The sequence below is a fragment of the Terrapene carolina genome, unplaced genomic scaffold, assembly GCF_002925995.2.
Source record: "Terrapene carolina triunguis isolate 2854851 unplaced genomic scaffold, T_m_triunguis-2.0 Scaffold96, whole genome shotgun sequence".
Classification (NCBI taxonomy): Eukaryota; Metazoa; Chordata; order Testudines; family Emydidae; genus Terrapene; species Terrapene triunguis.
The window spans coordinates 41,303,741-41,375,829 of record NW_020664447.1 but is presented as its reverse complement, the minus strand read 5'-3'; the positions used below and the strand labels follow the sequence as shown (position 1 = coordinate 41,375,829).

The window sequence follows — 72,089 nt, the reverse complement described above, 5'->3', positions numbered from 1 at the left end:
ATTAAAGGCTCAGTCAGATGGGAAATGCCAGAGTCCACATCTACTGTCAATGTGTTGGAACTTTCTGGGATTACTCGTATATCCCTTCGATTACATCAGAATGTGCAGGGCATGCGCTTCCACTAGGCGACCCTAGGCGGTCGCCTAAGGCGGCAAGATTTGGGGGATGGCATTTTGCCGCCCTCGGCGGAAATTCGGCGGCGGGTCCTTCACTCGCTCTGGGACCTGCCGCCGAAGTGCCCCGAAGATGTGGAGTGGAAGGACCCCCGCCGCCGAATACTCAGAGGAGGAGCGCTGCCACCTAAGGCGGCAAAAACCCTGGCGCCACTCCTGAGAATGTGTCCCCCTGGCCTGTCTGGACTACATAAAACCTTGGATGCAGCTGTTCTTTAATGGTACCCCTTTGGCTCCAAGTATTAAAGGTGTGATTCCTCAGGCACACACTATCAACTGGGTTAAGAGATGGGAGCTCATGGGCCCTTTTGTCAAAATGATATTTCTGCTTCCACTTCTGAGTTTCTTTCATCTTCCGTATAGTTTCATTGTTATGAGATTTCAGCAAGTTATCAGTAATTGGTAAATTAGATCCGATCCTTCTTCCCATTAACAGCTAAGGTGGAGAAAAGCCATTCTCCAGGGGTGTACTTCAGTGAAATAGTAATGCTGTATACAAATCACCCCCACTGTCAAAAATAAAAGTATTTTTCATAATGTTCTTTACCCGTCTATATAGACTTTTCCACAAATCCATTTCATTGGGGATCATTTGGACTTGATGTTTTGTGATGAAAGTCCCAATCTATGGCAAATTGCCTAAAATCTGCATTGGAAAATGGCAGCCCATTATCACTGAAGACTTCACCTGGAATTCCATGTCTGGAGAAGATTCCCTTCAAGCCGGCAATCACTGACTTACTATTAGTACTGGTCAGCGTGCAAATTTCTGGATACAGAGAATAATAATCTGTGACTATTAAATAAACCTTTGATTGCCAGGTAAGTAAGTCAGTGCTGACCTTCTCATAAGGCCTTTGTGGAACTGGATGAAGTCTCAGTGGCTCTGCCTGTTGGCATGGCTTGTATTTCAAGCATGAAAAGCAGTTTCCTACCACATTAGTAATGTTGTGATTGATCTGTGGCTAATACAGCATCTCTCATGCTCATTGTTTGCACTTCTCAATTCCTAAATAACCCTCATGGATCTTCTGTAGCATTTCTTTTCATAGGCTCATTGGAATTACAACCTTACTACCCTTGAAAGTCACCCCATCTATCACAGTAAGTTCATGTCTGCAGTTCCAATAGTCTCTTATACTTGGACAGCAACTGCTTATTTCTTCAGGCCACCCTTTAATTATCACTTCTTTAAGGATTCCCAACGATTCATCTTTCCCCGTTTCCTCTCTTATTTGTTGCAGTTTCCTGTTTGTAAAGTCAATTTCCATAGCTATCAGATTTACATAGGCTTGCATCTCTGTCTCTAAAGTCTTCTCTGGTTTCACGGGCCACACTGCTTTGGAAAGTGCATCAGCAGTGAACATGAGTTTACTGGGTGTAGAAGTCACAACCAAATCATACTTTTGTAGCTTTCTCACCGTTCTTTGAATCGTTAAGGTACAATCATTTAGTGCTTTACTAAATAACACTAACAGGGGCTTGTGGTCTATTTCAACTTCCACTATCTGGTCATAAATATACTGATTGAATCTCTCATAGGCAAACAATATTCCTAAAAGCTCCCTCTCAATCTGTGCATATCTGGTTTCTGCCTCCGTGAGTGATTTGGATGTATATGCCACTGGTTGCCAACAATCTTTGTGCTTCTGTAAAATCACTGCATCTAACCCAGAAATTCATTTATTTTTAGCCCTGGATAAGAGAATGTATGTGGGGTGTAGCAGCTAATGACAATCACATATTACTACAAACTGGGAAATATGCCTAAGTATTTCAGACGAGCCTACCATGGAAAGGATAAAAAGGAACAGAGGGAAATTCCTTCAGATAAGGAGTACTGGGTGGGGGGAAACCTTGCTGGTCATTTATATTCCTGGCATCACAAATAAAGCAGTCTCTGAAATGGATGGCCAGATCAGGTGGTGACAGTGTTAGCAGTTATAAATTCATAGTCTTTCAGATGAGACATAAAACTGAGGTCCTGACCTCTGGTGATCATTAAGGATCTCATGGCACTTCTTGCAAAAATAGGGTTGTTAACCCCAGTGGCCTGGAAACATTCCAATTTAGGTAGCCACTTAAATCATCAACTGAATAGGATATTCTCCTCTACTTTCAGAGCTAAAGTATTGTATGGTATTTCTGTAGACTGCTACATTACCCCTCTCTATTTCAGTACTAGATGAAGTGATCTCTATACGTACATCCTCTGCCTTCCTCACTGGTGTGTTAGGAGGCTTAATATTTGTAAAGGGCTTTGAGGTGCTATAGATGAGGAGAGAATTACACACTTCAACATGGTTACATCTGTGTGAACCTTCTCCACACTGGGGTCAGTAATTGGGATTTCTGAAATTTAGAGTGCTGAGTAATCATAGAATTGTAGGACTGGAAGGGACCTTGAGAGGTCATCTAATCCAGTCCCCTGCACTCGTGGCAGGACTAAGTATTATCTAGACCATCCCTGACAGGTGTTTGTCCAACCTGCTCTTAAAAATCTCCAATGATGGAGATCCCACAACCTCCCTCGGCAATTTATTCCAGTGTTTAACCACCCTGACAATTAGGAAGTTTTTCCTAATGTCCAACCTAAACTGTCCTTGCTGCAATTTAAGCCCATTACTTCTTGTCCTATCCTCAGAGGTTAAGGAGAACAATTTTTCTCCCACCTCCTTGTAACAATCTTTTATGTACTTGAAAACTGTTATATCCCCTCTCAGTCTTCTCTTCTCCAGACTAAACAAACCCTTCCCCTCCCCCCCACAATCTTCCCTCATCGGTTAATGAGAAACTGCAACCTCAAAAGGTAAAATGTTTATGCCATTTCCACTGAATAATCCCACCTGAGAATATTCAAAGAGGGAGGGAGAAGAAAATTAAATAACTTAAGACAGACTGAATAATCATTTAGCTGGACTGCCTAGGAAGAAGTGAGACCCCAGCATGTGGAATAATTCACCCCCAGGAGAGTGCAGAACCTCATGATATTAAGCAGCAATAAAATCTCCTAGAGAGTCACAGCCTGATTTACAGAAGACATGAAATACCAATGAAATAAAGCAGAGTTTTTTACTCCAATCAAAGTGCAAAAGAGTATCCGCATCCATCACTGAAAGTATTAACCCTTTACAGACATTGGATATCCATCTACTCACATTTTCCTGTCCTAAGCATTCATTTGGCTAGCAGTTGAGCAAGAGACTGGTATTCTAAATTAAACTCTCCTGTCACAATCTGCAGAAACAAATACATTCTCTTAACTTACTATTTGAGAGTCAGATGAAGAGAGGAGTTCATTACTGGAGAAATGCTCAAATGTGCCTTTCTTATGTGGCCATTTAAACCCTCACTATACTGAGAGCCTAATTCCATTCCAGTTGTAGCCTATGGGAGTTTTGTCATTGACTTCCCTGGGAGCAAGATCAAGCCACAGTGAGAGAATAATATTAGGACAGATTCTTGTCCATTTACTGTCACAATCATAGAGCCATTTCTGACATGGGCTAGAGGAAAGCCAGGAGAGCCAAGAGTAGCTTAGCAAGAGGGATTCAAGAAAGATGCTGTTTAGCAATTTGAGACTTGTTTAGTAAAGTGTATGTAGGACTAGAACATTTGGACTTCACCAGGACACTTATTTTTTCCTATGGGACTCTTTGGTAGAAATTCCATCCTCCTTTTGCAGGCTAGGGGAACCCAACCCAGGTAGGATGATTTCATGCTGAGTCTTCCTGATCAATTTCATGCAAGGAGTGAAATGAAATTGACAGGGTGCTACAAAGACTGGCAAAGAAAACATGCCAAAAAGACACCCAGGAAAGTCTAACTTACAGCAACCAGTAAGGAAGTGTCTGCCTGAGCTTTGAGCTACTGATTTGGTGCAGTTGGTTGGAACAGCCGATTGACTATGCCTTCCATCTGCAGCCGGCCTTAGGAGCAGTCAAAGCAAGCAGCTGCAGAAGACCCTAGGATAAGGAGCAATGGCTTGAAGTTAAGGAAGGAAAAATTTAAGCTTCCACATTAAGAACTGTTCCTTCACAGTCAGAGCAACTTGGCAGTGGAAGGGACCTCCAAAGGAGGTGGTGGAGGCACCATCCATAAGACACTAGTGAGAATAATGTGCTAATTGCAGAGGAGTCCCCGCAAAATGCACATGGTGTGAGGGACTATGGCATAGGAATTCCGGCCTAGCGGTCACAGCTGGGCTGATGTCCACAGATCAACGATGGCCATGCGGCAGTAGACAGCAAGCAAGGATCAGAGTAGTTGCTAGAGCCAGGATCCATAAGCAAGAGCCAGGATCAGATTCAGGCAGGGGTTGGAGACTGGAGATCAGAGGGGGTACCGGGCTGGAATCGGGGAGGCAAGAGTTGGGATCAGAGTCATGCTGGGGTTGGAGGCTGGAGATCAGAGAGCGAGGTGAGGTGAAGTTTGGAGTCGCAGCAGACCCGAAGTCTGTGTCATTGCTCAAACAACTTCCTGAGCCACTCTACCTAGCTAAAGACTGAGCATGGGCCAATCAGAGGGCTACAGGGTGCTGTCACTCTGGACCCTTTGGGTAGTACTTCTAGTGGTGCCTTATCTCCACAGTGCTTCTTAGCTGGGGCTCTGCATAGCCTCCTGCATAACATCAGCTGTCCCAGGCGCTGCTGACCTGAGTTTTAGTCCCATGGATCCTTACATATGATCAGAGTGGATGACCCACCAAGTGGTCTCTTCAGGCCCTGTCACCTATGATGTAAGCATCTAAAAGATAATAGTCAGAATGGATTTAATCGAGAACAAATCATGCCAAACTAACCTAATTGTCTTTTTTGACAGAATTACGGGCCTGTGGATAGGGGGAAAGCAGATGATGTGATATATCTTGATTTTAGTAAGGTTTCTGACACTGTCCCACATGAAATTCCCATAAGCAAACTAGGGAAATGTGGTCTAGATTAAATTACTATAAGGTTGGTGCACAACTGGTTGAAAGATCATACTCAGAAAGTAGTTATCAGTGGTTCACTGTCAAACTGGGAGGGTGCATCTAATGGGCTCCCACAGGAGTCAGTCCTGGGTCAGGTACTATTCAATATTTTCATTAATGACTTGGATAATGGCATGGTGAGTACGCTTATAAAATCTGTAGATGACACCAAGCTGGGAGGGATCTCAAGCACTTTAGAGGACAGGATTAGAATTCAAAACAACCTTGACAAATTAGACAATTGGTCTGAAATCAACAAGAAAAAAATTCAGTAAGACAAGTGCAAAGTACTAAACTTTGGAAGGAAAAATCAAAAGCACAGTTACAAAATGGGGAATAACTGGCTGGGCAATAGTATTGCTGAAAAGCATCTGGGGTTACAGTGGATCACAAATTGAATATGAGCAACATTGTGATACAGGTGCAAAAAGGCAAATATCTTTCTGGCGTGTATTAACAGGAGTGTCGTATGTAAGACACGGGAGGTAATGGTCCCAGTCTACATGGCACTGGTGAGGCCTCAGCTAGAATAATGTGTCCGATTCTGGGCACCACACTTTGGGAAAGATGAGCATAAATTGGAGAGAGTCCAGGGGAGAACAACAAAAATGATGAAAGGTTTAGAAAACCTGACCTAGGAGGAAAGACTTAAAAAATTGGGCATGTTTAGTCTTGAGAAAAGACGACTGAGGAGCGACCTGGTAATAGTATTCAACTATGTTAAGAGCTGTAATAAAGAGGGCAGTGATCAATTGTTCTCCAGTCCACTGAAGGTAGGATAAGAAGCAATGGGCTTAATCTCCAGAAAGGGAGATTTGGGTTAGATATTAGGAAAATCTAACTCTAAGGATGGTTAAGCACTGGGAGGTTGTGGAATCCCTAGCACTGGACATTTTTAAGAACAGGTTGGACAAATACCTGTTGGGGATGGTCTAGGTTTATACTTGGTCTTGCCTCAGTGCCGGGGCCTGAACTAGATGATCTCTTGAGGTCCCTTCCAGCCCTACATTTCTATTATTCTTGGAGCTTGTGATATCAAGGGCGCTCCCTGCATGAAACTCTCCATCCCTGATCCCCCGTGGGGCCCTGTAGCGGGGTGGTCACCCGCTCCTGCCTTAAAAGGCTTAAATCAGCCCTGGGAGAGGGCTGAGGCTGCGACACTCTCTCTCTAGATGTGGAGAGGGATGGGCCTGGCTGCTAGGAGCTAAGCAGGGTACCAAGACTGGAGCAGGGCTGGGGGAAGGCCAGAGGAGCTGGGGAGCTCCAGCCTAGAACCCCCCCAGGCTGCGGGCCTTGTTAAAGGCCAAAGAAAGGTACTGGGGTTGCAGAGGGCAGCCCAAGGGTAGGCAGAGGCAGCAGGTCCCAACCCCCCTTGCCGGTGATGAGTGGCACTTATACTGCAGTCTGCCCCAGGGAACGGGGGCTAGTTGATGACCGGCAGTGACCATAGACTGAGGCGAGGTGGGGATTCCCCGGGGAGGGGAGACCCAGATTTGTGGGGGGTACTGCCAGGAGGCAGTACCCCAGCCTGAAAAGGGCACCGGGGTCCAGGAGGGACTCAGGCCCAGTGGCAAGCAGGACACCGGCCTGCAGAGGGCGCTCCGGAGGCTGGAAATGTTAATTCCCTGGACAGCCAGCAGGAGGCACTGCACCGGTGAGTCCCACCCCATGACAGGGCCCTTCCCATTATCTTGGGACCACAAACAGGGCCAAGTATCCACCCTCAGGTGCCCTACTTTTTACTCAGAACTTTTTTTCTTTTTTTGCTGAGCTTCGCATACCATTTGAAAGCGTGTGAGCTGCTGCTAAGATTTCATTGCAAGCCAGCATGGTCAGCAAGCCAAGCTTCCCTGTATAAATATTTTAAATATATATGAGATATTAAACAAACACACTCTTCAATCTTCACACTCCCTCACATCTTCCCCTTTTCCTGCACCGCTTTTAAGAGCGAACAGAAAGCAGGGAAACAATGCCAGCTCTTCTCCAAATGGCTCCAGTGACCTGAGCATGATGAAACTGTGGGGGCCTATTGACATCCATGTTAGTGGAAGAGGACCAGCAAAGATGACAAAAACTAGAGCTGCCCCCTGTGATGTATTCCTGCTGCAAGGATAGCCTCCATTTTTTAAAGACAGAGCTGACAGAGCAAGTTAGAGGGGAGATATATCGTGTTTTCTCAGGGTATGTCTACACTGCAGTCAGAAGTGTAACTATAGCTCAGGTACATCTACATGTGCTAGCTTTGACTTAGCTAGATCAAATAACAGCAGCAGCGAAGAGGCAGAGCAGGCTGGCTGCTCACATACATACTCACGGTCCCGTGCAGGGAAAGAAAAGCAACTTTTGAGAACCAGGGCAAAGGCTGAGAAATTTCCATAGCACTATTTGCATGAGGTGTATCGGAGGACCAGCTCTGTGAATGGAGAGTTTACGTGAGCTTCTGTGGGGCTGAAGAGAAACAGGTTTTGCCCTAAAAATTGATGAGACTGGAGCACTTCCTTTATGATAGATTTGTGGATAGGGCTCTCAAAAACTGGGGGAAAGCAAGGGCCCCTCTGCTCAATTTCTAGAAATGTGTTTCATATCTGACAGTGGAGAGGAATATGCAGGGTAATTATTTCCCCAACTCGCATGGCCTGTGTTATCTGCACATCACTTCACAAACAACATGTGATAGTCTTGGACTATTTTCACATTAAATATCATGCTGGAATGACATGTGACTAGAGAATCAGTATGCATCTCTCAACTAACTGCCCCAGTCCAGCATATGGGTCACTAGATACAATGTCATGTAAGCACTGATAATACCCAATATGTAAATTCTTGCAATGAAATTCTGATTTTTAGACTTTTCACATTTTGAACCCTCCGTGATTTTCTGCCATGCTAAGTCCAGGCATGTGGCATAGACCTGCCACCAGCTCAGATGCGCACTTCTAACCTCACTGGAACTGCAACCCATGCAAATGAAGGATTGTGATTCACCGAGGTAGATTCTACCCTTGGGAATTACAGGGGGACTGAAATGGGTGCTCCGTGGAGAAGGTCAGCATCTGCCACACATGCTGCAGAGGTAGGAGATGAGTAATGACGAAAAAAAGGAGGAGAGAGGCAGACTTTTCCCAACGCATGAGAGGTTATTTTTACTCTTACAGAAATGCTAACATCACCATTCACTATCCAAAAACTCCGCCTGAGTCCTTAAGGTTGCACAACCAGCCCTGTGGGTTTATTTTACAATATACAGCTGTATACCTGTTATAGAGGGTCTCTTAGCCCCAATCAGCTGAGCTGGTCAGTTACAAAGCAGAGTGTATGCTGCAAACTCTTAAAGGTCACCTACAAAGAATTTTGGAAAAACTGGATTTTTCCCCCTTTTTTATGCTGAAAAATTAAAGCCTGGAAAATTTGTTTCTCTCTTCACCCTTTGCGTGCTTCTTACCTTAGCAATATTAGCAAATCTCGTCTTCCCCAGTTTTTTTTGTTTTTTAGGACTTATTGAAAGTCTCAGGAAAGTTTTTTAGGAACTTTTGCTCCTTCAGTTAAGGTGTTAAAAAGTGCTGAATCTTTAAGAAGCTCTTCCTTTATTCAAAAGCTTAGTATTTAACTAAATAGGTGGTAACAATAAAAACCAAGCCCCCAGTTTTACATGTTTAATTAAAATCCCTGCTCCTCAACTTTGTTTTTTCTACCTCCTCTGCTGACATCACTTCACTAGCTCTCCAGTAATGAGTCTTCGGGCCTCACCAGAACCAGGATTTCCTAATAGAAAACAAAGTTTTTAAAATGTCAGGCCTTCTTTCACTGGGACGATCCCAAGTAACTTCCAGCCAGCCTCGGCCAGAAGGTGTTTTTATCCTCCCCTGGAAGTAGAAGGTAGCACAAGTTTTCCCTTTGTCCTCTGATCAGAATTACCAAGCAACATACAGTGCTTGGGTTAGAATGACTTCAACCCCAAAAACGTGATCTGAAATTAAGGCCTTATTTTAGATGGATAAGCAGAAGCATCAAGATGACCCTCTTTTTGGAGCACCTTTAAACCTCTGGCAACAACAGTGTGTGTAGAAGGAGTTAAAATATCAAGCCTTGCCCAGTGGTTGACTTGTTTGTTTTTACTTTGTATATTGACCCAACGAAAGATGCCAACACAATAACCAAACCCCTCTAACATGTTATTTTGATGAGGATTAAACTGGATTACCATAACTAGCACATTTTGTCCCTGCTTAAAATGGCAATTTACATTTCAATTTCCATTTACTGTACCAATGGGTATTTCAGAAGTGTTCTCTCTCTCTCTCTGTTGGCAAAGCATTGATTGATCCTTAGCAACCACTCAAAAACTAAAACCAAACACAAAAGCTTTCAAAGACCTTTAAAGAAAACTTAGTGAAAGTTTGCAGGCACTCAAGAAGCAGAAATAATTTTAAACCACCTTACCCAAACCCAGAATATGCAGCTGCCCAGAAAGATTGGATTTGAAGTAGGTTAAGCAGTGCCCTCTGGTGCTTTGCAGAGGGAATACAGCTACCCAAAGCCTTATAAAATTGAAGCTGTGAAGTTTTGTTACATTTGTGCCATAGCCAATGCCAAGGCATGGTCAAACTTTTTACAGTTACGGTAGAGATGCAGATTGTCAGCATATTCTGTAACACAATGTGGCCTCTAAAGCCATCTGCTGTTTCCCACTTCATGGTTGCTACTTGCAATTCAGGTCCCCATAAAAAGATGAAGATGGGCGGGGAGGGAGGGAGCAATCACTGGTGATTTAAGGAACCATTGGAGGCAGAGGAAGCCAAAAAATAGTCTGATCCACTTTTTGCAACAAGGACCACTGGAAGACTTCAGGCATGTTTGTGAGTGCACCAATACATGCCACCCAACCTCTTCCACTATCATTCATATGTCGCCTCAGTGGTATCATTTCACTGCACACTGTAAGTGGGGAACCTCTTCCAGTGGGGCAAACGTGATTTGAATTCAAAACACCTAAACACCTGTTGTTAAAGGCATGAAAGTCAAGCTAGTGTACTAAAAACGGAAGTGTAGCTGCTGCAGTGTGAGCAGCGGACTGGGCTAGCGGCTCTGATTCTATACCTAGGGTCTCAAACAGGATTTTACTTGGGGTGGCTAGCCCCTCCTATGGCTTCCATCATGGTGGCTACACTTCCATTTTTAGTATGCTAACTAGATCAGAGCTAGCGCAGGTATGTCTGCTTGAGCTGGAAATTACACCTTCAAACTCCAGTGTAGACATACCTACAGATGACACATTCCAGCAGCTATTCTCTCACACAAACATCACTATTACTGGCTCTTGGAATGGTGAGAGAAGGTCAGTAGAACAAGCAGTGCTTCCCAGAAATAAGTCATGGTCTTCCAGTGACTCATAGGTACACAACCCTCCACTATATGTGCACCCAAGGTTCAGTACCCAGGTTTCTGAGTACCAGGATTCAAACTACCCACCTGTAGGCAAGGCAAGCCCCATATACCAGCACAGGGGACTCCAAACCTCTGACTTGAAGAGGAATCCACAGAGCCACCATCATTTCTCATATTGTATGGTATTCCCAATGTATTAACCATCTGCCCGTGACAGGGCCACCCAACCTCACGTAAGAGGTTAAATAAAGAGAGGGAATGAGCATCTCCTTAGTTCTGAAAAAGCTAAGGAACTATAAATGTTTATTTATAATTTGTGTACATTCCAAAACTCCACTTTGCACAGAACAAAGGACTGGAAGGGTTTTGGCAAAGGAGGTTGTGCCATCAAGTTATGTGATAAGCTAACTCAATTATCTAATGGGCAACTAGCAGCCCTTAAATCTTTCACCATATTTTTCCTGGAAGAGTACAGCTGGGTCCCTTGTCATGGTGAGACACAGAAAGTGGAAAGTGCCAACTCTGTCCGCATATCTATTCAAGGGACACCATCATAGGACCTAACCACATCAGCCACACCATCAGGGGCTCATTCATCTGCACATCTACCAATGTGATATATGCCATCATGTGCCAGCAATGCCCCTCTACCATGTACATTGGCCAAACCGGACAGTCTCTACGCAAAAAGAATAAATGGACACAAATCAGACATCAAGAATTATAACATTCAAAAACCAGTAGGAGAGCACTTCCATCTCCCTGGACACTCAATAACAGACTGAAAAGTGGCAATTCTTCAACAACAACAAACGTCAAAAACAGACTTCAAAGAGAAACTGCAGAACTGGAATTAATTTGCAAACTTGACACCATCAAATTAGGCCTGAATAAAGACTGGGAGTGGCTGGGTCACTACAAAAAATTGTTTTCCCTGTTGATACTCACACCTTCTTGTCAACTGTTGGGAATGGGTCACATTCACCATGATTGAATTGGCCTCGTTAGCACTGACCCCTCACTTGGTAAGGCAACTCCCATCTTTTCATGTGCTGTATATTTATACCTGCTTACTGTATTTTCAACTCTATGCATCTGATGAAGTGGGTTGTAGCCCACGAAAGCTTATGCCCAAATAAATTTGTTAGTCTCTAAGGTGCCACAAGGACTCCTCGTTGTTGTTTTTTTAAATTGGAAAAGGTTTCAGTAAAAGTTTTATCATAGCTAGCACCTTTAAAAGAAAAAAAAATCAATACTGGCTACTTCTTGCATGTCTGGCTTTATGAGCTATTGATTTTCAGCTGTGAAAGACCTCAGATCAGAAACTGCAACCGAAAAAGGATAAGAATAGAAAAAGGATTAAAAAAGAAACACTAGCACTGCCCAGATCCTGCTTGAAATAAAAGAGGGGAAAACTGCTGCAGGAGAATCTGAGATTTTTACCCTTCTGGGGACTTTGGACTGGAAAGAGAGGCATACAACCTTCACGTATAGGTCACTAGTTCAAATTCAGTCCAGGCTGGCAGCAAGTTACAAAGTCATTACCATCTCACAGCAGCTCAGTGGCCTACACAAAACAAGTTAGTTGCCTGCAAGGGAGTGGATTGTTCAGAGCAGCAAGCATGGACTCCAGTGTGACTGCTCCTGGTAGTAAGTGCTGTGCCTGGCAATGGGCTCTGTTATTTTTGTCACGACACTGCTAGCCCTGGTAGCTAAGGTTAAAATATAGGATTAGGACAGGGAGGCTAGTCAAGGGTTGGGAGTTTTATTATTAAACATACTGATCCTTTAGCCTAGTAACTTCCACTTTAAGCCTTAAATTCCTTTCACCAAAAGACAATCAATGCGCATTCTAGTCAAACAATCAGATACTTATTTTTTCTTATGGGGAGTGGTAGAAGCTGCTAAACATCCTGTCCTGCAGAGAGATAATGTTGTTAAATCTAGTAAGATTAAAAAATAAGGGGAGAAAAAGCATCTCTCAGCCCATACAAGAGAGTGCCATGGGAGGATCTGCGCAGAGCCCAGGTTTCTAGCATAGCATCCTTAGAGGTTTGACACAGTACAACTGGGTGGCTAACTGAGTGCACGCAGCACTTTTTGAGAGAGACTGCTGGAGAAAAGGACACTTCACCAAAACCAGCTTCTTCCTTCCCTCACAATGCCAGTGTATAGAAAAAACCCTGCAAAGCTCAGGATCCAGAAAAGCGAGGGAGAGGCTAGCACTCAGAAAGTGGGGATGGCCATGGAAATCACATTAAGAAAATGAGACTTCCATCAGAAAGGACTGAACTTTATTTCACTTCATTTAGTTTATTAAATCAGTCTGCACTCACATTCCACTTCACAGGCATGTTTGTTCACGCTCTCCAGCCCCAAGAAGCAGTATGTCAGACAGAATCCAAAAGGATGTTCCAGCACTAGACATACCTAGGCTACATACAGGTCATCCACATCCTTAGAAGCCATGTGATGTGCCACAGTGCTGAAGGGGTTTATTTGCCTTTCCCTTTGCCAATATGGCCAGGAGCCCAGGCAACATTGCACCCCATGGAGTTCACTTAAACTTTTTCATCAGCTTTTCTAAAATGACCTTTCCTGGCCCTCAGTCCTTCTGTAGCTGAGGTGCTTCACTCTGGGTCTGACATCTGCATGTTCTCCTTGGGCTCTTTCTTGGTCACCATTTGCAGGTACTTCAGTCGAATGGGAGGGAGCTGCTCATAAAGGTCAACGCCCATCGGGCTCTCTGGGTTGGGCACTTTGTAGTAGAGAAGATGCTTTTTCAATACCTGAAGAAAAAAGCAGCCATTAAGTGTGGTGGGAGCAAGTGAGAATCTAAAATTCTACCCACTCACCACAGCTAGAAGCCCAGATGTAACTACTACCCCACACCCAACACAAGAGAAAAATCTGTGGGGTGTTAGCTCTCTCTGAGGAAGATTCACTTCCTTCCTCTATGCTCTATTTGCCTGAGGTTACCCCATTTGCATACAACCACCATGCCCACCCCACGTCCTTGCTCTTGTCAGCACTCAGAGACGGGGTCTGACTGAGACGCAGGGAGCCCACCTTAGACAATGGGTACTAACAATGTATATATTTATCATTTGTGTAATAAAAAATATAGCACCACAAACTGGCAAGGTGCTTCATGACAAGTTGGGTTGAGAAGGAAGAGGTTTTGTTTCTTTGAAAAGATGACTTCTGGTAAGGGGGAAGAACATGTGAACTTATTTTATACTTTTTTTTTTTTTTTTTTTTTAAGTCTACTTTAGAAGGTTAGCAGAGGAGAGTGGGCCATGAAACCCATGCTGGCCTCCTGCTCATGGCTGAGCTAGAATGGAACCTCCCCCCAGATCTCGAGGTATCCAGATAGAATAGTGCTCAAGCCAGTTTCATGGAACGAGAGAACAGGAAACCCATCTCACTCCCAAAAGGCATCTATGCCATTCATTCATTTGTAGGGGGGTCAGTATAGTGCTGTCAGAGCTCAGGTTTAGGCATTAGAAGCCAAAATCCTGTCACTAAATTTTCACTTCCTCAAGACAGCAGTGACTCATATTTAATCTACCAAGGGTGGCTAAATGGGGAGTCCAATAGCTAAAGCTGTTCAACACCAGTATAATTCTGCTCCGAGTACAACAGTTGGGTGCCGAGGAGCCTACCTCATCCACCAACAGCCAGGTCTTCCGCAGCATGCTTTTCCGAGCAGTATCAGCCTCCTGGGAGCAAAACAGAGATCTCAGCTCAACGCAGCAAAGCCTGATGTGTTCAGATTTTTCCTTCAGACGGTGCAGCACTCCTGAGGGAGTTCTGCCTATTGCTATGCTGCATCAGACAACAATTTGTTCTAGAACAGAACAGCTGAATATGCAGTAGCTGTGACCCCACCCCCACCCCACCCCTCCTCTTTTTCCCCAAGCGAGGAAGATTTTGGAGGCAGTGGGGTCAATAGGGTCGCTCTCAAATTGCCACAGCTGAAACTCTACTCTTGCCTCTTGGTATTTCAACTCTCAGGCCTCATGCATTATATAATGGAGAGGAGCAATCTAGTGCATAGAGCAAGGGACCAGGAGCATGGACTGCACAACTCCTAGCCCTGTAGCTGAACCCCAAAATTATCCATGACATACCTGTGTTGTGCTATCCTGAGAGAAAATGAAGCTATTCACATGAGCCACAGCCACAGCATAAAGAACAGGGCACCAGGTATGACGCAGCGCACCAGTGACCAGTGTTCGGAAATACTGTCTCAAGAGGTTCAGGTTGTCCTCGGGAGGCAAGGTGTACCGCTCCAGCGGCACAGGAAACTGCAATAAAGCCAAAACAACACCATCACCCTTCCCGAAGTGTTTGTGTCACGGACCGACAGGAAAAGCTCCTCTGCAGAGCGTCCTCAAATACCTCCTCTGCTTACAGACAAAACAGTCAGATTCCAAGAAGAGAAAGGGCCATTGTGATCATTTAGTCTGACCTTGTGTCTAAAATGGGCCATAGAACTTCCCCAAAATAATTCCTAGAGCAGATCTTTTAGAAAAACATCCAGTCTTGATTTAAAAATTGCCAGGGATGGAGAATCCAGCACAATTCCAGTTGTTGCAATGGTTAATTACCTTCACTGTTAAAAATTTATCCTTTATAGCCAGGCTGAATTGATTAGCTTCAAGTTCTAGCTATTGGATCATGTTATACCTTTGTCTGCTAGACTGAAGAACATTCTATTGGATACAAAATTTTGGTTGCCTTTATGCTTGTGGGTAGTGAATGAAACAGTGAGGAGCTGGCAGGTGAAGCACATTCAAGTTATGAAGGAGAGTCACTCTAGCATCACTGCACCCCGCTAATGTGACAGTGAGATTAATACATTGATATATGCATCTAACCAGAAAGGGGCAAGCAGACAATGGGGCAGAGTCTACACTACTGTTGGAAGCTTCACCTTTGCATTTCCTGACTTAACTGTCCACCTTAAAAAAGCATTAACAAAGCTTTTTGACCTAACTTCCTAGGGTCTTCGAAAATATAATTTTCAGCTGATTTTCCTCAAGTATGCAATGTTAGGAGGATCATCTCTGCTAAATCAATTCCAATTACTTTTTAAATCAAGTAAAGGCAACAGTCCTCACTGACAAAAGGATGTGCGTGCCAAGTTTCAAGCTTCAGTCTTTGTTGTAGCAACAGTGTCACTGGAATTTTTCCCCTCGTTTAAAGTATTTTTTCCACCTCTCCTATAACTTAAAAAAAGGAGGGATTTTGTTCAAACTTTCCAAAACAAAATTAATTTTCGAGCAGTGACAAAGCATGGAAAATATCAACCTAAATATTTAATGCTCCATAAAAGCATGAGCATGTGAAAACAAGGGATCAGAATTGAAAATTTTCTGTAACCTTTGCTAGTCAGAAGCCCCTGTATTCCATAGTTTTGTGGCTGTGGAATCCACGCCAGACCATAGCAGTGTGCTCCAAAATTAAAGCGCTCATTTAAAAGGGACAACAACTTAAATGCCAACATGTTGCTATTGCACTCCTAATCATTTTATTAAAAAGAACCAGCGTGTGAGCTCAGGCCACAATCCTAACACCTTTCCAGCTCCTGCCCATTGCTGTAAGCCCCAAATGATCCCTACATAGTGGCTAAAACGTCCAGCAGCCCTCAATAAACTTAATCATAGAAGCGGAGTTGTCAATAAAAAAAATCTTTGGCATATAATATACCAAAGATATGCGGAGAGTGTAAAATACACTGAAATTAATACAGGTTCTATTGTATTAATTAATACAACCTTCTATGCAGGTTGTATTATTCAATTTCCCACTGAATTCAGTAAAAACCTCTGATTTGGTTATTTAACTGAAGCTGCTGCAGAATTTCCAGCACTCCAGCAACAGAGTGCCACAGAATCCAGGAACCACCCCTCCATCCACCTTGAGGTTCGGTTCAGTTTGGCAGAGAGTACCGAGGACCTTGACTACAGCAGGCACTACCGGCAACTGCTACAATAGCCCTGAACTGAAGGAATATCACCTTCAGTCCACGTGACATTTAATGTTCTACATATTGGATTTCTTCAGCAGGAACAAAGAACTTGCCAACTAAGAAAGTACAACTGCCACACAGGAAAGAGACAGCTAGAATGCCCAATGCAGAAAGGGAAGAATAATGACAGTGACAATATCCCAGTTTTGGGAATAAAGTGACTGCCAAGTAGTGTGCCTAGAGGTTACCTGTTTGAGTGGCACTCCCAGGGCTCTCAAGGTGCTCACATGCTCCCCAAAAACTGCCAGCCGCAGCTGAATGCTGAACCGCCTCTGTAAAGGAAGGAGAACAAAGGCTCCAAAAAGGGGGTCACCGAAAGAGACTCCTTCAAACTGCTCCAGAACACTTATATAGAGGTCATGGAATGATGCCAAGCCAGGGAGAGGAGCATCCAATTCCAGGGAGTCCAGGACTTTGGGTTGGCAATAGAGAGCAAGAAGGGCAGCTGTGTAGCAATGAACAGGTCCTTCCAGGAACAGGTCACCACCTGTGAGGAACACACACATAAGCCGTGCCAGTTTGGCAGCAGCTGGGATGTTCTGAAGTACTCTGGCACGCCACGTTTCCAGGAGCAGGACCCACTGCAGATTCCGGGTCACAGTGTTCACTAGATCAGGTGGAAGAGTGTTCAGTACAGCCCCCCGTGTCTCTGCACTGGTCACTTTGTTGTAGAGGCTGATAAGAGGAAGGAATGGCCAGTCAGAAGGTAGGATGGGCCCTTTGACTTCAGGAAGCAGCAACGATTGGACGAGGTAAGTTCGTCCTTGGTAGGCTACCTGGGAACGGGCAAGAGCAGGCTCCAAGTGAACAAACTGAGAGAGGTAACAGGCACGAATGAAAGGGAGATGCTGGTATGATTCTCCCAGCAACACACCGCGGCGGGGTTTGGGGAAACCTGCGGCCACTGAGCCAGGCTGTGCCAGCTTTGTGCTTGTGCCCAGATGTAGGATATCGGAGAAATCAGCTGCTTCTGGCCCTCCAGTTTTCCCTTCTCTGTAAAATAAAGACAAACATAACAAATATTGGTACTTAACCCCTGCTCGTGCGCAAACAAAATCAGAATGCGCGCCTCTATATTTCCTTTCCAAAGTCAGGAACAATGGAGTACCCAGCATCACTGAACCCGTCTATGGCTCCCAGCTAGCATGACATGACACTTCTGGCATCCCAGATGCCATTGGCAGGTCGCTGCTGTGAGGAAGATCACGCGCTCTCAGCTGGCAAGAGCACAGCCCATTGCCATAAAGAAACACACACACCGGTAGAGTTCTTGCTACTCTTAAGGGAAGCAATGATCTTCGGAAACTTGCAGTGCCGGATGAAGTGCCAGCAGGTGTTATCTGTCTAGGTAGATAACAAGCTTGGCTCCGCAGTGCTGTCAGGGCACTGATGTGAGAAAACACACACTGCAGGAGCCCCATTTGCATTGACAGGGCAATACTCACTCTGCTGGTTTTGCAGCTGGCTTTGATAAGGGATTGAGATAGAGATGTGGTCTAGTGCTTAGACTACAGGACAGAGAAATCAACTCCCCCAGGATCTAATCTCAGCTCAGTCACTGATTCCAACTACAGCTTCCTTAACTGTTAGATGGAGACTACTGGGAAGGCTGTTGTGGAGGATTAGATCATGTTTGTAAAGCACTTTGAACACAAAAAGAATTGGAGAAGTCCGAAGTATTTTTAAGGTGGGTTCATCCAGCCTCTTCCAGGGATGTACCATTGCTCCACGGCAAGCTACAAGGAGACACTCAGAAGCAATACACGGCCCAACTGTCCCCATTGCCAAACACTGAAAGCCTCACATCTGTGACGCTCAGTCTCCACTAGTTTGAGGTAGAAAATATCTGTGGTTACCTCTTAAACCTTCAGCTTTACCATACTGGAGCAAACTGTGCAGGTAGCTAAACATTAAGGGTGAAGGGAGATTTAGAAAGGTCTTCCAATGGGGGGCAGAGAACAGTAGTGGGCAAGATTTCCATCTGCTTCACAGATCTTACCAAATCTTGACTCAGCATTGGTGCTTCGCTGCTATCAGGAAGGTGAGACCACTAGATGGGGATGGAAGGACACCTGCCACTAAGAGGAGGGGGAAAGCAAACCATCATGTCTCTCTCATTACCAGTGTGCTGGAGAGAAACCTGAAAGTCATGCCTCCAGCCTTCACCAACAGGTCCCATTGCAGAGGAACGCACAACGGTGTCTGTCTTCACTCAGGCCATACATGTCTACACTGCAATTAGACATCCGGGGCTACTCCCTTCCAGCTGACTCGGGCTCGTGGGGCTCAGGCTAAGGCTGTTTAACTACGGAGTAGACGTTTGGGCTTGGGCTGTAGCCCAAGCTCTGGGACCTTCCCACCTAGAGGCTGGGTGCCAGCCCAAGCCTGAATGTGTACACTGCAATTCAACAGCCCCATAGCCGGAGTCAGCTGGCACGAGGTGTGGGTTTTTAATTGCAGTGTAGTCACACCCATAAAGGAGAAAATTATAACTACGATCGAATGTAAGAATCCATTTTTTCCCTTCTTTTCCAAGAGATTTCCCACATCCCAACTACAGGCAAGGAATGAGGTTCTTAAGGGAAAAAAATGCAAAGCTTACGGAATGAATTCTGGATTAAAGGCGAGACCCAAAAGGAGCTCATGAGCCAGATGCTCACTCCCTGGCAACAGACGGCTTAACAATGCCATGGCAACACAGTGATGGAGCGAGGCATGCTGAGCGTAATCCGGACAAATGCCTGCCTGCACAGGAAACAAAAACCCAACAGATGAGAACATTGCAGCGTGTCTCAAGGAGGCAGTTACAATGAGTCAGAGGGGCAGTTAGCTGGCCTGGGGGCATCAGTGGAACATCAGTTAGATGTTGAGTCAGAGCACGGGAACAGCCAGTTTTCATATGGAGATAGTTTACCTTCCCTTTTTGTCCTAGACCTTTAGGTAGTGTTTCTGTACATTAATAAAACACCCTCTGTGTTCAAGTCCAGAGGCAGCTGTCTTTCAATAGTGGGTGAAAGGATTCCTGTAGTTACAGTCTGCAAAGTGATTTGGGATCTAAGGCTCTGTATAAGTAACTGTAAAATTATGATAGTTTTGGCTAGTAGGTGAGTTGGGCCGTCAGAGGCAAGACAAAGACCAGCTGATTCAAGAATTAGTTGCCTGCCTGGTATGTTAGCTGGTAAGGGAGCCAAGGGTGAGGCTAGTTGTTGGGGTAAGAATGATTAAGGTGCTGGGGGGTTACCATTTTCTGAGCCAATGCTAGCACAAAGTATTGCAGATGGTATTCATGCCGCAGGATCCAGGCAGATGAAGGGGTTATGGAGGGAGGTCCGGTGGGCCAGCTCTGGAGCAGGTAGTCCTTCAGACCTTTGAAGTCTAGCACAGAGGTGTACTGTAGAACCAGAAATGGAGGCAAATAGCATCAACAACACTCCACTCAGGGAGAAAATCCTCTCCTGTATCTGTCCCCTCATCCCCCACAGAGAATAACTGTAGGGGTATTCATATGCACTCAGATGACCTGATGAAACCTCCCTCCTCTCCACTGCAGTAAGAGGCTCTACTTCAGAGATTCCCAGTCTTTTGACTTCTTTACCTTGCATACATCCAGTCACAACCAGGCCTCCTTGTATGAACATCAGAATCATCTGTACCAGATCCCACAGTGCTTCAAAAGAAGGCACATGGGGAAAATCAGCACAATGGTTTACATAGCTTCTGTTGCTATATGAGGAGGATGCAGCTGCAAAGTCACTTTAGCAGAAGACCAGAAAGCAGATTTGAGGTGGGCCTGTACCATCATTTTCTCTCCAGCAAAGTACAGAGTATGGTTTGGGGGATTTCTGTCATCGCCGGCTCACATGCATTTGAATTTACTCACTGCCACTATCTTTTCATTCACAGAAATCAGAGTTAGAAGAAACCTATTAGGTCACACAGTTCATCCCCAGGGAGCTAATATAGAGTAAATCTCAACACAATATATTCTCCAGTGCTTTAGGCTACTTTTAGATGTCTCTGGCCATGAACTTCTGCTTCTTTAAGGAGATTATTCCACAATGTAGTGGCTTAGCTGGAAGAAAGGATGGGTATCAAGAAAACCTAAGTGTCTCTTTCTTTAATTTCTTCCCTTACTCCAGTTATATCTCCTTTGACAACCCTAAACAATTATTCTCTACCCCTACTCCACGGTGTTTAGATTATTCAAATATTCAGGTATATCCTGCACCTTAGCCATCACTTAGCTGAACTATAAATGTTTATCTGTTCTGATCTTTTCCTATAAATCAATCCTTTGAGCACTGTGATCATTTTTTCGCTAAGTTATTTCCAGCATCTCTAAGTCCTTCGGGTACTGAGGATCCCACGAATGAACACGCTATTTGAGGTGTCATCTCACAGGATCTGAATAGAGAGGGGACTCCTTGCCACTAACTACTTTGTTTTCTCTTCAGCAAAAAGAAACTATTGTTCTGCATAAGTTACCCTACACTATTACCTTTGAATCACGTATGCAGTTCCTACCCCCTTGCTGGGCTATCACTCATGCAGCATTCATAGCCAGAAGCCAACACTCACCTTGCTGACCAGCCCTTTATGGATACGGGTGATGTTGTTGATGAGGAAGAGGAGGGCAGTGAGGAAGGGGAAGGGCGACTTGGAGCCAACTAAACTCATCTGCGGTTTCCCTCCAGTGCAACTCAAAGACACAATGCTGGGGACAGACTCTGGTGCTGGGGAACAGGACAGGGGATTGCATAGAGCAGAGCACGGCCTGTGTGAAGAGAGACATGGAAATCAGGTCATGGGCACTCATTTCACTGACAGCTTTGGTAGTAAGTTGCAGATAGAATCTCACATCTCAGAAACACCCATACAATAAACTGTAGCCAAATGGAGTATCCGAGGGATTGCGTGCATGTACAATACCCAGCAATATGGGGCATTAATTGGTGCTGTTAGGCAGTACTGCAATACCAAATAATGTAACATGTTGGTTCTAATGGATTCCAATCTTTTGCTGAACTGTTCACAGAGTCCAGGAACACGGAGCACAAAACCCCATCTCTTATGTTGTGCATTCAGAACTACTAGCCATAGATACCCAAACAGACTAACATTTTTCCATAGGTAAGCGTGACCCAAATTGCCAAAGAAAATCCTACCCACAAAGACTGAGGAAGCCAGCCCCTACCTAGAACACAGGAATTGGAAAATATGCTGGATTTTTCAGAGTGCCTCCTCACACATCTCTGGTGTGCGAGAAGTGAGCGCTTCAGCATTCTCTCATCCCTTTAAAACAAATCTTCATCTGTAGAATTTTGTTTAAGAAGGCTGTTTGCACATCAACCACCTTCCAAACTAATGATCACAAGGGCACACTCATGACACAGAATTGCTAAGCTCAGCACTTTCAGCAGAGTAGGAATTTGTAACGCTCTTAAAACTACACTTTTCACATATTTAAGGCACATACTAGGGGGTTTCTTTATTTTTATAAGAAATGTTCTCAGTCACACAACTGCGCTTCTCCCTGCACTGCTGCTCAAACAGGTCAGAAATGGGACTGCACCTAACTTCTCAAGCTGTAGCAGCAGTCTGGCTTGGAGTGGTTTTACCTGAGCAGATCCCACATTCTGTGCATGGCAGGCTGGCTGAGGAGAGGCAGCAGCACCTCAGATGTCAAACGCTCCACTTCCTCCAGGCAGTCAACTGAATTTAGTGATGGCTGCAGAAATCATTGAAAAAAGGGCATGTCTGAAGACATTCAAATGACGTGACCAAACTATTCTTGGGGAAGAGACAGCTAGATTTATCTCCCCCCCGCCCCCTCCCCCCACTTTTGTTTAAAATAGCTCTTTGCCCTTTACACACAGATTTTTGCTTAGCGATGATACCCTGGGTTACAGTAAGTTGCTACAGGTGGATAAGCCTCCCACTACACCAATGAGACCCCAATGTGCTGACCTTTCCATTAAACACATAGATACAAAACTATGTTGTCTGTTTCAGGACTGAAGGACTGCAATACAACACAAGAGCTAATGTAACTGCCTTGTTATTTAAAGGTGGGTAGCTCTAGTGCAGTGTTATCAAAGACTTCAAGAGAATCAGCAGCACACAAGGAGATCAGTTTAGCCACGGAGGCTGAATAGTTCCCAGTATAGCCAAACATCATCCTAGATGAGCAATGCACATGATAACATTTTACACTCCCAACGCAGGGCCTTTAGGGGACCTTTCCATTTCTCCTGCCCTCAATAAGGAACACTTGAGATTAAAGAAGCATTGCAGAGAATTTTGCATCTCCTTCACCTCACCAGAATGCAGTCACCCCACAAAGAACAAACTAAATCCCTCTCAAGAAAGAGACTTCAGCTGATTATTCAGTGAAGTGGAGATGCACACCTCAGTTCTGCGCCTTCTAATGGGCATGGCATAAGGAAGCCATGATAGTCACCACTGTATGATTGCTACTGAGACAGATATGACAATATCCTTCAATATCCCAGACAAACCTTATGGAATTAAGTATTTGAAGAGTCCATTGTATTAAAAATGCAAATATTTTTGTACTATTGTGGACTATATAGAACTTCTTAAGGAGGAACACAGGATTCATGCAATTTCTGGGAAGTACTGGGGACTTCAAAGGACTTTTGGGGACAATACGTGTGAAGTGGATTGCCTAGAAAACACTTGGGGTCAGGGGAATGCAAACGATCCACCTTGAAATCCATCCTTTTGAAGCTGCACCTTGAGCAGAAAACCATTGTTTAGCTGATTACCTATTCACGGTCTCTTCAAAGGCCCAAACCAGATAACTGAGTAACTCTCAAAATCATGAGGGTTCTTATTCTGAGCAAAGGGTCTTATGAACTTGCAGCTACAGGAAAACTCCTGCACGGGGGTTTGAAGCATTGCTGACCTGTCAGAGGCCTTGTTGTTGGAGTGATCTCTAGTAAGCTTGTTAGCATGCGTATAGGTTCTTTTATTGTTTTCTGTATGTTTTCTCTGTAATGCTTTTACCTTAAGAGTAAAATGTGCTTGCTTATACAGAGCCTGTGTGGTAACTGATAACTAGCAATTACACTGTCTACTGTCTCTAAAGAGAAGGCAAAAGAAGTCTGCATAGGCAGCCTGTCTTTTGTGGGGGATATCATAGTATAGTCAGGGGACTGTGCAGGCTGGAAATACCCTGGTCAGAAGGGAGAAAGAGACATGTCTCCCTCCAAGAGAGGCAATGTCTGGGGAGCTAGATGAGGTGCCCTTGCTACACCACAGAAGGGGAAAATAAAGGTGCAATTGCCGTGAACTGTGACAATAACAGAGACAGATTTTCGGACCAGCCAATTAATGTTTTGCATATTTTTTCATCTCATGTAACCACAAGAACATTATTGGGGATAAGTAATCTTTGTACTGGCAGGGTCTTACACACAATTTTCTTTCTTTCTAAAGGAAAACACATTCTAGAATTAAGAGTTCAAGGTTCTAAAAAAATGATTTCCAAATATTCCAGGACTGGACGGCATAAATGTCTGACAATGAGTGCTAGAGATGTCAAACACTAATGCCACCAGTTCAAATCCAGCCCCAAGTTTGTAGCGGCTGAAAGTCATTAGCATCTTTTGGCTATTTGGTGGCCTATTTGAAGTGAGCTTCAAAGCTCTCCATCCACTTCCTAGTGGATAAGTCTCCACACCACTTGAACTGGCACTACAGTGCACATGTTTTGGGCACTCTCGGAGGGGGCAGCAAAGACTGAATGGCCGGAGATACCAAATTATCCCACACCCTTAAGAAATATTTCTTCCAGGTCAGGGTTGAGGCCTTTTGGCAGGACAGTGCAGAGGATGCTTACACTGTGGTTGCCTGTCTGATACTTTTTCTGTGAATAAATGTAAGATATCAGGCTGATGTATTTTGAGGCTTGACACGTTTCAGAAAATGCACTTTAAAGATGGTCATATACCATGCCAGTTATTGGGTTCCTCTCCCTATCTTTACAGAACTTTACCTCAAATGCCCTATGGGCAGCAAATACACTCATCTTCATTGTTCCTATACTCCAAATACTGATGGGATGACACTCAGTCACAGGGAAAACAGGATTGTGGGCACTGCTGAACGTGAAGGACATTGGCAGTTCAGCCAATGGTTGCCTGCAGTTTAAAGGCTGGCCAACCTGGATTTAAGGACTGGCGATCAGTGTATAGTCCTCAACATGCTGTCAGCTACATTTCCTTCTAACTTGCTCTCGTTTCAAGCCTTGCTTGGAATTCAGGAGTTAGGAAGAAAACACACAGGCAGGTAACATGGAAGGATGTCCTGGCTCTGTAACAGGCCTTACCTGTTGGCTGCAAATGCTGTAGTAAACCCCCAAGTAGATGATGTATGTTGTTGTAAGAGGCTGGAGAGCTTGCCAGGTTTCCAGTCGGGATATTTCCTGGACAGACCTCCTCAGATTGGTCTCCAGGAAGGGTCTCAGGCCTGACACCTGATTCCAGGTGACTGGTGGAGGAGGAATCTGCTCTCCATCTCCTGGACCACTGCTGCAACGTAACAGAAGGATGACGTGGCAAAGGGGAATTTCTCAGCAAGAATCTTATCCTTGAACCATCACAGCTAAAAACAGACTTTCCAGTTATGTGCAATCTTAAAGACTGGCAGACACTAGGGAAAGGTACCAGCTCAGAGCCACCACAAACCTGCCCAGTCTGCCTCATGGATGTACACTATGCCAGCATTATGTGTGTCTGCCTCTTTACTAGCAGCTTTTTAACTGCTGGTATGCTTTGAGCAGATGCCTTTGTGGAATGATCTGTAACAACTTCAGATCTCCCTTAAGGGGCTCCAGCTAATTCAGAATGTACCAGTATGTGTTAATATTCTCACCCAATCCTACTGCCCCTACCTGCATTCCCTTCTACTTATCTACTTTAAATTTATCTGCCATGCTGACCCAATCACCCAATTTGGATAGATCACTCTGGAGTTCCTTGCTCTCTTCCAACCAAGCATCTTCAGGAAATTCTACTGCTTCGCTGTCTACTCTTCCTCTACAGCAGCAATAAATATTAAGACACTGGACTCAATATTGATTCCCTGGGGGAACCCATTATTAATTTTTTTCCACTATGAGATTTAGCTATTTACTCCCACTCATCCTCATAGAAATAAGGGGAAGGAGACAGACAGTAATAGTCTGATATTCAGTAAAATAAGGGAGAGCTGTGGCGAATACACACAGAAGAATGGCAGAATGCATTGCCAGCTCCTGGAACAATCCTCATTGCAAAAAATTGGGATGTGCAGGAGGCAGATGAGTAGCAGTGGTGAGGAATGTAGTAAAAGGTTTAGCTCATTCCCCCTGAGGAACTTTGATATGGTCTCGAAGTGAGGTGTTTTATCCCTATGGAATTTGCAAACGAGAATACTCATGTCATTGTCAAGTTAAAATTCATATACCTTTTTCTCACATATCTCTGTCACTCAGAGATTCTGAAAGGTGAAGGAATTTCTAAAATCTAATTTACTTTCCACCATTCACTTTCTGCTCCTCACTCAGTTTGGACCAGTGATTCTCAACTTGTGGCCCAATCAGCAAAGAGCTGCGGCCCATGTGACATCCTCAGGGCCATAGAGATTGTATTGGATGCAGCCCACAATGGTAAATATGTTGAGAGCCACGGATTTGGACAATAAAATGAGGCAGGTCAGTTTCACTTTGCTACTGCTCATTGAGTGCCTGGTTCTCACATACACTAATGCAAGCTGTTGCAGCTGAATCTCCAACCCTTACAGGGAGCAATCAAAGGGAATCCAAAAGAGGCATAAAAACTTGCTTTTCATTAAAAATAAAACCACCATGGAATAGGTTTATTTGAGTGGCATTTTATAGAGGACCAAACGCTGCTTTATTAATGCTGCCCATTTCCCCTCACCAGTCCTCAGGTATTACTTTTTAAACTACAGCTGACCAGCACCACTATGGGAATTCACTTAAGAACATAAGCCATATTGGGTCAGACCAAAGGTCCATCTAGCCCAGTATCCGGTCTTCCAACAGGGCCAATGCCAGGTGCCCCAGAGGGAATGAACAGGTAATCATCAAGTGATCCATTCCCTATCGCTCATTCCCAGCTTCTGGCAAAAAGAAGCTAGGGGACACCATCCCTGCTCATCCTGGTTAATAGCCATTGGTGCACCTATCTTCCAGGAATTTATCTAGTTCTTTTTTGAACCCTGTTATAGTCTTGGCCTTCACAACATCCTCTGGCAAAGAGTTCCCGAGGTTGACTGTGTGTTGTATGAAGAAATACTTCCTTTTGTTTGTTTTAAGCCTGCTGCCTATTAATTTCATTTGGTGCCCTCTAGTTCTTGTGTTATGAGAAGGAGTAAATAACACTTCCTTATTTACTTTCTCCACACCAATCATGATTTTATAGACCTCAATCATATCCCCCTTAGTCGTCTCTTTTCCAAGTTGAAAAATCCCAATCTTATTAATCTCTCCTCATATGGAAGCCATTCCATATCCCTAATAATTTTTGTTACCCTTTTCTGAACCTTTTCCAATTTCAATACATCTTTTTTGAGATGGGGCAACTACATCTGCACACAGTATTCAAGATGTGGGTGTACCATGGATTTATATAGAGGCAATATGATATTTTCTGTCTTATTATCTATCCCTTTCTTAATGGCTCCCAACATTCTGTTAGCTTTTTTAACTGCTGCTACATATTGAGTGGATGTTTTCAGAAAACTATCCACAATGGCGCCACAATCTCTTTCTTAAGTGGTAATAACTAATTTAGACCCCATCATTTTATATGTATAGTTGGGATTATGTTTTCCAATATGCATTACTTTGCATTTATCAACATTGAATTTCATCTGCCATTTTGTTGCCCAGTTTGAGAGATCCTTTAGTAGCTCTTCACAGTCTGCCTGGGATTTAACTATCTTGAGTAGTTTTGTATCAGCTGCAAATTTTGTCAGCTCACTGTTTACCCCTTTTTTCTAAATCATTTATGAATATGTTGAATAGGACTGGTCCCAGTACAGACCCCTGGGGGACACCACTATTTACCTCTCCCCATTCTGAAAATTGACCATTTATTCCTACCCTTTGTTTTCTATCTTTTAACTACTCCTGCACAGGTGACCATCAGTATGCATAAGCAGCACTCTCACCTGTGGAGTGATGGGAGGACAATAACCAGGTCCTCAATGGGAGAAACTAGTGTTCCTGGGAAAGTGCTTCAATGATGCACTTTTTAAATTCAGCTGATTACAACTTTCATTACACAGAAGTACCAGGTACAGGATAGATCAACTCTGTCTCTAATCTCCACATACATCCCCATCTCTAGTTACTGTCTTGTTCCTCCTTATATCACACCCAATGCACTAGATAACCTACTTCAGCTACTCTCAAAACACGTGTCCTTTTGCAGAATTTCTGCAAAACCCAGTAACATCTTTGGGACAGGGATCCTGCTTTCTTCTATGTTTTACACACTGTTGAGCACACTGATGGTACCTCTGGAAAACATGACTGTTAAGAGGACACTGTCACATAAGTCATGTTTGGAGCCTAAACTATCTAAAGTGAAGGTTAAACAAAATGGGAGGGTAGGCCATTCTACATCCATGCTTCTGCGATGGTACTGCAGACAATACCCTGGAGAGAACTGGACAGTGTCCCTTTAAAACCACAACTGACAGAAACTGACAGGCCTACCTGCTGAGCCGGGCCTGAAGCTCTGCCGTGCATCCTGCAGTTTGAGTCACGTGGGTCAGCAGGGTGACCACAGCTGTAGCTCGCTGGATGGAAAGTGGAAATGTGGGGTTTTCCTGGCAATCACTGAGCAAGTGGGGCAGGGACTGGAGAATCTTCACCAGCACGGGGTAGAGATCCCTGCAGTTTGTGATGGGGAGAACGAGTAAAAGAACAAAACCAGGAGAATGTCATTCCAAGCTCAGCAGAATGGGAATGTTCAATTAATGCAAAGCTCTTCCTGATAGATAGGGCAGTGTCCTAGCGTGACAAAGTATTTATATCACACTCACTGCTCTAACATTCAATCACCTGCCCAAAGTAACATAGGTACAGACATGCAGCTTTAAGGAATCCTCTTCGGTTTCTCTCCCCACTCCTCCTCCTTGGCATTAAGATTTTTTTTAAAAGATAATCCTAAACTTCCTGATCTTAGTCTATGGGTTTGGAGTATTGGGGGATGGGATGTTGTGGAAGCATTATTATGAAGCAACAGGTCTCCCACCAGGGCCTGAAGACAGTGAAATTTCCTATTATCCTAATCTCTTCGGAAAGGGAGCTCCACAGCAAAGCCCTGTCCTCCACTCCTACGAACCGCATTCCTCTGGGGAACAAGTCTATGGCTGCAGGATAGCACAGTTATCAGAAGAAGATTGTAGATGAAGAGAAAGAGTTGATCCCTGAAGTAGCCTGGACCCAGCCCACTAACAACCCTGAAGGTCAGGTACAAGGACAGAGAATTTGACCCTCTACTGGATTGAGAGCAGAATGCAGTCAGTAGAGCACCAATTTGCATTGGCCTGTGTCGTTTAGCAGGCATGCTGCTGCTTGTTGGACCATTCAGAGCTTTCGTACAGATGTCAGGTCCATTCCTAGGTGTGTTGCAACAACTGAGCCTGGAGGTAATGAATGCATAGGCCACCCATGTTACATGAAAGAGCTGAATCCAGTTGTGAACTGCTGGGAGAGTGGGAATTTCTTGTCATGTGGAGAAGGAGCAGCACAATGCTGGTGCTAATACTCATTTAAACGAGGGAGATCATGAAAGGATGGAAGAAGCTGAGGTCACAACAGAGAACTCAATGGAAGCTAGGTTTTACAGCACCCTGGGGAGGCTCCACAGATCCCTGCAATTACCTGCCCTGGAACAGGCAGCTCATTCTCTTCATTACACAGACACTGAGTCCCCATTTCTCCAGGTTTGGGCCATACCTGTAGAGATCACAGGACTGACCGTAGCCAGCAGCCACAGCCCACAGCCGGAAAGCCTCAGTGCTCAGCCTTATGGCTTCCTCCCTGTGCAGAGGCAGGTCCTGGGGATCTTCAGCTATAAACCGACTCAGTCGACTCTTCAGCTCAAATTTATTAAGCTGGAAAGAATAAGCAGACAAATAAAGTAGTAAGATGTGTGGAGAGTCTTCTTTGGGTCTTATCACTAGAGCCTCATGCACTGATACAGTTGCAGCCTCCATTCATAGATTCGAAGGCCACAAGGGACTATTGTGATCATCTAGTCTGATGTCCCGTATAACACAAACCATAGAACTTCCCCAAAATAATTCTGAGAGTGACCTTTTAAAAAAACATGCAATCTTGATTTAAAAGTTATTGGTGATGGGGAATCTAACAAGACACTCTGGTCAAATGGTTAACTACCCTCACCATTAAAAATGTATGCCTTATTACCAGTCTGAATTTGTTTAGCTTCAACTTCCAGCCACAGGACCACGTTATACCTTTCTCTGCTTGATTGAAGAGCCCATCAACAAATATTTGTTCCTCACCTACATACTTACAGACTGTAATCAAATTACCCATAATCTCCTCTTTAAGATAAATAGATCCAATTCCTTGAGTCTGTCACTATAAGGCATGTTTTCTAATCCTTTGATCTTTCTCAGGCCTCTTCTGTACTCTCTCCAATTTATCATCAACATCCTCCTTGAATTGCGGGCACCAGAACTGGACACAGTATTCGAGCAGCGGATGCACTAGTGCCAAATACAAAGGTAAAATAACCTCTGCTCTTACTCGATTCGCCCGTTTAAGTATCCAAGGACTGCATTAATCCCTGTTGGCCACAGCGTCACACTGGGAGCTCACATTCAGCTGATTATCCACCATGATCTCAAAATCTTTTTCAGAGTCACTGCTTCTCGGGATTGGTCCCCCATTCTGTAAAGATGGCCCCCAATTTTGGTTCCTAGATGTATACATTTACATTTAGCCATATTAAAAACACACATTGTTTGCTTGTGCCCAGGTTACCATACAGTGATGTAGAACACTCTGTATCAGTGGCCTGTCCTCTTCATTATTTCCCACTCCCCCAATTTGTGTGTCATCTGCAAATTTTCTCAGTGATTATTTTGTGTTTTTTTCCAGGTCACTGATCAAAATGTTAAATAGCATAGGGCCAACAACCGATCCCTGTGGAACCCCACTAGGAATACCTCATTCTGTGATGATTCCTTGTTTACAATTACATTTTGAGACCTATCAGTTAGCCAGTTTCTTATTCATTTAATGTGTGCAATGCTAATTTTAATTCAACCCATTCTAAACTCCCCTTTATAATCATACAGCTCATTGTAACATTTAAAGCTATCGGTTTAGTTTGTGTTACATTAAGGTTCCATTTATAAGGGGTTAATAAATGATCAATAGATGTTACAAACATGTTATAGATGTTATAAGCAACCCACTGTGGGACTCTAACATTCTATAACAACCGATTAACCTTTTATTAAAAGCCTACTAATCCTTTATAAGCCATTTATAAATGAAACCTTAATATAAAAGAGTGACCTAATTTTTGATATTTGGTGGTTGTTCAAGAGGTTTTCCTCTTTCAAAATGGGGTCTCTCACGTCTGTTCAGGTACTTTATTTGATAATGGGCTCTTGCTCTCTTGGAAATGTTCAGGTTTTAATTTAGTTTCTTGGATATCAATCTACTAGGAGCCTCTATAAATACTGAATTGAAAACTCCAAGAGGTGCCTGCTGTATTATGATGGGTACCTGCCAGCCATGCTGACTTCACACGCTGCCTTGCATAACTGACTTCATTTGTTTTTCTGATTGGTTGTTGGAAGTGAGGTCATCAGTTTGATGGGCAGGGATGCTCCCAACACACACACACACACACACACACGGCCTCCTATGAGGATTGTCTGACCTTCAGAGACATCTCTTAACAGTCAATCAAATTATGTAGAACATATGCATTTGGCAGCATACAGCTGAGAGACACAGAGCTGGAGGGGCTGGAAGTTACACTGCTAATACCCCTCTACCCCGATATAACACAAATTCGAATATAACGTGGTAAAACAGTGCTCCGGGGGGGGGGGGGGGGGGTTTGCGCAGTCCGGCAGATCAAAGCAAGTTCAATGTAACGTGGTTTCACCAATAACACGGTAAGATTTTTTGGCTCCCGAGGACAGCGTTATATCGGGGTAGAGGTGTATTTAAGTGTTTGGAAGCCAGCTGCTTTTCTTCATTCCAGAGATGGATCCAAATCAGAACCCAGAGCCAACCTTCCCTCCACATGAACTCTGGGTCCAACTCTACAGCTTAGACCCATTGCTAGTTAATTCCCTCCCTTTATTTAGAAAAGAAGGCATACTAAACCAGTGCTTCCACTTCTGCCCCTTGTGACCAGAAAGGCCATGCTGAATCATACTGCTTACCAGTCTGGCTGTTGCATTCCTCCCCCCAGATGCCAGGACTCTGATTAACTTCATGGCAGTGGCACACGCAACGCCATGGAGGCTGGTGAGCAAGTGGCCTGGTTCAGCTGCCCGGGGATCCCACTGGATAGGGAGAAACTCTCTAACGATGGTCTCAATCAGCCGAGGACAGGCCAGGAGCTGTACAAATGCAAGCAACACAGACATTGACTCTCAGGGCAGGAAAGCAACTCTGGCAGTTTGATTGTCAGCAGGAGCAAGTAGCACAACAATACTGACAGTCACCCTATCCCCTCTTCATTTCTCCATCTTCTTCCTCACCATTCCCCCTCCTCACCCATCACCCTCTTCTCTCTAACTTTCTGCATAGGTGGGTACCTGACTGCATGCTTCAGAGGAGTGCCTTGCTACCCGGGTGAGAATATCCAGGATGTCCAGAACTACAGCAGGGACCGGTCGCGCCACCTCAAGGATGTACCTCATCCGATGAAGAAACTGTGTCTTCAGAAGCCCCTGCAAGACAAAGAAAACAAAAACAAACCCATCACATTCCTAACATTAGTTCTACACACAATGTTCATGCTACAGCAGCTGGAGAGAAAGCCCTATGAAATAGGCGTCTATTTAGAAGAACAGGATTTAAAACCATCCTTTGTTTTAAAGGGAGAACTCTCCGCTAAGAGCGGCCAGTGTGAAGACAAACAAGTATAAGTTGGGATAGAGAGAGAAAGAGCAACTGGACTTCCACATGGGATCAGACCATGCACGAGGGATCCAAACCCACATGCTTCAGCGCATAAGCCAACTACTGACTGATGGGGGATAGGAAGACATTTCCGCCATAATAGACCATTATGAAATAATGTGCCTGTACAGGTTCTCCCACCTTTTTCTGACACAGCTGAAACTGGCCATTGATCCCTGTCTAGTCCAGTATCCTGTCTCTGGCAGTGGCCAGAACCAGAAACTGGGAATGGACAGTTAATCCCATTTTATAGGTAGGAAAACTGAGGCACAGAAAGATTAGGTGACTTTTTTAGGGTTAAACAGTGGGAGATCAGAGTCAGTGTCAAAGGCAGGAACAGAATCTGAAGTTCTAGTGACATTTATTCATTTTTGGACCTGGAAAGCAGGCATTTCCAAAAACATGTGGATTTACTACTCCTGTTTTATGGTAACATCTTGGTGATCTGTTCTGGCATTTAATATAAAATGCACTTGCAATAAAAATAGAGGGAACTGAATTTCAAAGAAGCAGCAGATTCATATGGCTATGATATAGTCGTGGAGGTGCACAGAATGGACTTGTATCTTGAAAGGTCCCCAAATCATCTTCCTTTGGTAAAAGTCAGTATGGGAGGATGCAGGCGTCTTAAATCCCTCAAAATTGCACCTTCCAACCTCATTCATGGTCATCCTCATGCTCTACTTCTTGTGACCGCAGCTCTATAAATGTTCTGTAAAAGCATACCACCATCTTATGCACATTGGACATGACCTTACCACTGCAGTCGTCTTGTTCCCAACTAGTGCAAGTCTGCAACTTGCTGGGATTGTCTAAGTATCTCCTAGTTTGTTACAAAAATCAAATCAACAGATGTTAAGAAGCGGCCGTAATTTTTGGCACTGGAAACAGTTTAATTTCCTCTCCTCAGCTGTTTTTAACAGCCATGTTTCTGCTCATCAGTTGTCATCAGTATCATGTTGAACACTCCTATCTTAGCCGTCACAAAGACATCCATCCAGCCAAACAGACCTCTGAAGACGCTAAAATGCCACTGACAAGACCAATCAAACGTATGACTTCTTTGGTTATAGAACCTCCTGCTATCAACCGACTACTCAGATAGATAAAACAGTTCAACCATTCAATGTCACTGCCATCTAACATGCAGTATCGGCAGGTCATTCATGTCTGTTTTATAGGAGGCATGCATAGCTTTGGTTTTATCACCATTGGTCTTAAATCCATAGATCCTGAGTTTTTCGCAGCTCTCCCAGCATTAACTGTAGTTGGTCAGTACTCTCTCCACGTAAGGCAACATCATCCACATACGAGATCTTCTAAAGATGAATCTTTAAAATTTCAGACCTCCTACTTTGGCCTCAACCAGCTTTGTCATCAGACAGTCTATAAGAACAGTAACCACCACTGGGGAGTGAACGCACACCTGGCACACCCCTGATTCTACCGAAAAATCAAACTAATACATCTGTTGACATTCATACCTCTAAACTTACTGTGGTACAACTCCACCACTAGGCACACTAAAACCTCAGGCATCCCATACTAGCATAGCAGTACCTTCAGTGCGGATTGATGCACTGAGTCAAGAGTGGCCGCAGAGTCTATAAACACAATCTGAACTTCCTCTTGTCACTCTAGTTGTTTGTCAATAACATTCCACAAAGCATATATAGCATGGATTGACCTGTATGGAAACCACACTGGTTGTCTCTCATTTTGTACAAGCTGATCACTGTCCTTTTTTTAAAAAGGGACGAAGCAACCCTTTTTCCAATCTTCTGGAATGTGACTGGTTTCCCAAACTTTTAAGACAACTAAAAGCTGGACCTCCACTCTTGAGCAGTTTTGATGAAATATTGTTAAGACCAGGTACTTTATTATTTTGTAACTGTTGGATTGCAAACAGCATTTCCTTTACTGTCACTGGCCTGTTTCTCCTGGGTTCATTTTTGGATTAAGGTTGCAGCTAACATCTTGTGGGCATCCATTCATTAATTCACAAAAATTCATGTTAGTTCAGATTAGTCATAACACCACTTGAGGACAACAATCACATCAGCAGGATTTGGCAGTTATACTGATCTGAGAATGACCAAACTTTTCATTCAGCACCACAAGCTGAGTTCTCCTCTTCATTGATCCTGGACTCGTTACTACTCATTTAAACACACTGCCAGTATCTCTGAGTAGAACAGAGATCTAGCTACCCCAGAGCTGCTCAGCTGGAGTATCCCAGAGAAACAGAATAACATGGTGACAGCTGAACACAGCCTTAAGCACTTGGGTCAAAATGCTATAATTGAGGATTTATATACCACAGTGAGCAATGGTGGCCATACTATCATTACCTAGAAGGTTGGCTCTGAGATAACAAAAATGACTGTGTTTCTAGATCTCATATCAGTGGGACAGGGATGAAGAGAAGTGCATGGAGAATTCACATTAAAGTTGTAAGTATTTAACTGCAAGACGCAAGTATAAGAGGGAGGTGAATGAATTATTAGGTGGTCTCACTTAGGTGACATGCCATAAATGGTGGTGACATCAAGGTCACCAATGTTCCAGAAATCACATTGGAATTTCAACGTACAGGTCCATCTAGCTAGCTTTAACAGCACACACAGCCTTCATGCAGATATGGTTTTGCTGCCGAGATTCCAGACATAGCTATGGGTTTACCTTTATGACATCATACCGGGCCACATCTGGATCTGGCTTGTTTTCAACCTTTGATTTTTTCCCTTGTGTTTTTTGCATTAGAGTCAATTCTTCCTCTTCCTCCTCCTCCTCCTCTTCACTGTTGGGGGTGAAGGGGAACACAGCCATCCCCTGGTACCATGAGAAAGTCTGGTCAAGATACTCCTGTAAGGAAAAGAAAAGCACATACGTAAATTATAGCAAAGGGAGGGTGGAAAGGGAAGCATTTTAAAAATGCTTTTGAATACAAGCCAGTGCAGCCCAAGTCTAAGCTAAAGAGACCTGGGGAGGATGCCAACCTCAGACTGGTCCAAATTCTACTGAGACAAAAGCATTCTAAACAAATATGCAGGATGGGTAGTAACGGTTTATCTAGTGGTTACCTGGAAGGTGAGATTCTTGGGTTCTATTCCGGTTTCTACCACTGACTCACTGTTGACCTCAAATGGGTCACTTAGAGAGGAATTCGAGTTAAAACGTATGTTAAAATAAGGGTTATCCATTTTCTTCTACATTAAACTTTGTTTACTTTTTGCACCTTTCTCAGCTTGGGCAATGAACATATAGACTAGACAGCTTTACTTTTGTTTCTATCCCATTTCACATTCAGGTTCTTCTGCTCTAGAACAAGGCTGTAAATATGTGAGCTTCCACCACTTCAGAGAAATGTTTCCATCCAACCAGACCTGTTTTCCAGTGAATATTTTTAACTGCAGAAAAACTTTTATTTTTTTTAAATGAAAACTAAATTTGAGGCTTCAATTACCTGACAGAGTCCCTTTAAACTTCTATCACTTGGTCTGCCAATCAGTAAAACAAAGGTGTGGTGCGGCTTAGTTAATGCTTGTAAAGTTCTTGAACAATCTTGGATGAAAGGTGCTATAGAAGTTTGAACTATTATTAGGCACAAAAAGCAATGCTGACAAGATGAAGGGTAAACTGTGGTGTCAAGGGCTCAGAGAGAAGGCTGGGATTCCAGCTGGAAACCCTGAAATTGGGATCCACTCTTGTAAACCTAGAAGTCAAAAAGCTCTAGATAGATTATTTCAGTCTTCAAATAATTAATAAGAAATAAGTCACCTCCCTTAGGCAAGACCTAATTTATGGATGAAGGGAAGGTTTAGCTAGAATGATAAAGACCTGAAATTATAACAGAGATAACAGCTATATTAACAGACCCTTAACTAGGCAGAAACTGGGCACACCTGGAAAAGCTGGAGTACTCCTCAAGAGTGAGGTCATGCACAGATGAAGGTGAGACAAGTTAATGATGACATATTTGTGGAGCATTCCCCTTGGATAACAAGTACTTTGCACATGTAAATTATCTTCCAGCTAATGATCTCAGAGTGCTTGACAATTATTAATAAATGGAGCCTCCAAACATCCCTGGTAGACAAGGCAGTATTGTTTATCCCGATTTGACACAGGCAGACTGAGGCTGTGAGACTTGTCAAAGATCACGCCACAGGTCTGTGGCAGAGCCAAGGACACGATGGCAGATGCCCAGTCCAGAGCTCTACACACAAGACCATCCTTCTTTCGTACGTCTGGAGCCACCCTCCGAAGCCTGATAACATGAGTGACACACTGAGGATGTTCAAAATGAGAAATCACAACACAGATAGATGCCTTTATAGTGCAATTGTTGGTAGAGTTTCTGGCCTTGCATATGCAAAGACATCATACCAAAAGTCAAGGCGGCAACATTCCTTCTTTTATGGCTCCAGCAGAGAGCACCTTGACTACTACATTTTGCTCTGGGCACCTAGTTACCAGAAACATGCAGACAATTCAAAAGGGAGTCAGAGAAAAAAAATCATTGAGAGGCTGGAAGAATTGGTTTATGGCACTGTTTCCAATGCCAGGGGCAGGGCCCACCCAGGAGAGCATAATCAGACCAAGGGATGAAGGAGCAGAGGAAAGAAACAGTAGGGGGGAGGGATAGCTCAGTGGTTTGAGCATTGGCCTGCTAAACCCAGGGTTGTGAGTTCAATCCTTGAGGGGGCCATTTAGGGATCTAGGGCAAAAATCTGTCTGGGGATTGATCCTGCTTTGAGCAGGGGGTTGGACTAGATGACCTCCTGAGGTCCCTTCCAACTCTCACATTTTATGATTCTATGACAGGGAAAGCTACATGACCCTCCATTCACCTCACCTTCCCCACTGGGACTATCCTCCTGTGATTGGAGGAAGTTGCAGGGGACTGCTTGAAAGCTACCTGCTTTCCTTGCCTACTTCAATGGCAGTCCTACTGCAGCCCCCTAGGGGAGCAGCTCCTGGTCAAAAGGCTGAAGATTCAGGCAGCAGGGCTCACCCATGCTCCTTCTACAGGGTAAGCCCAGCCAGGAGGGCATGTGGGTCTTTGCCCCAGAAGGTTATCAATGATATCTACACCGCAAAAAAAAAAAAAAGAGACCTGCAATCTTCTGGTGAAAGGGGGATGCAGGAAAGAATGAGAAACAAGACCAAGAAAACAGAGCAAAAGGGCCCAGGAGAAGGAACCAGAGAAAATGAACAGATGAATGGAGTGAGAGCAGCAACTGTGCAGGGATAAGGCATGAGAGGGAGAGCATCCAGCAGCCAGTCCACTGGCTGGAAAGGAGGCACCACAATAAAGGGCTGGAAACCACTGATGTAAGAGGTCAGATTAAAAGAACTAAATACATTTAGCTTGAAAACGGGGCTGTGAAATAATACAGTGCACATGCACACCAAAAAAGGAGAGAAGTTCAGCAGCCCTGAGATGAATTTAGGGCAAGGCAGAGTTAGTCTGAACAGCAGGAACAAATTCTGAATAGTCAGATCTATTACAGTAATTAGGCCAAGGAAAAGGAGTGGTGGAAGCCCCATTACTTACAGTGAGACCGAACAAAGCATGAAAATAGTGTTCTGTGGAGAATAATGTGACATTGACCACCATACGGCTTGGTCCAAATGACTTAATAGGCCCCTTCCTTCTGATTCCCACACCCAAATCGGTATTACACCCAGCACCACTCTCTCACCTCATCTTCAGGGGACACCAGCAGTGCATGGAGAGCCCGGACAGATGCTGCAATGACATTATCCACCGTATCATCCAAGGAGAAGCGCAACAAGAAGAGGAATCCGGCATCGAGCAGCAAGCGCAGGACACTACCCTTCAGGGAGGAGGCAAACTCCCCAGCCTTGGCCTGAAAGAAATGCCATCCACAACCTCAGCATCAACAACAGGGTCACCCCATTAAAGCCAGGTGTGTATTAACATGCACCACACTTGCTGTTGCCTATGTTAAATGTAAAGCAGCTAAGAGAGCTGTGTTTGGTCAGTGACAACGATGGAGCACCCTGTCCATTGGGAGCTGCACAGCAAGGCTGGAACATTACATACACCTCTACCCCGATATAACACGAATTCTGATATAACGCGGTAAAGCAGTGCTCCGGGTGGGGTGGGGCTGCGCACTCCGGCGGATCAAAGCAAGTTCGATATAACGCGGTTTCACCTATAAAGCAGTAAGATTTTTTGGCTCCCAAGAACAGTGTTATATTGAGGTAGAGGTGTAGTGGCTACACATTTTTACACTATTTAATCCAAAGCTAATTAACTCCAGAATGACCCTCGCAGTTGCCCGCAAGGAGACTTTAGAACCAATTAAAAAGGGAATCCAGCAGGCATCCTGGACTCCAATGGACATGCAAGATGCACAGAAATTCAGTAGGGTCATATTCAGTTCAGATACCCACAATGCTGTGCAGTTTGGGAATGTTTCCAACTAACAACCTGACATGGCTTCTTTTGAACCTTCCCCTCTCTACGCAGGAGGGTCATCAAAATGCCCCGACTGGATAAATATACATGAGCAATTACACTGCAAACACACACAGATCCATGAGGAAGGCCGTGCTGCCATGGCACATCATGAACACCAGACTGATTGCAGCTTCATGAGCCACAGTCCCCCCAAAATACTCCTTTTGTACCTCCACTAGAGGGGAGTGGTCCCACATTCCTCATGCCATTCCGCCATTTGCTGACATTTCACACTTAGTGTGAGGGATCACAACTCCTTTCCTATTTAAGCATGATAAACTATCCCTATGACTGAACTAATGCTCTCCCACTGTGGTCTAGTCCCTCTGCACTAACCCTATCAATGTGTGGGGCAGGGAGAGTGAAAAGCAAGTACAGCAGGAGTAGGAAGACTCTTAATCCTTTGGTTTCTATTCTTTTGTTTTCTGTATGTGAATGGTTTCCCTTCCCTCACCTCAGAGATCATACTTTTTAATTCTGGACCAAACTCCTGCTCCTCACCCCATCCCACAAAGTTCTTCACATTAAGTCCTCTCTGCATCATTCATTGCTGACATCCCCTGCAGTACGTTCCCTGTGAGCCAGGTAGGAAGTTGTGCTGCTTTCCACTGAGGCAGACAATTCATTCTGCCACCGGTGCTGGTGCATTGCTTTAGGAGTAGGATGGTTTATTCTCACCTGCTATAAGAACAAGCATGTCACAGGTCTAGCTCAGCCAATGGGAGAGAAAGTGCAATAAAATAGCTTATGTCAGATGTAAGGCTGTCGACTAATCGCAGTTAACTCACACGATTAACTCAAAAAAATTAATCGTGATTAATCGCAGTTTTATTTGTACTGTTAAACAATAGAATACCAAATTGAAATTTATTAAATATTTTGGATGTTTTTCTACATTTTCATATATGTTGTATTCTGTGTTGTAACTGAAATCAAAGTATATATTATTTTTTATTACAAATATTTGAACTGTAAAAATGATAAATAAAAGAAATAGTATTTTTCAATTCACCTCAAGTATTGTAGCGCAATCTTTGTCCTGAAAGAGACAAATGTAGATTTTTTTTTGTTACATAACTGCACTCAAAACCAAAACAATGTAAAACCTCAGAGCCTACAAGTCCACTCAGTCCTACTTCTTGTTCAGCAAATCACTAAGACAAATAAATTTGTTTGCATTTACCGGACATAATGCTGCCCTCTTCTTATTTACAATGTCACCAGAAAGTGAGAATAGGCATTTGCATAGCACTTTTGTAGCCAGCATTGCAAGATATTTACGTGCCAGATATGCTAAACATTCGTATGCCCCTTCATGCTTCAGCCACCATTCCAGAGGACATACTTCCATGCTGATGATGCTGGTTAAAAAATGTGTTAATTAAATTTGTGACTGAACTCGTTGGGGGAGAATTGTATGTCCCCTGCTCTGTTTTACCCACATTCTGCCATATATTTCATTTGATAGCAGTCTCGGATGATGACCCAGCACATGTTGTCCATTTTAAGGACACTTTCACTGCAGATTTCACAAAACGCAAAGAAGGTACCAATGTGAGATTTCTAAAGATAGCTACAGCACTCGACCCAAGGTTTAAGAATCTGAAGTGCCTTCTAAAATCTGAGTGGGACGAGGTGTGGAGCATGCTTTCAGAAGTCTTAAAAGAGCAACACTCCGATGCGGAAACTACAGAACCCGAACCACCAAAACAGAAAATCAACCTTGTGCTGGTGGCATCTGACTCAGATATTGAAAATGAGCATGCGTTGGTCCGCACTACTTTGGATCGTTATCAAGCAGAACCCATCATCAGCATGGACGCATGTCCCCTGGAATGGTGGTTGAAGCATGAAGGGACATATGAATCTTTTAGTGCATCTGGCACGTAAGTATCTTGCGATTCCGGCTACAACAGCGCCATGAGAACGCCTGTTCTCACTGTCAGGTGACATTGTAAACAAGAACCGGGCAGTATTATTTCCTGCAAATGTAAACAAACTTGTCTGTCTGAGCGATTCGCTTAACAAGAAGTAGGACTGAGTGGACTTGCAGGCTCTAAAATTTTACATTGTTTTATTTATGAATGCAGGTTTTTTTGTACATAATTCTACATTTGTAAATTCATCTTTCATGATAAAGTGATTGCACTACAGTACTTGTATTAGGTGAACTGAAAAATACTATTTCTGTTGTTTTTTTACAGTGCAAATACTTGTAATCAAAAATAAATATAAAGTGAGCACTGTACACTTTGTATTCTGTGTTGGAACTGAAAGCAATATATTTGAAAATGTAGAAAACATCCAAAAATATTTAAATAAACGGTATTCTATTGTTTAATCACGTGATTAATCCCGATTAATTTTTTTAATCACTTGACAGCCCTAGTCAGATGAAACCATGGACCAACCAAATATGCAATTTCTGTGACACTGCTGAACAGCACTTTTGAGATAGCTGGCGCTCAGTTTTCCCATAGCACAATTCCACTTGGATTCACATAGGCCTACACCTGACATGTGCTTGCACACACCCTGCCCCTTTGCCAAGGCGGCAGGGACAGGCGATACAGGAGTTGGCTCTGCCAGCTTCACACCTGTGAGGGGTTCTCCTTCATAAGGGGAATTTTCTGCTGGTGACTTCTGGCTGGAATCCATCCACTTTGTGCTGCCTGAGCAGTGCAAAGCGAACGCATCACATTAGAGGATCTGGGCCCTGACATTGCCAGCAGCATAAACTAGGAGGAAGAACTTCCATACAAAGGTCACTCACCTTCTGGACAACATGGCCTAGCACCTGTAGTGCCAATGTCCTCTGCTGAATGATCTGACTGCGGCACAAGTGGAAGAGCTCTTGGAGGGAGTAACCAGCCCTCTACACAGGGGGGGGGGAAAGAAAAAAAAATAGATAGATAAAACAGGATCCTTAGAGTAGTTACAAAATACTACATAGCACAAGGGATAAACTGCATTGCAAAAGAGTTGTGGGTGCTGCTTTATGCAAATGACTGAAGAGATTCTACTTCATTGAGAGACTGGCTAAAGGGAGGCTTCACCTTGATAGGTAAGCCAGTGTGTGGGAGTATTCTTTTGCAAGTAGGTATGTTTTAAAATGGGATTAAAATGGGGGGGGGGAATAGCAGCTCGGTATGTTCTGATTTCTCTCCTGGGTCCTACTTCAACACAGAATTATCAACGTATTCCTAAGGTACACATCACTAGGATATCCAGACACGAAGAATCTGAGAATTAAACATGGAAATCAGAATAAGGTGTACTCTCTTTCTATTTCCACTTTATTCTGGTATCTCCCTTACTTCTGCTTCTTCTCCATGGTGGTGTAGACCCAGATGAGTAGGTAAATCTGCATCTGGAGGAATCAATTCTCCTTTCAAACTAAATCGTGCTTGCATTCCCTATTTAAAAAAAAAAAAAAAAAAAAGGTTATTTTACTGCCTTCCACTCAGCTTTTATATCTTACTTCCTCAATACAGTTTCAAGCTCTTAGCTCACGCAGTCCCAAGTTCTCTAGAACTTATCTCCGTTGCCCTGGTTTCTTAAATTCCAGAGCTATTTCCCCACATATTCCAGTTTCCAAACTTCAAATTCCCAGATCTCTCAGCCACTAGACACTAAATTCCCATCTCAAACCCTGGTCCCCCCTAATTCCAGATCTACCCTGCATAGTATTATGGAAAACGTAACTGGATTCTCATCACACTCTAAGAGAGGACAGGGACAGATCTGGAGAGATGCCATTGTTAGCATCATTTATAGTTTGAAGAAGAGAAGGCGCATTTTCCAGCAACATCAGTCTCTGAAGACTTCACCAGCATGAACCACACGTCCCACCAACAAACGAAAAGGGAGAAAATCAGTTTCTACTTATCAAACCTTTTTGGTTCTCCTCTGCCGGGGGTGGGGCAGATCCTTTATCCACTCCAGCTTCTCAAACTCCACATTGTTCATGTGGATCCATTCCTTCTGGGGCTTGATGGGAAGGTCAACTTCTTTGAGGAGGGAGAGAAAGCATCAGAGGCATTATCTTTCCTGGGCATAGAGAAAGACAGCCAAATATTTGGCTTTGAAAGTATTTCATGTGCAGTTTTTATGTAAAGTAACAAAAAAAACATTTTCAAATTGACTCATAGCTGGTGCATAAACATCAAAGATTTACTGCTGTTTTAATCTTTCATAAGCTCTAGAAGAGGAAGTAAACAGCACTGTAATGAAATTCACAGACGATGCTAATTTGGGAGGAGCTGAACACCAGACAGGATACAAACAAAGATTAGAAACATGGACAGAAAAAAAATTAGATTCAAGTTTGAGAACTGCAAGCTAACATCTGGGGGAAAATAATCTGAAACAAAGAGGTAGAAAGCTAGGAAGCAGTAATGCTGAAAGAAACAGATGAGAATGGACAGTAAATTATTAGCCTGCAGTAAATTACGGTAACAAAAAGGTCAGTGCAATATTGAGCTGCCTAGCGACATCACGTCACAGGACAGAGAGGTAATAGTCCCTCACTACACAGATCTGATGCACCCACACCTGCAATGTTGTATTCAGTTCTGGCTATCTAGTCAGAAGCTGAAGTGATTGACTTCTGAGAAAAGATTAAAAACTTGTGATGGCATGCAAATCCCACACAGGCCCTGAGTGGGTCAATATGAGCCTGAGAGGCCAGTTATGTTACCTGGCTGCTCCTGGAGGGAGAGCCAAACTTAACTGATCATGAAGCCCAGTTGGGCAAGAGCAGGCTGGTTAGTATAAAGAGCAGAAATCTGTAGCAGAAGGGGGCTGCAGCAAGAGAGTCAGGGTGGGGTGGGGATAAACCCTGGGATCCTAGCCTGACTAGAGAAGGCTGGTAAGCAGCTGGGGAGGCATCTCTTGTGTGTGGGAGTGCACAGACCTTGGTTGCTGGTTACAGGATCCCTGGGCTGCAGCCCGGTGTAGTGGGAGGGCCTAGTTTCCCCTCCCAACCTCTGGGAAAGTGGCAGGAGCCTCAAGTTGGAGCCAAAAGAATTTTTGGTGAAGGCACTGAACTATTCTAGATCAGACTGTGTTACCCCGGAAGGGGTGGATGAAATCATGACCTGGCCAGAGGACTGAGTTACAAGAAGAGAGGCCACTGGAACAGCCATCAGCAGAGGGCACCATGTGGGGAAACCACTGGTATGCCACGCCTGGCCATGAAGAGGTGATCCTAAGGCAAGCAAACACCCTTCACGGAGCTAAATACATATATAGAGAGAGCTTGGCTGAGCCACGACTCAGTGGAGAAGCACGACAACAGCTGACAAGTATTTGAAAGATGTAACCACCACGGAGGAAGATCAATTATTTAGCATAATAAACAGAGCTTTAAACTAGAAGAAACTGAGAGAGGGGAAATTTAGGCTCAACATCATGGAAAACTTTTTGTCAGAGAGATGAATTAAGCTGCAAGTTGCTCTCCAAAGGGAAGGGGTGCTTGGGACATGTAACTGGAGCCAACTAAACACTAGCAAAGGTACAGTAGAAATCTGTCCCATACTGGCTTAAGGATGGATGAGCTACCAGTCTTTTCCATCTCCAGATTCCACCCAGGAAACCACACAAACATTAGCTCAAGGACCAGGACTGGTTGCTGTGACCAGAGGGCATTGCCTTGTTTCTGACTGAACAAAACAAGAGCAGGACATGGAGACATTTAAATTACTGCTGTAATCCTGTGCACTGAAGCACCCTTGCAAGAAACAACGGATACACATAAATCCTTTTTCCTGATCAGTCCTTTTCCCACAGATAATTGGCCCGGCCTGAAGCCTAACCTTTTCCTGGCTCATGTCTCCAGTTAGCCCTTTAATCTTCATAAAGGGCCCCCATAATTTCTGAGACATAGCCATAGACTCATGATTAGTGTAGTATTGAATAAGGCAAGGAACCAAGCGCAGAGTTATATACCCCAGCCAGAAAACTGTTCCACAGAACTTCAGCCAAAGGCCCAGTGCACATTTTAATTAAAGAAAAAAAGTATATGAAATGAAAGAAGGTGGCATGTTTGTGGGTGGTGGGTGTGAAACAAGAGGAAGTAAAATCACCAGAAAACTGAAATCTATTGACATTTCTAATTCAACAAGTTGTTTTTCCCCTCTCCATTAATCACTAAATGGAAAGTGCTAATTTAATCATGCCATGAACAGGATTATTAATATTACTGCTGGCCCTTGCATTACAATCTTGTCAACAGGAAAAGACGGATACATATTCCAAGGCATCAGCAGATTGTTCAATTACTGAGAAATCCCTTTACAGAAACACAAGCTGGTAGCCTGAATGCAACATATGTACTGAATTTTGCAGGGCTTCCATTGCTTTAAGGGTTACAAACCCAACTCTCCCTCTCTCCACTCTCCTTCTCAGAGCCTGTAGGCACTTTTTTCCTCTGATGAGAATACAGCCTCTGGGCAAAGGACTTGGAACCTTGTTTGCCAGAAATCGAAGCCTTTTATTCTCATTAAGAAGGAAGTTTCCACTATTGAATGAATGCCTCCCCTAGTGCTGTTGAACCGGGCTGTTTTCTCTCCTGTGGAATTCAGGGTTGCCATTTCTGCGAGTTTACTCATGATGAATATACTCCTTGACATCAGCAGTGGCAGCTTCCCAATGTTAAGTGCTAATGTAAAATTAATATTACATCTCCTGCCAGGCACCGTGCATTGCATGCGTAACCTCATGCAGTTGGAAATGCCTCACTGATTTTTAGAATTGCTTCTTTCTGTAAATTGCTCTCCTGCTCCTCTCCTCCTTGCAATACGAAGTTTCCCATAGAAAATCCCCTTTTCCCATTCCAACACTGGCTTCTATGGGGAGCAAAGCACCCTCCCCAACCAACATACTCTTCCCAAGAGCTCCAGTACAACCCTGCCCACCCTTTAAAGACCACTTCTCCTGAGCAACTAATTTGTGCTGGTGCTTGGTGTGGAGTGGGGCAAGCGAGTGTCACTTATTAAGATGCAGCTTGTACACTCCATTGTTCTGGAACTGAAGAGCTAAAAATAACCTTTATATTAAGGCTGACGGAGATAAAGAATCAGAGAGGGAGAAAACTCTTGTGGAGAAACAGCAGAAGGATTGTTGAATGAGGCGTTTTCTTCAATAGATGCTAAAACAGCTTTCCTTCACCTCCACACACACAAGCTTCTCTCTCACCAAGGAAATGGTAAACACCGTCGTTATCTTCCCAAAACACACTGCTGAAATCCAAGAGCAATTCAAAGATCTCATTAGGCAGCCTGCACGCTGCACTGTGACCCAGAGAAAACATCAGAAGAGAGAATCGGGAGATGGAGACAGCAAAGGAACAATGTGAAATTGGGGAGAGGTACACCAGCAAGGGAGAGATGTAAACAACAAAGGCACAGTGTGGAGGAAGAAATGGGCAACAAGATGGAGAAAAGGAAAAGGCACAAACAAAACAACAGGGAGGAAAGCAGGACTGGGAACAGAAATTTAAGGCAGAAGTAGTCCTGTTCTCGAAGAGAATTCAGTGCTGACGTAAGACTCCTGGAGACAGAGGTCTTCTTGTTGTCAAGAGGACAGGGACAGCAGCAGGTGCAGCAGCAGTGCTGGCTTCCCCACAGTGCCCTCCCATAGTGCCCCAACAAGGACCTACAACAGGAGGATGTTTCTGTCTCCATGTCCATTCTCTCCTTGGCCTCTCTGCTGAGACGGGAAGTAAGGGGACAATTACCTCCAGTTGCATTGGCACTTTGGTGAGGACCACTAGCAGCTCAGCTGAGACCCATCAATTCATTTAACTTTTTTAAAAAGGGAAATAGGACTAGGCATTAAAGTATGCAGAGGACACACAGATTGGTGATCTCAGCAAATTCAGTAGCCATGCATCTGATCTGCACTGTGGCTCTGCTGGGAATAGGACTCTGGCTAGACTGAGGCCAGATTCAGTGGGCACTTATTCTGCACTGGCAGCACCGTAGCTCCCAGTATCTCACCTTCCGCCCAGCCTGGAAGGCCACAGCCCCTTTTATGCACAGTGGATAGAAATTGGCCTCCTTTCGGGAGAGCAGAAAGGGTGGAGACTTACTCCTGCTCCCGGTTCCCCTGTTTCCCTTCTATGGGGTTTGGTGAGAAAAGGAGACACTCTCCCCCTCCCCCGCCCATTCTGAGAGAGGAAGAAAAACTGAGCCTTGACTGGTGCCCCTCATCTCCATGGACAGGAGAAAAAGTAGAAGACCTTGGGGACAGACTGGGGGGAAAGAGATGTTTGCTAGTAGGGGGTTGGGGAGAGTAAGACCCAAGGAAACACTATAGGGTGCCCCTGAAACACTGCTCAGAGGGGAACCAGAAACAATACTTGATTACTTGACAGCAAAACACCTGCTGAGCCGGGGTAGGAGACACCTGAGTGGGAACTCAAGGGGCTGAGGGGATTGTTGCTGACCCGGGAACCAAGATATTCATTGACAAGAAACTGGCATTTCCACCCCCTGTCCCATACACACTTTGCCTCCTTTCTGTCTGAACTTCAAAGACCAGCTCTGGCAAAGCAAAACACAGGAAACACCACAGAGAAGTTAGTAGGATTATCTTTGAAAGTTTCACTCTGTAAATGACAATTCTACAGCATGATTGCTCCCTTGCTGCTTTGTACTATTCTGTCACCCAAAGAATGGTGGAGCGCCCCAACAACAACCACCCCTGTGTGAACACCAGGCAGGCATCTGCTGGAAATCCACTCAGTTGGTTCTAAGCTCCAAGCCACACAGTAAGATCATGGGAAGTAAGGTAAGAAAAGACCAACTAGGTCACCCAACCTGACCAAGACTATTTACAGCAGAATTCCCACTAACATCTTGTCTTACAAGTAGGGCCGGCACCTTCCACGAGAGCTGAACTCTTGAAGGCAGAAGCCAAGCCCCAAAGGCTGTAAATACCCATCCTGTAGGTGTGCAGATTCATTGCGATTCAACAGTGGTTGCTGACATCCCTGGGCCATGCTACAAATGAATCAGCAGCAAAGGGCATCAGTCATTCCCAGAGAAAGCAGCTCTTCACGAAGTAGCGGTGCCATTTAAAGAAAGCTATTCCAGCAGCAGCTGCCTTTCTGTTTCTTTTTGCCACACTCTGTCCTTTCCTTTCCCTGCTCAGAAGATCAATGAGGCTCACCCTATAAAATGCATTTCCTCCCAATGCATCTCTGAATAAGTTACAGAGATTAATGGGTTCTCCCCATTTACCGTCCGCATTGTATAAAAAAAAAAAAAAAAGAAAACTAACAATGAAAAAGATAAAAAAAAAAAAAAAAAGAAAAGTACCACATAGATCAACCAAAAAAAAAAAAAAAAAAAAAAAAAAAAGGCAGCCTTACAATGCATAGAGCTCAAATTAAAATAAATGGTGTTGTTCCACTTGGACCCAAAATTTGATTTCTTCAAAAACTTCTGACCAAAGGCTAATTTGGGTATTTAACGAATTGCTGCAGAATTCAGCACTGGAATGATTCAGAAAACAGACAATCTTGCCACAGAATTAGGTCTACCATGCCACCAAGTACAAGTTTTGTTACCTGTGATTTCCATTCTTGTATCTTTTTCAGGCCACACAGACTCCTCCATGCCTGACCCCCCTACAGAGAAATCCTTCACAGTCTCCTCTGCACCATGCTGGGATTCAGTCCCAGGTTCTGGATGTCCAGGCTTCTCTCGTCTCTCCTGGCCTTCGTCAACACCACGTCGTGACTTTAAGAAAGCAACTAAGCTGGGATCTGAAAATAATCACAGACAAATAGAATAGCGAAATTGAGTCATCAAAATGCTTCTTGGTCCAACTCCTACTATTTAATGTTTTAGTCTTTTTTACTCCAGTCCCAAATGCTCTTGGTGATCCTCTCTAAGGCACTTACTGCTTCAGGATCTCTTGATCATGTAAGATGGGGACAACTGGTTGTTAAAATGACAGGAAGAACCAATCTGATAAATGTCTTTCAAGGCAGGGAAGAGACCCAAAATTCTATTAATTCTCCCAGTTCGCAAATATAAACAAAGTAATTTGCCCCCTGTATTACAAAAAAGGCACATACAAGCCACACTGTTAATTACGGAGAAAACTCTGCTCTCAGATCCACCTGGTAATCTCAGTTCTGACATTCTGCGCTCCCTATATATGGATTTCTCATTGACATCAACCTGAGTTCCACATGAATAGAAAGCACAGAACATAGTAAGAAGAATTATTCACATTTTATTGAACCACAACAAAGTTTCAGTTCAAGTTCTGGGTACAAGTTGAGAAGAGTTCTCTTTATCTGAACTGGATCACCATCCCTAATATCAGCCATGAACTTCACATCCAGAGAATCATAGGAACGAAAGGGACCTCGAGAGGTCATCTAGTCCAGTCCCCTATACTCATGGCAAGACTAAGTATTGTCTAGACCAGCCCTGACAGGTGTTTGTCTAACCTGCTCTTAAAAATCTCCAATGAATGGAGATTCCACAACCTCCCTAGGCAATTTATTCCAGTGCTTTATTCTCCAGTTGAGAATTTTTTCCTAATGTCCATCCTAAACTGTCCTACCGCAATTTAAGCCCATTGCTTCTTGTCCTACCCTCAAAGGTTAAGGAGAACAATTTTTCTCCCTCCTCCTTGTAACAACCTTTTATGTACTTGAAAACCGTTATGTCCCCTCTCAGTCTTCTTTTCTCCAGACTAAACAAACCCAATTTTTTCAATCTTCCCTAACAGGTCATGTTTTCTAGGCCTTTAATCGTTTTTGTTGCTCTTCTCTGGACTTTCGCCAATTTGTTCACATCTTTCCTGAAACGTGGTGCCCAGAACGGGACACAACACTCCAGTTGAGGCCTAATCGGTACAGAGTAGAGCGGAATTACTTCTCATGTCTTGCTTACAACACCCCTGCTAATACATCCCAGAATAATGTTTGCCCTTTTTATTTTATTTTTTGGCAAGTGTTACACTGTTGACACATATTTACCTTGTGATCCACTATGACCCCCAAATCCCTTTCTGCAGTACTCCTTCCTAGGCAGTCATTTTCCATTTTGTATGTGTGCAACTGATTACTCCACTTAGGAAGGAACACTTTCCATTTGTCCTTATTGCATTTCATCCTATTTACTTCAGACCATTTCTCCAGATCATTTTGAATCCAAAGCACTTGCAACCCCTCCCAGCTTGGTATCATCCTAGGGTGACCAGATGTCCCGATTTTATAGGGACAGTCCCAATTTTGGGATCTTTTTCACATTTGCTGTCTGATCACCCTATATCATCCGCAAACTTTATAAGTGTACTCTCCAAGCCATTATCTAAATCATTGATGAAGACATGGAACAGAACCGGACCCAGGACTGATCCCTGTGGGACCCCTCTTGATATGCCCTTACAGCTTGATTGTGAACTATTGATAACTACTCTCTGGGAATGGGTTTCCAAACAGTTATTCAACCACCTTATAGTAACTCCATCTAGGTTGTATTTCCCTAGTTTGTTTATAAGAAAGTCATGCAAGACAGTATCAAAAACCTTACTAGTGTCAAGATATACCACGTATAAACACTGGCAGCTCTCTTCATGATTTGGGGGGGGAAAGGGTGCTTGGAAGCGGAAGGTGTTTGGAGGGGAGAGAATATTCTTGAGACTAAAATACAGGTCAGAGTCAGGTGATCTGAGTTTTACCCCTAGCTCTGCCACAGACATCATATAATCTTGTGCCAGGCACATAACCTCTCTATGTGAGAGATTCCACATTTGTCAAGTGGGGACAGTAATAATTACATCCCTCGTGGGGGCATGGTGAGATTCAGTTCATTAAGTGTTTATCAAGTGCAGAGAGATCCTCCAATAGACGGTAACAGAAGTGAAATGTTATTAGAGAACAACAACAATCACACTGATTACTATTCAGGGAGAGGAGGCACAAGGTATTAGGAAATTCTCTGTAACCCTGAAGGGAGTTATACTGTTAGATTAACATTGGCTTGTGGAAATTTCACTCTGGTAAATGTACTCCATGTTTTGAAATCAGTTTATAGCAAGGAACAGAAGAAATCGGGACACAACAAGCTACCCTTTGCCCCTGTCTCTCTCTCTCTCTCTCTCTCTCTCTCTCACACACACACACACACACACACCCCACAATTCAATCTAAACCTCCCTCAGTGAGGGATCCCACTGGATCAAACACTGTGGGTCGGGTCCGACCATCTTAAAACACCCATTATTTCTATTAACGCAAGTAGAGTTGTGCTTTCCTGTACTTCGCTGCACAGAAAGAGGAAAAAGAGGTTTTCTTAATCATTCTAGAGTTATATGTATAAATATTATTCCGAAGACACTAATTACGAAGACACAGTGGTCAAAATCATCCTCTGCCTCAGCATAGTCTCTCCGGTGATAGAATCAATATAGTCCTGCTGCAAAGATCCCTACAATCTGAAGGGGCTATACAGGGTACAGTGCAGCTGGGCATGAAGCTTTATGATGTCCTCCACATCAAGGACATCTAACCTAGCTACTGGGCTGCAACAGCCCTCGCAGTGTCCCTATGCAGCCTGAGACTGGAGGGGAGGATTCTTTTCCTCCACTCCTTTGTGTCTGACCAGCATCGGGCCACATACTGAGGCTGGAGCCTGGGCTTAGGATTTGCCTCCATGTGAGCCATTCTTCATGCACAATTCACTATTTTGGGGGCATAAAATTCAACCCACAGATCTGACCGGTTTCATTCCCTGAAGCCAGAGGACTGAAAGTCCTGGTAATTTTACCCTGCTTGGCATAAACATAGATAATACAGGTATTTTTATTCCGGAAAAAAAAAAAAAAAAGTGAAATGCTTTTTGAAATGTATTAAATCTTCTGCCTCACTAATATTCTGTGGGGGCGAGTTCCACAGTGCAGAAAGCAAGGTTTCCTTTTATACAGTCTTGTTAAAAGCGATAGAAATAAAGACTAATTTCATCTCAGAGGTTTGGACAGTTCAGCTCTCTGAATTAAGGATGCCCCCAAGATTCTGTCTGCAACTGCTTTACTCCATCCCTTTGTGGCCTATCCAGTACACTCTACATCTCCTTCACCCTGGAATAGGCAGCAAGGTGCTCAAGTGCAGGATACTCGTGTTCATACCCAGCTGAACCAGCAGCCTCCTCTGTTCCTGCAGGATCTCCTCCTGGGTCATGGAGTGCAACTTCTGTAGGTTCTCCTTGTGGATAGCCAGAGCTTCCCGCTCACTCTCCAAGCTTCCAAGACCCTCTCCAGTTATGATACGTGGTCGCTGAGTGCTCACATCATCATCAGGTTTGCCTAGAAATTCCAGCAACAGAAGTCATTAGTGAGTCAAATGTCTATAGCATTATTAATTCATCCAAATCTGAAAAGATCAAAAACATGTCACTGCACAGAAATCAACTACTTTCCAGTTGTTTCAGATAAAAACAGTATTTAACAATGGATTACTATCCAAGGTAACAGTGAATATAACCTATTCCAGTTTTTCCAGCCACTGTTACCTGCCCTTTAGGTTCCTGCTCCAGGTTTAATGTTAGCTCTCTGCTAAGCCCTGGCACACCACCACTGCCCCCAGCCTGTCCATGTTTGCAATCTCCAACACTCACACTGCTCTCATGATTGTAAAAGATGGAGCACTACCCAAACCACACTGCAGGTTAGAGCGCACATAAACAAACAGGTGAAAGTCTGCTAAACAGACACATTTGCCTTGAAAGGTTGGGGACTGCTAATCTACTGATTTTCTTCTCCTTGACTGTCAGAGCTCTAAGTATACAGAAGGATCATGCCCTGAGCAAACCCCAGCTCTCTCTTTATCTGCCAATCTAACTCCCTTCTTAAAGAAAGGGTTAAATGGAATGAGCCTAACAGTGGTATAAAATTCTCATTTTATCAGATAGAGACTTAGATCCTTCAACTGGTCCATGGTCCACCCCACAAGGACATGGTCTCCAGGATTCAATTCTTTTTGTCTGGAAGGACAGCACATTCCATCTGCTCCATACAATACCAGAGCATCCTTAATACTGTAAACTGGAAATCCTACAGGCATTGGACTGCTCTTCAAACAGTTCTAAGTAACATCTCTGTAACAGTACCAATCATGTTTTGTACTGTCTTCACAGCAGCTGAAAGCCTTGTGTATTGAGCATTTGGGAGTGGGGGGGGAGGGGCAGGCAGCTGGAGAGGAGCCAAGTATGGGGAGAATGGCCTATCAGAAGAAACCCTAGACTTCCCATCAATACAGCTGACCATCTGAGAGTCACCAGCCATTTAACATTAGACACACAGAAGAACAACCCAATCTACATTAGTGGCGGCCATTTCAGTATGACAGTTGAGACAGACAGAGGCTTCATGACTCACCATCCTTAGTGCTGTGGAGTGCCTCCTCCTCTGCTGATCCAGGGGAACAGATGGCACCTGGAACTGCTAATATTCTGTGTGTATGCCTAGTCTCAACAGCAGGTGGAGCTGATACAGCCTCTTCAGCTGCTCTCTTAGCAGCTATCTTCTGTGCAAAGATACTTTTTCTTCCAGATTCCACCTTCACCTGTAGGAAGATAAATTCCCAGATCAACACTATCTCGTCTCCAGATGCCCCCACCCTCATATCACAGACAACCGTGTATACACTCTACAAAAGTGTTTCCAAAACAGGGGGTTTAGAACAGGACATTTATGAGGGAAATAAATACCAGTGTCTGCCCTCTCTCCTGCACATGCATGACGGTTTTCTACTGTATTGTTTGAAGGTAGAACAGAACGAAAAAAATAATTGCCCTCATTGTTTGCTGATTAGAGGCAACTGGGTTTAATTATAGGTGAACTCTGGCAAATCAGAAAGCAGATACACCTCAATATCAATGAGCACAACAGCTCACGATGTCCAGTTAATCTGAAACCCTGCTTATCTGAATGCTTTGCATTTCTGAGGATAAGTGGGGGTTGTACTGTACTCACCACATGCTTGGAACAGGCTTCTTACAAGATTATTGGACTGCAGTGGGGTGAGAAGATTTACACAGTAATAAGTGGGCGAGTGATGCTAAAATAATCCTGGCTAAATTAATGTGCTGCTTGTGCTAAGGAAGGTAATCCATGCACACTAAGGAAACAGGACTCCTGCACTTTTCTTGCCCAGTGACGGGAGAAGAGTGCCTAAAAAATGAGAGCCTATTAAAATAAAACTCTGAAGTTGCTTCCATATGCTTACATATTTATAGTAACAAACTTGGTGGTTTAATAGAAGCTACTCCTTTTTAATAGTCTTCCCTCTAAAAAGCCATCTCTTCAGATGCACCAGCACATCCATCATGTGTCATCGCCCCAGAAACTGGATCCCGCTCTCGTTCAGTTTTGTTTTCTTAGCCTGCACCTCCTGTTACTGCAAAACTAGGTTGACAGAAGCTGCTGCTTCTGATTCTAGCTTCACTAGCAGATTTCAGGCCAAACTAAATCAAAACCCAGAAAGCTGCAACAGATACGAATGCAAATCAACTCACAAGAGGGTTTGTGAAGAAGTACTACCCCCTGGGAAATTGGTACAAATCCAATCATTAAAGTCTTTTATTCTTTATTAATAGAATATGGTGTTTTTGCTGGTTAAAAAAAAAAAAAAAAAAACAGGCCATGTACATGGTGAGACCTGGATTCTCCCATGCTTCCTCAGCAAATAGCTCTGAAGGGATCTCTCTTTCTAGATTAGGGGAATTCAATCTCATGTAGTTGTAGGATACACGGCAACCCCTGACTCTGATTTGGCAGGACAGCTCTTTCTTGTGATGAGGAAGAACTTCAGTAGATATGGGAGTTAGCTCCTGATCTCCAGCATGCTGAGCTGCCTGCTTATAGCACAGAGAAGCACCTATACTGTTGGCAGGCATTCTGCTCTACGGTGGGAAATTCTGGTAGTTAAAGACGAAAGTGAGGGAAGACTCGGGTGAAGCTGCATTTCTGACCTCATTTTTTATTTCAGACCGGTGAAACGCTCTGGGAAACGGGTCTCCAGTGGGCACTGGCATGGTCACAGCTGCCATGCTTGTGTCTCGTTCCTGCAGGCAAGAAAAACAGAAGGAACTAAACAAACTACTTCTTGCATGTGCACACACAAACTGTTCGCTCTTCTCAAGGTGCTCCAGGATACTGCAGTGCCACACCTACTGGATTCACCACACTCTAGGACAGCAAGGGCTTCCTCCCATCTGATAACACTCCCTCCCTAGTGCTCTATTCACAGGAACCTGACACACTATTACAACACACAAGCACATAACGCACAATGATTTTGCTGAAGACTGCTGTGATGTGTCGATCATGACACTCCAATCTCTCCTCTGGATCCTCATCATCAAAGCGGACACAGGCATTTTTGAACTTGGACTTCTTTGGAGGTGCTGGAGTTAGGGCCGGGAGCACATCAGGAAAGTCTGAAGAGGCAAAAACAACAACAAAAGAACCCCAATGCACATTCCATGAGGCTATTTACGATGCACAGGAGTTACTCATATCTTCTAGGGACTAGATATGTACTAGGAAATCTTGCTCTGGTACTTTAAGGTGCCTATTATCTTGGCAAGAATTGAACATGATGAAGCAGCAAGTTGAGAATTCTCAACTTCTCTGGGAAGCAGAGGGTTTGAACTTATGTATTCACAGATTTTATTGCTGATTTATTTACAGGCATCACTCCTGGGGAAAGGCTTTAAAGAGTTGTGTGCACAGGGAAGAGCACTGAGTTCAAAATTGCAGGTCACAAGGGAAAGCTATAGGTACAAGGGCAATACACAGAAATGCGAAGACAACATACAGAAACAGAGAGGAAGCACTGTTCTGCAGTTAGAGCACAGGCTGAGGATTCCAGAGACCAAGCTTCTAATCCCAACTCTGCCAGTGACTCTCTGTGGGACCTTGAACAAGTCAATGCCTCAGTCTTTCCATCTGTAAAAGTGGGAACAATATTTCCCTACCTCACCAATGGCTGAGAGGTTTAAATCATTGATGTTATAAAAGCACCTGGAACTTCGATGATCAAAGGTACTATAGAACTGGTTATAGTTATCAGTGCAGTGGCAGGCTGATGGATGTTAGAGGAAGGAATATATAGCACACTAAAACAGCTGGATGCCGGCAGGACTGTGTGGAGAATTTAACAGAGGCGCTCAGGAGAGAGTCTAAATGCAGGGTAAAACAGCTGGTGCTATGCACATGAGACAGCTGAGGTAGCTACTACAAATAAAAGTCCAAGCAAATGGAATATTGCAGGGAGAATGGATGTATGATGCCAGGATTGCACTTGAGGCAGACGTGTATTGCAGGGATAACTCTGATGGACGCTGTTGGAGGACATGCAGAAGCAAAGCACAGATCATAAGAGGAGCACTTTACCCTAGATATAGGAGTAAGGATGAAGAATACCACAAGCAGGATACAAATGCAGGGGAAAAGCAGATGGATGTTGAAGGCAAGGAGGTAGAAGGCATAAAGCATACAAGTGATTACCCAAAGATAAAGGGGGAAGATGTCCATATTAACATAAAGTAAAGACACCCCAAAGAAAGTTACCGTCTAGTATCACCACATCCCTGCTGTCCTGCAGTGGGGGTCTCTCCTCATCTCCACAGCCAGCAGCTCCTCGCCTCTTGTCTGCTTTCTTCACTACATTCACTGCCGGGGAAGCCCTTGCTGCCAGGAACTGATTCTGAAATCGCAGCAGATCTGCCTCAGACTCTCCAGGCTTTGGCCTTGACAACATCCTGCTTCCTCACTCTTGCTGCCTGCCCTAGAGCTGTGTGTCACTCCTAGGGTACCTGGTGCACACAAAGGAAACAAATTAGAGACTTGGATTCTGAGGAGAAACCCCCCACACGTTTCCTTCTGACACACACAGCTCTCCCACACTCTGACTGCAGTACCCCACCCTCTTGAATCACCCCGACCACCATTCTTCCCATTAATGGCGCAAATGAACTGTGACCTTGTCTTCACTACCAGTCAATGCGCTACCAGACAAGCAGACACCTGCTCTGCCAGACATTTGGGAGCAAAACACCATCAGTCCAACAAACACAGCCAGCCAACAGGCATTGCTCTTTTCGAAGATATTTAAAAACAAACGTTGCATGCAGCCTTTAATTGTGTGAGGCTGTTAGTGTTTAACCCCAGGTGGTGTAGTTGGATTTATCCTACTTTCAGCATCAAAATTAGTGCAAGGTCACTCAGAAGGTGCAAACATAAAATTCCCTCTTTGGAATCAATCACCTCTCTCCACCCATCTAGCATTGGCCTCCTCTCAGAATTTTACCATTCTCTGTCCACCTTTTGTGCAAGAGTCATCTCCTCTGCAGCTCCTGCAAACTGGAACAACTTTCCTATATCTTCCTGCCTCTTTCACTCTCCATCTCACTCAAATCTTACCTGAAAAGTGATTTCTCCCTTGATTATCCCTCTTAATTTTGCCCTCCCTCTGTCACTGGCCTTCTGCCTGGGATTTAATGTTTGGGGAGAAGGATGCTATAGGAAATAACTCTATATTTACAATCTAAATAATCTATATTTGGAATATGTGGATCACCTGTATTGAATCTATTAGAAGGAAATAGCTGGAATACGGGACATAGTGCACCCCGGTATAACACCACTGACTTCAATGGCATTAGACTAGGGATGGATCCATCCCATTCTTTCACTGTTCTTTATCCAAAGACTCATATAAATGCAGCCATTATGTTTCAAAAACTCTCTATTTTGAAAAAAAGACAAGAAGTTAGGCAAAAATGTTTAGATTCAAGTGGCTATCTTTAGGCACCTAATAAAGTAGATTTTCTGAGGTGCTGAGGACCCTCAGATCCCATTAGCTTCAATGGTACTTGTGAGTGCTCAGCACCTCTGACTGTCAGACCTCTTTGTCTGATGCCTGAAGGAGGATTTTGGTGCCAAATTTCAGACACCCAAGTTTGAACACAATGGCCTAATGCAGGGGTTCTCAAACTGGGGGTTGGGATCCCTCAAGGGGTCGTGAGGTTATTACATGGGGGGTCGTGAGCTGTCCGCTTCCACCCTAAACCCCACTTTGCCTCCAGCATTTATAATGGTGTTAAATATATTAAAAAGTGTTTTTAATGTATAAGGTGGGTTGCACTCAGAGGCTTGCTGTGTGAAAGGGGTCACCAGTACAAAAGTCTGAGAACCCCTGGCCTAATGCTTGTGACAGTTGCCAACTCAACAGTCATAGAGGGTGTCCTTTATTTTTGCCAAGACCAGGTACAACATAGGCAACAGCAGGGTGAACTTCCCTACGCTACCCTGCCAACAGAACCATCTCTAGGAGCAAGAGGGAAATTCCTTGGCTTCTCCTCTGAGACTGCCAACAAAGGTCCCTCGAGTGGCTGCTGGCAGGTTTTTGGGGGCCCTGGAATGAGGCTGCCCTATATTAGGTAATAGGGAGGTAACATTGTGCTATGTTCTTTGTAAACACAAGACAGCATGATTTTATATCACAAATCAGCATGTATTGATGCTGGATTGCCTTTAAAGGGAGAAGGCAGAATGCTGCCTTACAATCTGGCTTCCTTCCAACGGCACTGCAACACCTGTGACTTATTTAGACACTTCTTCCTTCTTCACTTCACGACACAAGCACACATGCTTGTAGTTTATTTATGGAGCTCTCTGCCGCAGCAAGGGCTGCAATAATCTCATTTTGATTGATTGGTTCTCCCTATGATATGCATAAGCAGCACCACGGGACATCAGAAACCCAGGACTTCAAAGACCATCAGAGCTCAAATTATGATGGTGCTGGAGTATCAGAAACAAACTGGCTAGAATCAAAATGTGTTACAGATGTCCCTCAAATAAATCCCTCACCAATTCTTCCATCCTTGCCCTGCCTTCAACACTCAGATTTACACATGCCTACCTGGCTATTCTGTGCTTTACTCTCACCATCTGAAAATAATGGGGTCACATAGTCACTTTAGAACAGTCCAGAGAAAAACATCAGACACTGTGGGGTGAAAGCCAGCCACAGAAGACACTGAGAAAGAGAGAGGGGTTTCTGGAACAAGTCAAAGCCACTCCCCTCAGCATGGGTGTAACTACCGCTCCTTGGAGTGCTGAGTAACAATAGAACATCAGAGTTATAGTGTGGATGAGAATTTAACCTTGTTCTGGAATCAGGCTTAAGCCTTGAACACCCACATTCCCGATTCCATCCATGTTGTAACTGGGTCAAGAGGCAGACATGTTGTAACCAGCTTCCCCAGTTTGGTGTATTTGTAAGTGTGGATGAGCCCGAAATGGTTTAAATACATTTGATGCTAGCAGGTGGGCAGGAGTAGCGTGCACGGGATCATTTTTCCCAATACTTTTATTCTATCTAGACCATTCACCAGACTACCTACGGGATGACTGCAGTACAGTTTGGTTTGCACAGCTGTCAGAAAGCCCTTCTCACAGCTGGCAGAAAAAGTATACTAGAACATTGCCAGCAATAACCATATTGCTACTAGTGGAGCTCTGAACCCAGTGCAGCAGCAGGGACTTAAAGACTGGTCCCAATTGCCTTGCAACTCAGGCCTCCATCTGCACTACAAGAAGAACCTTAATACATAGCAACAGAGAGTCCTGTGGCACCTTTAAGACTAACAGATGTATTGGATGAAACCTTATGCTCCAATACATCTGTTAGTCTTAAAGGTGCCACAGGACTCTCTGTTGCTTTTTACAGATCCAGACTAACACGGCTACCCCTCTGATACTTAATACATAGTTATCTGCCACACTTAAGAGTGTCCATATATACATTTTTTATTACAATTATTTTTGGTAAAACACCTACCAGCACTGTTGATAGAAAGTAATGGTCTATAAACATCCTGGAGACCAGTGTTTTAGACTAGATATGGAGAGAGGGGGATGGGAACAGGTGTAGGAGATTCATAGAATCATAGAACTAGAAGGGACCTCGGGAGGTCATGTAGTCCAGTCCCCTGCACTCAAGGCAGGACTATTATCTAGACCAGTGGTCCCCAACCTTTTTGTGGCCAGTAGCACATTCATGTTTTCAGAAAAGTGTGGTGGGCGCCAACAATTTTTCAAGGCTTATTTTGTATTTGTACATTAATATGAAAAACATCATATTTAATATTACATAATATATGAATCCAGAGAGAAGCCGGAGAGAAGCCGCGAGGACAGAGAATGATGAGGCAATATTTACCATTATAATGGTAAATGAGTATGTTTCTAAGAGTTGCAAAGCTTCCCAGAATCAGCATTAAAGTCTGTTAAGTGAGCGGGTCCATCTCTCCCTCCTCACTGGATACAAAACAATTGAAAGTTGTTGATTTGGGAGGTTTTTGTGTAGCATACAACTTCATTATGGAGCATCCCATACTTAGAAAATTTCTTCCAGCACCTCCTAAATTCACCTCCCACTTATGGTAATGGGTACTGACTCAGTTTAAGACATCTGCCTGAAAATATTTGCTGATTTGATGTGAGCCACTACCATAGTGATTTCTGATTAGGTGCCAGATGAACTGTGCTTATACTGGGGGAGCGTGAACAGAAGGAAAGCTATAAGCAGCCTGTAAGTGGTAAGACAGCAGCTCTGGCTTAGATGTGGTTAATAAATGAGGAAGGGCACCCCATTCCGGAGTGTAGGAAAATTCCTCTCTGATTGTGAGGAGTCTCTGAACCCCAAGGTCTCTTATTTTCCCCATCCCCAATATGACATTGTTAACTCCTTTCAATGGAGATTACCATCTTAGTCACCAAAATGGACCAGAAGGGACCTGCCCCTCAATCACAGCTCCTAAATCAGACAAAGGGATCACTATAGGGCAACATACGGTGCTTCCTCCAGCCAGAGGCTGAGCACACTCTCTCCACAACATCTCCAGCCCTTTCCTGCTGGCCTTGAAGTGGGGTAGTGAAGGGAGAGAGGCAGAGAACTGCACTCAGGCAGGCCTCCCTCATGGCAGTGCAGAGATCAAGGAAGGTCACAGCCGTAGTGCTCTAAATCAATGTCAATGAAAGACTAACTGAGCTATTTATCTGTCTACTAAACCAATGTGTGCTATGTCGTATTGCCCCTCATGAAAGGCTTTTTTCATCCTACAGCAACTGACACCAAAAAAAAACAAACAAACCCCATAACAGATATGGGGATGGGGGTGGTAACTGTAGCCTGTAATCAACAGTATAGATAGCCAAATATCCTGGGCTATAATCAGTCTAACCCTGGAAGAGGACCTGCTGAATGGGCTACCTGCAGGAGAAAAAACGAGGTTTATATTGGTCACAGAATATTTAATACCTGCATTTGGATCAGGTAACAGTCAATGCCTTAGGAAAAATTAGGGCCCCTACACTATCCATTGGGTCTTTGGGGTAACGGAAGCCTCAAGAGTTACTGCAGAGGGCCATGTTAATGTTAAATGTTAATGTTAAATGTTAAAATAAAGGAAGATATCTGCTGTTAATAGATCATTACAGTAGAATAAACGAAAGTACTCAGCAGTTTTTTCAGAGTACGCAACATTGATGGGGTTTTGGTATACAGTACAAGTCATTCTATGTGAGGATTTTGAGACAGATTATAAAAATAGGCTTAGGTTAGAACCTGTAGAAGTAAATGGCTCTTGGTCTGAAAAATAATTTGTCAAAATAACTCACACACAGGTTAGTTACGATTATATAGTGATATTCACCATATGGTGAAATTTATTGCTACTGTATGTGTTGGAGGTTGCTGCTGGTTGGAGGAAGAGGGTGGTTAATGTTTTGTTGTGCTTTCAAAACATTGTCCGTGGCACCAAAAATTTAGGGTAAGTGCCCATTTTTCAACTATTTGTTGTAAATCTAAACATACATAACATTCCAACATACATTCATAAGCCAGGGCAAAACTGATATGTCCTAGTAAGCTTTATTTCTCACATCTGTGACTACATGTCCCTTTTAGGTCAACATGTGTCCAAGACAGTAGCTGAGGGTATGTCTACACTGTAATTAGACACCCACTGCTGGCCCATGCCAGTTGACTCAGACTCAGCCTAAGGAGCTGTTCAACTGTGGTTTGGGCTCAAGCCCAAATTCTGGGACCCTCAGCCCTGGCAGGGTCCTACAGGTTGGGCTCCAGCCTGAGCCCAAACTTCTACACCACAATTAAACAGCTCCTTAGCCAGAACCCCCTGGACACAGCCTGAATCAGCTGGCAGGGGACCAGCTGTGGGTTTTTAATTGCAGTGTGAACATACCCTACGCGTCTCCAATGCCTCAATAATAGCAGAGAGTGCCTATATAATCTCCAATAGCACTTTTATATCCCTTAAAGGGTCCCCCGGTGGTGGTGGGGGGCGGGTTAGAATTTTTCCTTCCCTTTGCGGGTCACTTCCAATTTACCTCTGAATGGATAACCCTAAATCTCAAACTTTTGCCAGCTTTCACCCAGCACCCTCCTACCACACCATTACTGCGACCCACTGTGTTTCTGGGTGGTTGCTAGGCACGTGTGTGTGTGTCTCCGGGTGGTGGGGGGCGGCGGGGAGGACTGTCCCCTGGCTGCGATCTGCTGGCGGGGAGGGGGGGCGGCAGGGAAGTAAGGAAATGGGCAGCATTGGGGCACTCCGCTCCGGAATGAGACAGGGGGATTTTCTAGCAAGGAACGAAACGAAACTTTCGGTCTCTGTCTGACACACGCTTCCCGGGCGCAGGAAGGACGGACAGACACACAGACACCCCCGAGGGGGTTTTACTGCTGCCCACGCACCAGTGGCCCAGGGCGGGAGCGGATCCGTGCCGCATGAGGAGCGGGAGATCTGCTCCTGCTGCCTGTCCCCACTCAGCCCCGTCCTTCGCCCCCTGGGCAAACGCGGCTCCCCGCCGCCCCGAGGGGAACAGCCCTGGACAAGCCTCTGCCCCAGTCACCGGCTGACACTAACCTGCGCATGTGGGCCACCCCTGCCATCCCGCCAGCCGCAGCACTTCCGCCCCGCAGTAATCGTCACTTCCGCCCGTAAGCCGCGCCCTTTCACCCCGGGCTAGAGCGGTTTCCAAAGCTCTTGTCTCCGCCCACCGCCGCCATATTGGAGCCGTGGGAGAAGAATAGCTCAAGGCAGGGCGGCGGCTCACGTGGGTTGATGGGGCTGTGCGGTCCGAATGTGTGACGCAAGCAGCGTATGTCTCCGGGAGTCCGCCTCCCTGACGTACGGCTGTCAGTCAACGCCCGCTGGGGAGCTGCAGCCTGGGCCCGCGAGTGAGACTTGCACGTGGCTAGGCCCCTCCTGCCCCCGCCCCGACAGCATATCCCAGTGCCAGCTGGGCCCTGCCTCGCGCCTCTGCCCCGCAGCGCGTGCCTGGCTCCTTCCCTGCCCCACGCGAGCCCAACACGGCCATTCCCCGCCACTGCCCAGAGCCCGCTTGCCTGGCAGAACGCCCTGTGCGGAGAGGACCTCGCGCTCCCAGGGAGCCAGAGCCCCGCTCACAGAGGAAGGAAGGAGATACCAACTGTGGCCGTAGCCAGCCTGCAAATCCCTGGGGAGGTGCTTAACTTCCTGCGCGTGGGAGTTCAGCCGGGCTGCTCCCCTGCCTAAAGTTAAGCCTGTGCATGAATCTGTGAACATTTGGAGCGAGGCAGGAGCAGTAAAGGGGACTGAATTCCCCATTGCAATGTGTCGGATTTGCAGCAGGTAAAAAGAATATTAATTAAAGCTGATCTCCTGGGTATGCCCCTGGAGAGCTGCCAAGTCTCTTGCTTCTCCCAGTAGACAGTTGCTTTTTGGCCTGGCACACTAGCCTACTGGCAAAAACCTAATCTGCTAGTGCTGGCCTGCAGGGTCAGTGAGAAACAGTGGCATTAAAATGCTGGCACTAAAAATCAATGCCACTAAAATATTTCCCTGAATCCTCTTATGATGTAGATTGTCCCAATTCAGGTTCTTGGTATTCAAGACAATCTTAAGGACCCAGGGTTTTAATACTTGTGCCTGGATTTATGTAAATACTTTAAAAATTATGCAAATTTACAATCTTACTTTTTATGTTGTTGTTAGAAGGTGTTTGCATGGGGAGACTGGAAACACTAAAGGAGAAAAGGTGTCTATAGCAATATGAGTGTAGCTGACTATATAATTTCCATTGCTTTTTGCAGTGGTGGTGTAGCTGTGTTGGTCCCAGGATATTAGAGAAGGTGAGTGAGGAATATCTTTTATTGGACCACCTTCTGTTGATGAGAGAAAAAAAAAAAAGATAGAAAAGCTGCTGTTACCTACAGAAAAGGAGTAACTGCCTTTAGAGCTGAGGCTTATTCAGCTTTCATCTTTTTCCACTTTGTAGATGTATTGTGTGGGGGTGGGATTATAAATGCCACTCAAAGGATTCAGATCAGGGATGCCCATACTGTGGCCTGAGGGGCAAATGCAGGCTGTGGAATTCTAATTTGCTCTTCATAGCCACCCTGTCCCTCCAGGGTCTGAACCAAGTTGATTGTCTGCAGGATTTTAAAATTCTTTTCAGCATATAAAGGAGGGTAAAAGCAAATATTGGGTGTGTATGAATTACTAAAACATGTAAATCTCTATGCAAACAGCCCCTAGTCTCCTGGCAGGCAACCAGCGTGACTGTCAGTGTTGCAGATTTGGGACACTTCTTGGCCTAAAACCAAGGTCATGATAAACTTAAAATGTCAAAAGGGGAGAAATTCAGTTCTGCACCGAAAACACTAAACAGAGAACTTCCTTCTCCTCAGCCATCAAAGTCCTCCAACAGGCCATGCTGCTTCTAGGAATGGCAAAGTTAAGAACCCCTCCATTGTGGTTCTTTGAGGGTGTTTTTTTAAATAAAAGAGTGGCCAGCACAGAAAATATCCTATAGATGCACAGTCCAACCCACCAGCGAGGCAGAGAGATCACAGGCACAATTCTGATTCTGACCCAATGATCTGACACCCTTCTACAGTCTCCTTCTGGAACTAACGTTGCCTGATTCTGATTAAGGCCATCATGGCTGTTGGCCTTCACATGTTGAGCAGTTAATACTACATCTAGTTTACTTAGGAGCTGCTATATTTATCCCTCATGTTAGGAACACCTAACTACCTGTGTGGGTTCCCAGGAAAGGACCCCCCCGAATCTTTGGAGCTCCTCTGATGCTGCCCTATCAGAGTGCAGCTCTTCTGCTGGCAGAGCTGTGCTTTGCATTTGCTAAAGGAACTGGAAGAGAGTGAAAGATGATTCACAGAGAACTATGTTGCTTCTAGAAGCCTGGACTTTGCAGCACAGGCTAGCCACCTGAGTACAAACCCAGGGGGTTGGGCTGTTGCTCGTGCCATGGTGTTCACACAGTTTTAGTGTGCTAGCTTGAGCAGAGCTAGTGTATGTCTGTGTACCCAGGCTGGGAGGCATGCTCCCAGGTGCACCCTGGGAGACTTAAGGCCTGATTCTGCACTGCATTGAAACCTTCCTAGTTACACCAGCATAAAACTCAATGGACAATCAGGCACTTACCTTTAGTTTGTAGTTCCCAGGTTCTGCTGTTCTGGGGATGGGGGAGTAGATAACACAGCTTTTGGGGGGAGGGGCATGTAGATGGAGTTTGAAATAATTATTTAAGTTGCTTGGTACTGGACCTCTAGGGCCAAAATCTGTACCCATTGACTTCAATTGGTTTTGGATTATGCCCCTAGTTCAGGGGTTAGCAACCTTTCAGAAGTGGTGTGCCGAGTCTTCATTTATTCACTCTAATTTAAGGTTTCGCGTGCTAGTAATGCATTTTAACGTTTTTAAAAGGTCTCTTTTTATAAGTCTATAATATATAACTAAACTATTGTTGTATGTAAAGTAAATAAGGTTTTTAAAATGTTTAAGAAGCTTTATTTAAAATTAAATTAAAATGCAGAGCCCCCGGACCGGTGGCCAGGACCCAGGCAGTGTGAGTGCCACTGAAAATCAGCTCGCGTGCCGCCTTTGGCACGCGTGCCATAGGTTGCCTACCCCTGCCCTAGTTCATTTGAAGTAAGGAGGCTGCATTTTCATTTGTTATAAGGCTTTAGTTAATCTCTAGAATAGACTGGTCAAAGCATGACTAACAAATAATCTGCAGAGAGCAATACTGTGCTGTAAAAGGGATGGACAAGGTGACCTAACAGGAATAAGTATTTTTCATCTCTGATTTATCTCAAATCTTCTGTACAAGTTCTGAGGTCTGTATGGTATGACAGGTACTGTAGGCATGAAATAGGGAAGTGTCCATAATATTTTCTGTCAGATAGGTATAAAAAAAACCCTTAGTATTCAATTATAAATTTCTCCCAGACAAGAAGACTTCCTGTCAAAGCTGCCAGAGTTGTATGTATCTTCCCCCCTCATTATTTTTTTATAATCAGTTTTAATAATACAGTCAGATGCTATATATAGTCTATGCTATCAATAAATCATGCCCATGCATCTTCATATTTGTCCTATAATTTATAAGTACCAGTTTACTTGTGTGCATCTGTTAAATTATTCTGGCTAACAAAATGTCCCTAGTCCAGTTCCAGGAGTCATGAGAGGTGAACTGCAATGCTTTTTAACTTAGAATTAAAGAAAGAAATTGCATTAGACTTTATGGACTCCTTCCCGTCAGTCACAAACCTGGATAATCATCTTCATTCCCAGTTCTAGTCCACCACAAGACCCCAGTTTAACACCTTGTAGTAGAAGCTATTCATCTTCTGATCAAGGGATGGCCATGACAGTCTCTCCCTAAGGGCCATATGCGTCCCCTCCATTGAGTGGCATGGAAGAGAGCAGAATGACAAAGATCTCTTGGAAACGGGCTTGGAGGATTGTATGAAGGAGAAGGCAATGGGGATATACACTATGTCCACCAATAGTCTGTCGCAGAGCTGCAACATGATAAAAATAGTGACAGGCTGCCTGAAAGGGGGCTGGCTGGGAGATACAGCCACAGTTGGGGTGTTCTTCCTCCAAAAAGATGGAATTTATGCAGCACTAGTCAGCCCTCTCCACTGTGGAGTTAATCCTGCAAGGTGCTGAGTGCCATCAGTTCCCATTGAAGTCAGTAAGAATGAAGGCGCTGAAGGCTGCAGAGGAGTGCTCAGCACATCACAGGAAAAGCCATACATGAACCCTCTGGGAAGACCCATAGCCCAGTCCAGCAAAGCACACAAGTATGTGTGTAGCTTAAAGAATGAGTAGTCCCCCATGTAGTCAAAAGGCACTACTCATATGCTTAAAGTTATGCACATTGTCACACCACACTGGCACCTCCTGCTGGCTGTTTCAGGAATTAGCTCTGGTCAGCAGATATGCCCTCCAGTGGTAGCAGCTCTCCCATCCTCATCTTTACCTGCAGACTCACTGCCTCTGCTTTGTGGCATAGCCCTCCAGCTGTGTCACAATCCAGGTTCCCCCCCTTCCAGGGGACTCCTTCCACAACAGTCTAGCTGCTCCTCGCAGTGACTTGGCAGGCCATAGCCTGGCTGCTTCTTCAGCGGCGAGTGGGGAAAGAGAACCCAGGCCCACCCCCTATTCTGGGTCCCAGCTCCAGCCACAATTCTGGGTCCCAGGCCAGGGTCCCTGTAAACAGCTTCCCACTGCCTCTCCTTTCTTTCTCCATCAGTGTCAATTCCCTGGGCCACTTCCCCACAGCCCCAGCACCTGCCTCTGGCTCCTTCACCCTCTTCCCAGGGCCTCAGGCCTGCAAGTCCTAGCAACCCTGTTCACAGTACTAGTCCCCTTCTTTGGGCTTCCTGTTGCACAGTCACTTGGTTTGGCCTGCAGCTTCCTTTTATATAGGCCAGCTGGGCCCTGATTGGCTAGTCCAGCTGCTGCCCTAATTGTCTGTTGCCTTGCAGCCCTCCAGGCTGTTTTAACCCTATCAGGGCCAAAGCGGGGCAGACACCCTGTCACACACATCCATATGAGCACAGCTGGAGTCAATGACAGCTTTGTTGCAAGTGGGACAAATTGAGAGGCAAGCAAAGCCAATGTGCATGTCCATATATACCCAGAGATCCACCTACAGAGTTCTGGATGGCTTTTCTTTTAGATCTCCAGCCTTCATGGGGATTTGAACCCAGGCCTACTGTACCAAACCCAACAGGTACACCACCGAACAGACTGTTATGAATTTATAGGCCCATGTAAGACAGGCATGTTTTCAGTAAAACCTCTACTTAACTCACTTAAAAAAAAATCCATGGCCAAAGTGAATTCATGTAAACATATGAATGGGGATGTGTGGATTTTTTTTAAACAATATTTGCTCATATCTAGCAATGCATCTGCCAAGCAGTATGTTGGCTTCTGAGAATTAGTGTGGGATTTCCTCTTAGTTGTTTGTTTTATTGGATTCCTGTATATAATGTTATCAGGCTACGAGGACAGACTCTGAAATAATACAAGTCTTCAAAAACTAAATATAATATTTCTGGAGAAGTTGATTTAATTTATTCTTAACAAATTAAGGTATCTTCATTGCCTCATCACCATCCCCATCACAATCCCAAAATAACTCCCACTTAGGAAAGAGTTTTCCTCCAAATATCAGCCTACAGCTGACACTCCTGAGGGCTGACTCCCTTGCAAATGGGAAGGTGTAGTCAAAGTGGATTTACTTCTCTTATACTGTACATCATAAGTCAAGCACTTGATTTAGAGAGAACTGTAGGTGAAATTCTACATTTGTACAGATGGCGAACACATCCTCATCAATACACAGAATGACTAAAGGAAAAATCTGTGAACTGAGGGTTGAGTCACTTTTTTTACTGGCAACACACCCCAAAATACCACTAATGAAATAGATGCTTCTAAATTTCATCCTCTTATGCACAGGAGGTTTTCCCTCATTGCTACTGCCGTTGGACCTATCTGCCAAAGTCTGAGTAATGTAACGGATGTATTTAAGTCTACTGTGGCAGTTTTTAAAGGAATCCTGTCAAAGTGCCTAAGCCTGACATTTCACACAACTTAAAATAGTTTAATGCACTGGGCTTGCTCCCTGTATCAAATTATCCTTGGGGATCTCCTGAAGAACTTTTCATTTTGGAGGTACTCCAGGATTCTTCCCATTCTCCTTCTGTTACTTTGTCTCACACATCATAGAAATCCATTCTCTGGCTGATTAGGGTAATAGAGGTCTAAATGCTGCTCCCTCCCACCATAACCCATCAGTGCTACTCAGAGTGTAAGACAGAGGGAGGTGAACACACACACACACTAAAATTGCATTGCCTTTGCAACACTCTCAGTGCAGGAAGCTCAGTAATGAATGTAGATACCCTTTGTGACAGCTATATTGTATTGTGACTAGGATCAAGCCACCAGAAAGTATTTAATAATGGACAACTACACTAACGCTGCTAGATCTGGCACAAGCCACCGACACTGCTGATCATGAAGTGCTGACTTAAGCGACCTCGCAAAACTGATTGTGGAATCACACAAAATAGGCTTTGCTCAGTCATCTTTGAGAACTCAGAGGGTTGTGATGGGCAACTGTGTCTCCTCCTTCTGTCTGCTCACCCATGTGAGCAGACAGACGCAGGGGCGCTTTTTAAAGACACCATAATAGAGGCCCAACTTCAATGTATACCCCAAATTAAGAAACACAGTAAAAGAACTGAAAAAGAGCCACCGTGGCTTAACAACCATGTAAAAGAAGCAGTGAGAGATAAAAAGACTTCCTTTAAAAAGTGGAAGTCAAATCCTAGTGAGGCAAATAGAAAGGAGCATAAACACTGCCAAATTAAGAGCAAGAATATAATAAGAAAAGCCAAAGAGGAGTTTGAAGAACGGCTCGCCAAAAACTCCAAAGGTAATAACAAAATGTTTTTTAAGTATATCAGAAGCAGGAAGCCTGCTAAACAACCAGTGGGGCCCCTTGATGATCGAGATACAAAAGGAGCGCTTAAAGACGATAAAGTCATTGCGGAGAAACTAAATGGATTCTTTGCTTCAGTCTTCACGGCTGAGGATGTTAGGGAGATTCCCAAACCTGAGCCGACTTTTGTAGGTGACAAATCTGAAGAACTGTCACAGATTGAAGTGTCGAGGAGGTTTGGGAATTAATTGCTAAACTTAACATTAACAAGTCACCAGGACTAGATCGCATTCACCCAAGAGTTCTGAAAGAACTCAAATGTGAAGTTGCGGAACTATTAACTAAGGTTTGTAACCTGTCCTTTAAATCGGCTTCTGTACCCTATGACTGGAAGTTAGCTAATGTAACACCAATATTTAAAAAGGGCTCTAGAGGTGATCCCGGCAATTACAAACCGGTAAGTCTAATGTCGGTACCGAGCAAATTAGTCGAAACAATAGTTAAGAATAAAATTGTCAGACACATAGAAAAACATAAACTGTTGAGCAATAGTCAACATCATTTCTGTAAAGGGAAATCGTGTCTTACTAATATATTAGAGTTCTTTGAAGGGGTCAACAAATATGTGGACAAGGGTGTATGTGGACATAGTGTACTTAGATTTCCAGAAAGCCTTTCACAAGGTCCCTCACCAAAGGCTCTTACATAAATTAAGTTGTCAAGGGATAAAAGAGAAGGTCCTTTCATGGATTGAGAACTGGTTAAAAGACCGGGAACAAAGGATAGGAATTAATGGTAAATTCTCAGAATGGAGAGGGGTAACTAGTGGTGTTCCCCAAGGGTCAGTCCTCGGACCAATCCTATTCAACTTATTTATAAATGATCTGGAGAAAGGGGTAAACAGTGAGGTGGCAAAGTTTGCAGATGATACGAAACTGCTCAAGATAGTTAAGACCAAAGCAGACTGTGATGAACTTCAAAAAGATCTCACAAAACTAAGTGATTGGGCAACAAAATGGCAAATGAAATTTAATGTGGATAAATGTAAAGTAAGGCACATTGGAAAAAATAACCCCAACTATACATACAATATGATGGGGGCTAATTTAGCTACAACAAGTCAGGAAAAAGATCTTGGAGTCATCGTGGATAGTTCTCTGAAGATATCCGCGCAGTGTGCAGAGGCGGTCAAAAAAGCAAACAGGATGTTAGGGATCATTAAAAAGGGGATAGAGAATAAGACTGAGAATATATTATTGCCCTTATATAAATCGATGGTACGCCCACATCTCGAATACTGCGTACAAATGTGGTCTCCTCATCTAACAAATGATATACTGGCACTAGAAAAGGTTCAGAAAAGGGCAACTAAAATGATTAGGGGTTTGGAACGAGTCCCATATGAGGAGAGATTAAAGAGGCTTGGACTCTTCAGCTTGGAAAAGAGGAGACTAAGGGGGGATATGATAGAGGTATATAAAATCATGAGTGATGTGGAGAAAGTGGATAAGGAAAAGTTATTTACTTATTCCCATAATACAAGAACTAGGGGTCACCAAATGAAATTAATAGGCAGCAGGTTTAAAACAAATACAAGGAAGTTCTTCATGCAGCGCACAGTCAACTTGTGGAACTCCTTACCTGAGGAGGTTGTGAAGGCTAGGACTATAACAGCGTTTAAAGGAGAACTGGATAAATTCATGGTGGTTAAGTCCATTAATGGCTATTAGCCAGGATGGGTAAGGAATGGTGTCCCTAGCCTCTGTTTGTCAAAGGATGGAGATGGATGGCAGGAGAGAGATCACTTGATCATTGCCTGTTGGTCCACTCCCTCTGGGGCACCTGGCATTGGCCACTGTCGGTAGACAGGATACTGGGCTAGATGGACCTTTGGTCTGACCCGGTACGGCCGTTCTTATGTTCT

The 72,089-nt window shown here is 44.2% G+C and overlaps 1 protein-coding gene across 1 annotated transcript; it reads right to left on the bottom strand.

Moving 5' to 3' along the window:
- Positions 1-12,834: 12,834 nt before the first annotated feature.
- Positions 12,835-63,329, bottom strand: RPAP1 (RNA polymerase II associated protein 1). The gene is made up of 25 exons (XM_024197428.2): positions 63,280-63,329; positions 56,894-57,138; positions 55,610-55,758; positions 55,291-55,383; positions 53,696-53,882; positions 52,448-52,624; positions 48,870-49,067; positions 43,190-43,305; positions 42,613-42,711; positions 42,069-42,170; positions 38,508-38,675; positions 35,482-35,664; positions 32,433-32,567; positions 32,055-32,234; positions 29,575-29,732; positions 28,327-28,503; positions 24,928-25,129; positions 22,193-22,302; positions 21,153-21,348; positions 19,816-19,965; positions 19,177-19,319; positions 16,763-17,567; positions 14,671-14,847; positions 14,203-14,259; positions 12,835-13,326 (listed from the first exon to the last, which is right to left on the bottom strand). Exons 2-25 carry the CDS (start codon positions 57,081-57,083, stop codon positions 13,168-13,170), a joined length of 4,311 nt encoding a protein of 1,436 aa, XP_024053196.1. The 5' UTR covers positions 57,084-57,138; positions 63,280-63,329; the 3' UTR covers positions 12,835-13,167.
- Between the last annotated feature and the right edge of the window lie 8,760 nt (positions 63,330-72,089).

Excerpts from the sequence above, each read along its gene's own strand:
- RPAP1 (XM_024197428.2), bottom strand. The coding sequence starts at position 57,083 with ATGTTGTCAAGGCCAAAGCCTGGAGAGTCTGAGGCAGATCTGCTGCGA. Across the intron at positions 49,068-52,447 it reads GAGGCTGCTGGTTCAGCTGG|ATCCCAGCTTAGTTGCTTTC; the intron begins GTATGAACACGA and ends GATTATTTTCAG. Across the intron at positions 17,568-19,176 it reads TTTAATCCAGAATTCATTCC|AGAAGGGAAAACTGGAGGGC; the intron begins GTAAGCTTTGCA and ends TTTATTTTACAG.